Source organism: Acanthochromis polyacanthus, chromosome 5 (assembly GCF_021347895.1).
Source record: "Acanthochromis polyacanthus isolate Apoly-LR-REF ecotype Palm Island chromosome 5, KAUST_Apoly_ChrSc, whole genome shotgun sequence".
NCBI classification, from domain to species: Eukaryota; Metazoa; Chordata; class Actinopteri; family Pomacentridae; genus Acanthochromis; species Acanthochromis polyacanthus.
The window spans coordinates 17,850,800-17,911,296 of NC_067117.1; the positions used below are offsets into that span (position 1 = coordinate 17,850,800).

At 41.0% G+C, this 60,497-nt stretch overlaps 1 protein-coding gene across 2 annotated transcripts; it reads left to right on the forward strand.

Annotated features, from left to right (window-relative positions):
* Positions 1–3,506: 3,506 nt before the first annotated feature.
* mdfi (MyoD family inhibitor) lies at positions 3,507–36,544 on the forward strand. Of its 2 annotated transcripts, none has more exons than XM_051948772.1 (5): positions 3,507–3,975; positions 6,058–6,250; positions 20,676–20,819; positions 31,517–31,882; positions 32,718–36,544. In XM_051948772.1, exons 2-5 carry the CDS (start codon positions 6,097–6,099, stop codon positions 32,969–32,971), a joined length of 918 nt encoding a protein of 305 aa, XP_051804732.1. In that variant the 5' UTR covers positions 3,507–3,975; positions 6,058–6,096; the 3' UTR covers positions 32,972–36,544. The 2 variants fall into 2 exon arrangements, with proteins under 2 accessions (XP_051804732.1, XP_051804733.1); XM_051948773.1 differs by lacking the exon at positions 3,507–3,975 and adding an exon at positions 4,015–4,126.
* Positions 36,545–60,497: the final 23,953 nt, after the last annotated feature.

The window sequence follows — 60,497 nt, forward strand, 5'->3', positions numbered from 1 at the left end:
TGTAGCACCCGTCATCTACTCTGTAACTATGTAAATACCAGGTAAGCAAACAGACACAGAAGCCGTTAGACTGTACCGTGGTGAACCTTGTGGGTGTGGTAATTAGTGAAGTGGTGGGTGGGTCATGGACAGAAATAAGAAGTCACAGAGCAAAGTTTTTCGGGAAGTTGATAACTAAAAATGTTTTTTCCTCTCACTGTTCAGTACTGGAATAGGTGGAAAAATTAAAACAAAGCACAGCATTTTAATGTAGCAACAGTGTAATGCAACAATTTATTTTCATGGTCTTTTGAAGCTTATGTTTGGTGTATTTATCTGGGTTTTGTGTTTTCATTACACTGTAATTGTGTGGAATCATTTTCAGCTGACATGATGATATCAGATAAAAGATGAGAAATTGCTCATTAACACATCGTGATCCTGTGAATTAGCTGAAATGAACTCTGAATGTTAATATGATACAATTTGGGAGTGCTCTTGTCCCACCCTGTTAAAAATCCCCTGCTGAAGATGACAAATTGGTAAGTTATGCATGTAAAGCAGCAGGGAAGGCAACAACTCAAAATGTGTTGATATGAATTCGCTCAAAGAGACTTTGAAATGCTGCTATATTCTTTTTTTATTCTTCATTTAGCAGCATTTATACTGGGACAGCCTGTATAAATGATGTCTCACTTTAGTAGTCATAAGAATTTGTTGCAAGAAAAATATGTAGATCATAAACTGCATTCAGTCTGCTGAACCGTTCTAAGTAACATACAGTATTTCTCTCACAAATAAAAAAAGTCCTGCTGGAACAAGACCTCTCTAACACTACCGTTGCCCACACAAACTCTGGCCGCCGTGCCCAGACAGACGCTGAGCCCCCACAGAGTACAAATCCTACAAACATTTCAGTGTCAAAGCCTGGCTGTTTGCAATGACTGATTGTACACACAAATTGAATGGGTGGTTATCACGTTGTTAGTAAAAATGGAGCCTGTGTCAAAGGCCTGAGAAGATGTGCTGCTGTGAATTACCTCGTGCTTCTGCCACGCCTTTAGACATCAATCACAGCAAACACACTCTTCAACTCACCTCCAGGTCTCAACATGGCATGAGCAGACAAGGCCCGTCTGTCATGCGCAGTATTTTTCTGAATCGCATGTGACCTCGAAACACGACAAATTAATCAGTTCCAGTCATTTGCTTTATGTATTATGTTGCAGTCAAAAGCACAAAAACAGTGAATATTGCAGCATTATTCAACCACTCTTATTGCCTATAGTTCTGGTTTTAGTATCATTTGCTTTATTTGTCAGATTTCTGCCATTAGCTTTGTGAATTCTTCTTACACACACACCTTTACTGGAGTTATTTTTCTTCACAATTTAAATAAGATAACATAAGCCTTTGTTAGATTATAACATTTAAACGTTTAGGAAATGTCATCCAACTATAAAAGTAAACCAGAAAAAAACAAGATATTCATAAGGAGTAATAGGGAAAAAAGCATTGCACATGACAGTGATATTGCACAGCTTCTCACATGAATGAAAGTATTGACATTGCATAGACTATTATCTATATTGCACAGATTGTTTACATAAGTAGAAAAATACCTATGTAACATATGTTCTAGTACATATAGTAAAAACAGATATTGCACAGGGTATTTTAAAGTCCAGAATATTCATCATAATTTTGAAAAAATGTAAAATCAGACGACAGTATTGCTGAGTTTAGACCTTCAGGGGTCAACATCTTTACCTCCTTTGTTGTGGTAACTGCACGTTGGACAAATTCAGATATTAAGAGATTTTTCATGCGAGCCTAGCTGTGCTAGACCCTGGTCTGAAGACACAAGGGTCTAGGAACTCTCGACAGGGAGGGAGGCGGGCTAAAAGGTTGTCTTTCAAATCACTCTGCAGCAATTGGGTAGGTATACAACCAATCAGCGCAACGAATAGGCTGACGTAGTTCCTAGAGCGCCGGAAATCAGAGGATGCGGTAGTTCGGTGAAGCCTTATTTATACAGTCAATGGGTGAAGCTCAAGTATATTACAGACATGTTAACAGAAAGATTATTCAGAGTCGGTGCTAATGGAGCTCAACGACTGTTGTCGACCCTGGCAGAGAATTAAATTCGTTGCCGTGGGTTGTCTAGCACGGCTAGGCTAGTTGTTTCCGGTTGTTTCTGTCAGAATCGTCGCGCCTCTATCGTCACTTAGTTACGTCCGCCTTCTGACTCTACACTTCATGGTGATTTGTCGGCCAGTTTTAGGAGCATCCAACCTCGAGGCTTACCAAGGGTAACTAGACCCACCCTGGCAGAGAATTAAATTTGTTGCATTGTCTAGATCTCTTGAAGCCATGGTTTTCCTGAGCCATGCATCTTGTGTATAATTATTTGTATAAATATATACATACAAATAATTATGCACAAAGAGTAAATATTACTCCCCACTTTCCTCATAATTTATATTTGAACTAAACATACTGAAATAACTATGTTCCAAAATTTGTGTCCATGATGAGTTCATGCACATACTTATGAAAGTAATTCATAAGTGTGTTTATACAATTACAAAGTCTCACATAATATTATCATTTATATCATTTGATGTGTTTGGTGAATAAAAAATACTCACTTGTTCAGTCCTTGATGTGACTGCTACGATGATGATGGATCAGATTCAGTCTGATTCACCTGGAGTCAGTTTCCTAAAGACACATGTTGTCAGTGCATCAGGTTTTAAAAGTTGGTGGGGATGTGCGCTGAATGGTTTCTTGTAATTACTCCTTAGTACACAATTACCATCATGAGGATGAATCACTAACAGAATGACCTAGTTTGGTCTTAAAAGGCCCCGTGTGCACTGAAAAGAAGGAAGAAAAATTCCCACAGTGAGTCAGAGCAGCATGTAAACTAAAAACAGTGACAGTGCGCTGGAAGAACAAAGGTTTTGGTCGGAGCTCTTGTGGATATACTTGGAATCTTATCACACAAATGGCCTCTGAAAAATGTGATATTTTTTCCAGATTACTATACCGTGATTGCAACTAGTCACAAGTATGCTGTCAGACTTTCTTTAGTGCTCAAATAGACAAAAAGAAAACAGTACTAGCTGACTAAAGCTGTGAATCAATGATACTTTTGTGTATCCAGGATTATTTTTAAGGCCTGAGAGATGGTCACAGCGAAGAATGTGTTTTTGTACGAGATTACAATAGCTGATTTGGAGACTAGATGCTGTATATTGCATTTAAGTGATTTCAAGTTTGACGATATACAAATTTTAACCTCATCATTGCTGTGGTAGATAAAAATGGATCTTCCCAAAGTGTTTGTCTGCTATTAATGACAAACCATACAGTTTCTGGGCCCATAATTCCTGATGAAAGCTAGCCTATGTTAGTGCTGTGTCTGGTTCAGGTTAAGAGGTAATTATATGACAGTATAGTTCAGCCCAACTACTTTCTAGCCTGGAGGAAGCACAATCACTGCTGACTGCAGTTTCCTGTCCAATAGCAGCAGCAGCATAGAAGTCAGAGGCAAGTACAGTGGGAGTGAGGAGCGAGGCCAGAGCGAATGCACACCGCGGATAGTGCTCATTTTAAGTTTGTAAACAAGTCTTCTGAGCTGCTGTGTTTGGACGTCTTTTGCAGTTAAAAGGTGAAGAAACCTGCAGCGAAGACAAAGAGATTTCATCGAGTTGCCTGCAGAGTCAAACTTCCTAACATCTGGTCTGCTGGAGGACGGGGCGAGAAACTTTTGGAGGCGGAGAGAAAACTATCTCCGCTGGAGAAACATGCACTGAATTGAGAGTTTGGGTCACCTACATGAGCCGAGGAGCGATTTGGTTTTCGTGTAAAGTGACAAGAGTGGAGGGAGAGAGGACTGGAAAGGTATCGGAGGGCTGGAAGTCCACCTGGAGCGACCAGAGAATGAATTAATCCAACACTCGGCTGCACAGAGTCCCAGCCAGAGAGAAGGTAAGAAGCTGTTTCCTGCGCTGTTGTTGCTGCTGAGCAGTTATTGTGCAGTTTAAACCGGGGCAGAGAAAAGGATCCACACTGGAGCTGAGTTGGGTCTGAGCATGCAGGGACTCGTTTTGGGAAAACAGAGCGCAGACATGCAATAAAGGTAAACATATACGCCCGTTATTAGCCAGGCTAACAATTACATTTAGCGTGTTTATGCTCAAAAATGTCAACTTTTCTTCCGAGAGGAACACTTTACTGCTTTTAAAACCTCGGCTACACGCGCATACTTACACTAGAGCTCTGTGACGCTGCGGTTTCTCTTTTCCGAAACTTCTTCAGACTTTGTAGCGTTTCTAAACTTTCAAACAGCGCATTTTGTGATTATTTCAGAATGGAGGCTTGTTCACGAAGCGAATGACAACTCGGTAAACTTAAAAATTTGCGAAGCTTTTTCACAGAAAACTAATTTAAAGCTGGAGACTGTCAAAAGTTTTAGGGGGCAGCGGGAGGGGGAGCGTGCAGCGAGAGCGCGCAAACAGCTGCCCAGCTGAGCCGCTTTGGCAGCAGAGGCGCGCGCCAAACACAGGCTGGCACGTGAGGCGAACAGTGACTCGGTCACCGTCTAATTCCTGTGTAGCATTTATACCGAGCTATAGACGGGCCTAGTGCTCGGACTTTAGTGACTTTTAGGCCTTAGTATTATGTATAAAATACAACCCTATTACTAATATAAAAACACAACTATTAATCAAAGATCTTACAAAAGTAAGAGTGTACTGAATCAAACTGAATCCAAACCATTTAGTAACACAAATCCGGAATATAATATACCTTTTGTTGCTTTATTATCGTTGACCTACTTGAATAAAGTCATACTATGAATGAAGTCATACTACTGTACTGAAGTGGGTTCCACATATAAAAAACTAACAATTAAAACTAATCCTTTTTACATTTATCCTTGATAAATGGCATATTCAGTACTAGTATTTGCAGTTTTATTATTGAATGGCAAAATAGGATGTTTTAATTTTTATGTGTATTTCCTCGTGAGTCAGTATAATATATATTTGTTTTCATTTACAACACTGGAGTGAAATCTTTAAAATGATTAGATAAAGCTGCTTTTCAGTGTCTCTAGCCCATTGTATTAAAGGCCTTTAGGTTTTCACACCCCCCTCGAGTGCCTGAACCAGATTTTTTAAATGACATTTTTGTGGTTGTAAATCTTCCGCTCGGTAATTATTAAATCAAATGTTGGGCTAATTGGTTGTTTCTTCTGTTGTCACCATTTCTTCTTTTTACATTTTAGTGTTAAAATGAGTCACCTTTCTTTTGAAGTGTTACACACTTGCAGGAAAGTACTCTGTACTTCGTTTTACTTAAGTCAAAGTAGCACTATCACAGTTAAAAGGACTAATTTACAAGTAAAGTCCTTATTTAAATAAAAGTATAGAAAAGGTATAAATTATAAAAGTAAAAGTGTTCATTACTAACCAGATGGGCTCTGTAAGTGTTTTATTTTTACATGTCAGACTATTGCTAATGCATTAACATGCAAGCAAATTTAAATATTGTAGGTGACTGAGAGGTTTTATTTAATTACTTTTATATAATGTTAGGCACCTTCATTTACTGTATAGCAGTTCAGTCTTAATCTGCTGTAATGAAGCAGAGCAAAAAAGTACAATACTTTAAAAGGTCAAAGCAAAAAGAAGATGAAATTTAAAATACTCGAGCACAGGAGCCTAGCACTGGGGTGCAGTATTTGAGTGAATTTACTTAGTTACTTTGCTGCTTTGTATGTAATAAAATACAACCATTACTGTCTTATTTGCACAACATAAGTTTAAAGAGTTTAAAAGCTGTTTTTGTTTGTTTTTGTTTTTAAAATAGGCTGTTATGAGACGGATCTGTTGTGTCACCACTGTTTCATTAAAGCAGTCTGCTGCTTCCTTTAGTGATTTTTGTATAGCTGTAAGGGATTCATGCTGATTCAAGTTGTACCTGACAATGAGAAGTCTTTCATGTGACCCATGGAGTCGTCTCTTTGATAATATTCTTGACTAACTCCTCTTTCGGCTGCTTCAGGCTCATTCACCTCCTCCCATAAGAGCCCGGCCTACGCCCATGGATGAGGAGAGGAGTGCCGCTGCCATCTCCTCAGAGCCACCTGATGATGGAGATTCTGGTCTGCCAGCTCCACAGTCAAGTTCACACACAACCTCAAACGCAGACAGAGAAAACAATTGCCTGAATCCCAACCCTTGTCCCAGTAGTAAAGGTAAGAAACAGGCTGCAGATGAAAATGCACGCCTCACTCCGGTTAGTGTTTCCGTGTATGTGTCTGTGTCGGACAAAGAAGAAAAGACTCTACTTCTTTTTCTTTCTTCCTCTTTCTGGAGAAAGAGAAGACTCTACAAGAAGTTGAGTGATGGGTTAGAACATGCCTTGAACAAGCTAATGTTTACAACTACTAATGCCAAGTTCTATTAAACTTCTGTTGTTGGATTTTAGTGTGTGTGCCTGTATGTAAGTATGGCTGCCTCGAAATAGTGGGATAGAATGTAGTTATTAAGGAGATTTAGCCCTTTATTATGAAAACAGGAGCTTTTGTATTATTGCTGAAAGCAAAGATCTTTCCATTTCTTTCATTCTCATTATGGAAGCTCATTATAGTGGGAAGTTTTTGCGTGTATGCAATACATTTCCCTTTGTTAACTAACCATAAGACTGAAAACAAAAATAATGGATTATTCACCACTATTAAAGCTTGCATATGCTGATGTCAGTTTCCTGGAGTGTAATAGTCTTTTATCGCTGTTGTGTTTAAAAGTTTAAGACCGGTAATTAGTCATTGCTAACGGTAGAGTCAGAGGCTGCGCTCTAGTAACTTCCATTATATACAAAAAAAAGATTTTTTTCTGAAATTCATTGTGATTCATTAGGTCAGAGGTCTTCACAGTGACAGACACAACAGTTGTGTGTTCAGGTGATTTGAGACGGAAGTCTGTGAGGTGGGACGTGCCACCTTGGATGATCTGATGGGTCAGGACCAATTCAGCGCTGTGGAATGCTTAAATGCCACAGTGGGGCTCCTGGGAATTTAAGAATGAACCCATGACCCCTTTGTGAGATTGGTCATGGTAAGGGTTGACTGACACTGGGGCGGGAACAGGAGGATCAGGACTCTACTCTGTGCAGTTTTGAGGCTGAATGACTCATCCAGGATGAGCCAAAAGGATTCAAGTTCCCTCAAGCTTCAGTGAGAAAACAACAGCACTGACTGTAGATCACAGTGCAGGTCCTACGGGGTAATTAGGTTAGGTGTGGTTAACAGTTAGGGTAGTGTGCAGAGATTTAAGTGGTTTGTTGCCATGGGGATTTGCCACAAAAATGTTCAATGGTTGATGGACTTCTTTTATTTAATTTTGTTTTTGTTTTGTTTTTAGAGGCAAGTCTTGACCTACTCTATTGTGATTGCTGTGTTTAATTTGCAAAAACATGCCATCCACACACGCACATCTCTCGTCTCAGCAACATGTGGTTAACCACGATGAGCATAAGTACAGTATTAGGTTTAATGATAATTCTTGAAGAGTTTTAGAGTTATTAAACAGGAGGTTTGTGCCCAAACATGTTCTTCTGGCGGAGCTGACTTTACCTGTGCTTGCTCCTCAGGAAGCCAACACAAAGTATAGCTGTGGCTTCTCCCGCTAAAGTTAGACTTCTCTCGGCTGTCTGGCCTGTGTGTGTGTGTGAAGGCTGAGGGTAAAGTAGGTGAGCCAGGGTGTGGAGGGGAGAATTGGTCAGGCTACTAGCGAGGGCAACAAGGCCCTGCTTTCAGCTCTGATTCACCCCCCCACCTATCCCTCTGCCTGCAGTGTGCAGGGCTTTAGGCAACATAACAGACACATACACAGGGTTGAATGAAACTGTTGGTCTTTGGTGTATTATCAAAAACAGCTGGCAGCTTACAGGATGGCATCATTTATCCAAATGAAACTTGCTTAGGCAGTGCAGTTGATAACAAATGTGAATTTGTATCTCCAGTTCCTGCATGACTCGTCTGATAATTGTACTGGATTTTTCGCATCACTATTTCAGCCTCACATTGTGGCCAATATCTTGTTAGGGTGTTTTGACCTAATCAGTGAGGTGAATGTCATATCCATCCCACAAGCATCGTTTGCACTTGACACTAAAACTGCAGTAGTGATTAAGCAATTACTAATGTTTTCTGACACCGATCAAAGAAAAATGTTGAGAGATGGTAGTTCTGTAAGTCAACTTCAAACAACTTTGACAGATGCACCAATGTCAACCATGCTTGTGTTGTCAGGATTTTTCAAGGCTGAAGCTACAGAGCCTCTATCTTAAAGTATTCTGTATGGTCTTTGAAAGTATTTAGTGTTAATTAAAATATATAGTTTTCTAGAAATCTGTTCTCAGTTTGGCATGAAAGAATCATTTTTGTATATTATCATCAGAAAACCCAGAATATATAGATCATTATTCATCCTCCTTGGAAAACTTCCACGTCTCTGTATGTGAAAGAAGATAATGTCTCCATTCTCAGTCTCAGCTGCAAAGTCCTGACTGGTTAAGTGTTTCTCTCACAAAGAGAGGGATGTGGGCAGCACTTCACATGTGTTGGTCTACATAATGTTTGTTTCTGACAACTCTGCGGTTTTACAAGTAATAACCTTGGCGTGTACTTGCAATACAAAGGTTACATCTTGTATTTGTTCAAGGTGCTCAAGTAAATATTCAACAGACATGACTTTTATAATGTCTGTATATAGAGAAAATTATTTTTGGGCTGCAGTCATTTTTATTGCATTTGGCCACTGGAACAAATTGGCAGCTACTGTTCCCCGCTCTACAAATGATGTATGTCTGTGTGGATTCTCAGTCATCCAGGTCAAGGTAATCCTGAATGCTTCAATAGAACGCAACTGGACTTTTTTGGGTCTTGAAATATTTAAGAACCAGAAAGAAGTGCAGTTGCCTTCTACTCAAGCACTTAAGTTGTCCAATCGATGCTTTTGTCACAATATGTTTATATAGAGTAGGTGCTTTCTTGTCACAGGGGATGGACATGATAGACATTTACATTTGAATGCAATTTGATGCAGTAGCCCTGCCTATGAATCTTTCTGTCCACAGGGATTGAGATTTTGTCAGAGAGGTGTTGATTAATTTCTGTGGTAGTTTCTGGGCCACGGTTTATTTATGGCAGTGTCCTGGTAGCATCAGCATGGGAGCCAGTAAAAGTTTTAGCCCTCCTGTCTCCTCATATTTAGATAGCAGTATTTTCTGCTGTAAGTTAATAAAGGTCTGCTTAGTGATTACAAGGCCATAAAATGGTGGTGTGTGCACGTTGACAGATGTGCACCTCTTCTTGTTGTGAGTGTTGCTGTCACTCAGGCATGAAGATGCAATGAGGCTGTCTGTTTATACAGTAGGAGTCTTTCACTACCACATGCTAGACTCCCTCGCTCTCTTTCACCGCTCGCAGTTCTCTATTTTTCCTCCTTACTTCTGTCTCTTTTTTTACCCACTTCTCTGCTGTTCTTTTTGAGTGTCTTTCTGCCTGTGTCAGGGATTAACTTTAACCTGCTTTGATGCAGAAATTGCAAATGCAAGGCAATTCTAAATTTCAAAAGCTACAATATTGGTTGCATCTTCATCAGTGTCTTAACATGTAGGAGGTCAACATTTAAATTGGCCTCCAATCATTTTGCCAGCCATTATGAAAACAGTCTAAAATAAATCTAGTCAGCTGCAGTTAATTAGCATTTAATACAATAATGAGGGGAAACAAAATATAAATCTTGGCAGATATTTCCTTACATTGATCTCTGCATACCAGACCTTATGCTCATCTAAAGGACACAGAATAAACAGTGTTATTTTTAGGGTGCAACCTGTCCAAAAAACGCATCAACAGAGTAGTGTCTTACCGACAATGTATGATTGCTTCACAATTTAGGGTTGTGAAGCTTCTTGCTATACCAGTCTGCGAATTATGATGCAATCAGAAAGTTCTGCAACTGTACTTATTAAAGGCAAAATCAGTACCTGATTAAATGTGGCCAGTATTACTAGTAATTTCTTTGTGTAGCGATGCACTGCTCCAAGTGCCCCTGCCACGCTTGGAACACTCCTAAGAAGTACTGTTCTGTTAGTGTGTCAAGCGCCATTTGTATTGTGTGCCGAATATCTTTCACTGTGTCAAAACAAAAACCATTCGGCTCGAATCAAATCTTGTAAATTGGGTGAGGAGTGACAATTATGTTGTTGTGACCAAAAACCTATGCTCACTTAAATGCCATCACGCCACTTATCGGATCATTTGTGTCAAATGTATTCCCTCAGATGCTTTTGGACGTACAGTAGAACTTGTAGATTTGGCAGTCTGACCCTCTGGAAAAATTCACAGTGCACAACTGTGAATGTCAAAGAAAACAACGAGCATGTTCTCCTGACCCTATGATTCTCTAGTTTTGGACCCCTGAAGCCTTTCACTGCAAAGATGGTGTTTTCTCTCTCATCACTACTGACCCAACTCTAGTCACCAGTGATGATCCTTGACATGAACTTTTGGTCATCTCAGGCCTGTTGAGTAACACAGAACAATGTTTGCTCTCTGCTCCACTTTGAGGTCTATTGTGAAATCGCAAATGTGCTCTTGATAGTGGTGGTGGCAAAAATGTGGACAGCACAGGCCTCGATGTCGATCCTGTGATGTCACATGGAATCCTGAGTCATGATAGTTACTGCTCACTCCTGTCACGTGTGAATCACTGTAAGTATACAGATAACTCTGTAGCTGTGTTATTATAAACATAACACCACTTTTTAATATTTAAAAAAATGTTTCCTAATACCATATTATCAGCTTAGCTAATGGTATGCAGGATGCACTATTAAGTGTTTTTCAGATTACTGACATTTTTAATCCAATTCCAGATAAAATGAAGGCATTTAAATATGCACTACTTTGGCTCTTGGAGATCTGTTGTTACCACACTTGATGTCACACTCATGTCATCTTGAGCGGTGTCCCACCCACCAGAATATCTGATTACACACTGTGAATGATAAAATATTCACACTGAAGCAAAGAATTTAAACTTCTTTTTAAAGTACAAAAAAATTAAGTGATTTCAACTAAGTGTTGTGTCACAGTTTGTGTAATTCTAAATTTTGACACCAAAATTAAATTTTATCCTGCTGCTGTGTATTGGTTCCAAATATTGGTTATCACTCTCCTTGATTACTAATAATCAGTGTCGGTATCAACCCTAACCAGACCTTGGTCGACCCTTAAATGTCACTTTTATAAAAGTATAAGTATGTAGGAATTAGCAGCATCTGTCTATCAAGTTACAGATTTCAAGCAACTCCTTCACCACTGCCTTTCCAACTGTGTCGCAGAACTTATGATGGCTGTATTTCATCATAAAGATGCAAAACGCTCTTTCTAGTGCCAGGGTTAGGTTTGTCTGTTCTAGGCTAGTGTAAAAACATGGCAGTGAAACATGTACTATGTAGTTACAGGTGTTTACACACGAATGAAACATCATTATATCAACAGTCATTATGAATACAATATTCCATTTTGCTAATAGAACTCCCAAAATCCTACACTCTGCTACTTTTGAAGGAATAGTTCAACATTTGGGGAAAATAGTTATATTGGTTTTCTTGGCCAAAGTTAGGTGAGAAGGTTGATTCAACTCACATGTTTGCATGCTGCATATGAAGGTACAGCAAATTCAGGAGACCAACCAGATATAATTTGGAATTGGTAGACATCTAAGGAAATCTTTGGGTCAAAATTTAGAATAGCTCAAATGAGTGAATAAAACAGATATAATACTGATGATCAGAAAAATGCAAAAAAAAAAAAATAGATTAGATAATATTCCAAGCTGGTATTCGTCAACCCCTACTGTAAATAGGGCTCTGTCCAAACATCATCAGATCCACATTCTGTGCCAGCACATCTAATTACCAGGGAACACATATAAAAACTGAAGGGTTAAATCAACAAATTGTTGTTCAGCTTGCCCCTGAATGGCTTTTGCAACAAACAGCAACAAGCAGCTGCTTTGGTTTGTCAGCTTTTGCTTTTGTTTGTAGAAACAAGATAAGTTTGGTATTCTGCTTGATACAGACATCTCGTTTAACCAACTGTACTTCACAAGTTCAAGCCTAGAGTTAATTTTATAGGAAACAATTCTCCACTTTCTACATATTTTGCTTTTGTAGCATTTTTGTATAGATTTAGATATAACTTGTGGGTTCAACCCGGTGCTCTCCTCTGTGAAATTATTTCTCAGTCTGTGTCACAGCCTAAAGCACGTTGATTTTATCTCTCTTTCTTCTTGCTCTCATGTAGATGCAGCTATTTTCCTGCTTGTCCCTTTTTAGTCCTTGAGGTTTGTTGAGGCTTGTGTGTCTAATTTAGTTTCTCACAGAGATTGAAATAAACTAGGAGCAGTTTGAGGCATTTTTACAGCATATTTGAATGCCAAAAATGAGCATGCTTTATTTTCCTTTACCACCTCGCAAACATTTGAGAATCGGTTACTGCTGCTGCTCTGGTGGCCTGCGCTCTCTCCTTTTCCCTCTCATACCAAGCACCGACTTGAGTACAAATCTTCATAACTCATGTCGTAAATTGCTGACAGATAATGTCAGCATAATGGGGTGGTACCAAACTACCAAGCAAACTGTCTTTGTGAGACACTTGAGCAAGGAGCCTGTCGCTGTATTTTTTCTACGAAAGTGAAAAATGTGATGGTAATGGCTTCAGGTGTGTTTGTTGTCTTTTCCAACTTCAAGTCTAAAGTTGTTGCAGAAGCGATCTGTTATTAAGACTTTATTATACAAAACAATACCAATCAGGTACCACAAAAAGGAAAAGAGGAGGAATATGTGACAACAATTAGTGATAACTCAAAATGCATGTTAAAAGTAATTAATCATATCTATATAGAAAGCTCATAAAACAAGTTGTGCAGTATTAAAACTTGTCTTACTGAATGCAAAACCCAATAAAATCCTGTTTATCTTCTCCTGTTTGTGGCTGTAAGACTGCTTGTTCTCAGTTTACATATGTTTTACAGTATGAAGTGTTTGTGTGTCTGGTGGTGTTTCCTGTTCGGCCTCCTTGTGTTTGATGCAGCAGTATAGCACTCAGTTAGCGGTGCAGCTGCATTTTCCCTTGAACCAGAAGAATCTCAAAGACAAAGTAACACAATTTAATTCCCCTTAAGCCTGTTCAACAGCAGACCGTTTTTGTCTTTAATGAGCTTACACTTCTTCATTGTCTCCCAGCAACTATAATCTCTGATTTTGGACATATTCCAGTACAGCACTCAGTGTGTGTGTGTGGGTGTGGGTGTTACTCATGTTATGGGGACCACAGCCTGTTTACACAGACACATTGTGGGGTCTTGTCTTCTGTATGGGGACATAAAGCCCATCAGCTAACACAATTGATCCAATTTTCAGTGAAGACATGTTTTGAGGTTAGGTTTAGGGTTATTCAAGTAGTACTGATGGTTAAAGTTTGAATAAGTCTCCGGGAAATGAATGCAAGTCAATGTAATGTCCTCTGAAATCAGCAAAAATACTGCCTGGATTGCAGTGTAACAATTGCCTCTTTTTTCCTCTTCATTTTGTCTGTATATCTTTTGAGGGACAGATAAAAACCACATCACTGCTCTAGCTGTGTGTTCATCTCTTTGTATTATCCTGCATCTTGGTCAAAACCCCAGTGGTTGAATGTGGTTTCAATCAGTTCCAGTCATTACTGCTGGCCAGAGAGCTACTACAGAGTCTTCTTCACTAACTCTGCTCTGTTAGACATTATTGAGCTGAGCTGCTCCTCACCTTATCTCATTTAGTCTTCTTTACTGTTCTCTGTCCAGTCATACAAGCCTGAAAACTGCGCTTTCAGAAATGATTGAAAACAAATGTCTGAAATATTGCATATGACAGTTTTCTGATGTTTTGACATTCTTTTAGTTTTGTCCAACCAACACCAGTCCAAGCATCTACAACATCCTCACAATTATATAGAACAAAGAAAAACAGTGAATGCTTCCATTTCAGACTTTTCTTTCAATCGACTCGTCATGTAAGAGGACAAATAATCAAAGAGTTTCCCAAGTTTAAAAGCGTTTTAGCTGAACTTTCTGTCAGTATATGGTGAAGATTTCACTTTATTACCTCGTGTTGTATTTGTACAGGCATGTTTCCTTCTGACAGATAGTGGGTGGAAAGGTCATATACACTATGTACTGCATGTCTTTGCCAAAGGGATGTATACTCCTCAGAAACCTGCCTTTGCAAACACATTAGAAATCTGTGATTTCAAATAAGTAATAGTGTAGAAGCTGGATTGAGGTAGTTTGAAAGGAAGCAAGTAAACTCAGCGCAGCTCTCTGTTCTCTATGAACCAGCCTCCCCGTCCGAGATCATACCCAGAGGAGCAGCAGGATGTGCTCCCCTTCAGGTGATGCAGGATATGTCACATCGTTTGCCTGCTCATATAATTAGTGTGTGTGTGTGTGTGTGTGTGTGTGTGTGTGTGTGTGTGTGTGTGTGTGTGTTGTGTTTATGCTAATCATTTCCCTATGCATCCATATGTTTTGCTTTAATGGTTAACTGTTTGTTTACTAGGAGACTGAAATTCCTCTGAATCGCCCCTACAGGGACATTGACACGTGTACATATACCAAACTGAAAGCGCACGCACACACACAAACACACACACACACACACACACACACACACACACACACACATACACACACACACAGGTACACAGTCAAGCTTTCACAAACAAATACACATACGCACCCACACGTGTAAACATGCAACCAGATCTCCTCAGCAGCTCTTGATTGCTCTGGTCTGATTTTAATTAGAGGCTCATCTTTCTCAGATCTCAGAAATGGCTCTGAGGTTGAGCGGTTTGGTGGTTTGATGCTGGTGCCAACACACAATTGGTTGAAGGCCTGCTTGGATGGCACCATGGATTTGGTGGGAATGCGGTCAGGTCCAACAATCGTGGTTTTGAACGTTTACAGAGAGAAAGCTTTGACTAACAAAGTCACAAGACCCGAATACTTTTAACCCATAGTACCCCACTGGCAGCAGAAGTCTGAATGCATAAACTATGGCACAGAAACATTGAGGGTTCATAACATCAGATGATTGAACACATACTCAGTAGAAGTGTGCAGGTGTACCAATATATAGATACTTTGTGTACATATACATATTTATCTTTTTTTGTTTTTTTAGATATTTTTATGGCATTAATTGATAAAGGTGCAGTAGAGGAACACAAAATATGTGCTGCAACATGCAGCAAGACTCTGTCCAGCTGGTAGAGTTGAGTTAGGAACTCAATTGATCCCCAGTACACTGTAATTACTTGGTCATTTAATCGCCCCTTTATTGTACAAGTTTAACATTACTTTCTGTACATTTGAACATTTCAACTTCATGATTTTTCTGTTATGCTTTCATCATTGTCTTAGCTTTAGCTAAATCTCTGTTGCTTAGATGAAGTAATCATGGATTTTTCTTGGAATGAATGTTGTGAAGTCATGGGATATTACACTGAATCACACTGCCCTTTCCCTTCCTGACGTTTGCTTATGCCGGTCTTTTGTATGGGTTGGGTAATGTTGGGTAATAATTGCCCCCAAAAGCCACTTCCAGAGAATGTGAACAAAACAACTCAACATGATGACTATAACTAATAAATGCCACCTGAAGCGGTTTTTGCTTAAATTAAATTACTGATCTCAATATTTTCAAAAACTTGCCAACTGTCTAATGTTATTAAAGCCAGTTGTTGCCTGCCAGCACATGGTGTAATATTAATTTTTTTATTATCTATTCTCAATATTTTGATAAAATAAATACCAGCTGCATAGAACAATGGATGATTATACTTAACTGATGAGGCTAATTGATAATGGATTCACTGACTATTGGGATTAAAAATTCAAAATGCTTAAACGTGTATTGCTATTCAATGGCTGGTTAGCTAGAGGGAGGTATATTGTCTTTATGCTCACATTTACAAATAACGAATCTATGGGTGGAAGAACGTGATATTATGTAGATATGCACTGTTTGCCAGTGATATCCATAGCCTAAAATACACACACGTATCTCTAAACGATGTCAAGGGCATCAGTGCACACTAGTTACTTTCATACCTGAAGCAGACTGATAGACTGTAATAGATACAACATGGGCTTTAGAAATGCCTTCCACATGCAGGAGACAAAAGTGCATGTGAAAAGAGCTGGTACTAGATAAAGGAAGCTAAAACGGGAGTGTGACTACACAGATGACAAATTAAAAGAAAAACCTGACCGTTGACTCCTACAGTGAGTGGATCTAGTGGCTTTGTTATGCTGCAGGGGGGAATTTGCTGGCATGGTTTGGGTCCACTTGTCCTTTGAGAGGGAAGTATCACCGCAATCAGTAGAAAGTTTTTCCAAATGATCTCCTTAATCCTATGATGAAACATTTCTAGCCTGATGGGAAATATTTTATCCAGGATGACATAGTCCCCCTTCGTAGGGCACAAGGAGTCACTGAATGGTTTGATGAGTTCGAAAATGATGTAATAAATGTGCTATGATCTTTACAGTCACCAAATCTCCACAAAGGTGGAAGATTTTGGACTAGCATATCATCAAAACATCAAATGATTGATTATCTTTTCTTAGAGAATAGTGATCATCCACCCAGTAATATTCCAGAGACTTAAAGAGACACTGCTAAGGTGCAGTGCAGCTGGTTTGGTGGCACATGGTGGTCGAACACCTAAGACACTGAATGCTTTTTTCCTTTAATTTGTTGCCCATCTGTGGGTATGTGTTTTGTGTGTGTGTATTTGCATATATTTGTGTGTAGCACTGACCAATAGAACGGAAGAGCAGGAAGTGCTTCCCATCCCTTCAGGTCCTGTTTACGTCTTCTCCAACTTCACATACTTTGGACCCTCCACATACAAAATGCCCGCAACGACACACTTGTGCTCACATGCACACACACAAACTTACGAAAGCGAAGGCAAACTTAAATTCTCTGATGCTGAAGACACTGTTCCTCTTCATCAAGGACCAACCAAGTTACATAAGCAAGTGATTCAGACCAGCACCTTTGATGTAGTTTGTTTTCTAGGAAATACAGATAGCGTTGCTTCAGGCAGGCTGAGGCTGACTGGAACTCAGCAGGGTGGTAATATCTTTCCTTTTCACTTCACACAATAATAGTGCTATGCTTGCCATTTCAACAAGACAGCACAAAAGACATTCATAGTAAAAGAATCAGCAATGTTAACAGTATTGTTAGTAAAGTAAAAAGGAACCTCTGCAAGTTCCAGGTATAAATCAATAATTCATTCATTTATCAATGGTATAGTTGAAGTGAAATGTCTGGTTCTTGTCTTTGTTCATGTTGCAGACACACAGCACAAGAGCAGCTGTACATACTGGATAAAGGCTTCACTGTGTCATTATTTTCAGCTTTCTTCAGACATGACAGTTCAATATTACAAAGTGAACAAACTGCATAGCTGTTATCATTGTTAGTTTGGAGAATTAATTTAGCACTTACAACCGATTGTATTCAATGTATACAACATATTGCATTAATTATTATTGACTTGAATCTATTAGTATGACGTCACCTTTCTCTCTGTATTCAAATTTGCAAAAGTATTAAAAAGTAACAAAATTGAAGAGATTTTGTTTACAAAGGAAAAGCTTGAACAGGATATTTGGAGCATTATGGATATCCCTTGCTTTAAAAATCTAATGTATCATTGATCCCACTGTTGTGGAAAATCAGTGCATCTCTAAAATAATGAAGAAAAATTATTTACCATTCCTTTGAGTTGTGATGTCTATTCATAAGAAATTTGCAGTACTCCAATTTTATTATCAAAAAGATGACAACTAGTAATATTGGAATATAGCCCAACCTTAATTTTCAATGTATTATCTTAGAAATTGGAAACTAAATGTGCCCTTTCTAAAATATTTAAATGGACAGCTCTGTCATGTGTAATGAAATATATTAGCATTTTTATTTTGGACTCAGCAAAATCAGCTGATGATCAGCTAGTTGATGTTAATGACTTCAGGTTCTTGCCTGTACCTTAATAACTTTCATGTATGCAAACCTTCCAAAGTATTTCTTCAGCATCTTCACAGATACCACTCCAAAGTGTCAGTAGTTGTATTTAGCAAAAAAATAATCTAATCAGATATCTTGATTCTGCCAGCTACTCAGCTCATTCTTAAAGATTAAGGATGGCCTATGAGATTGGACCAAACAGGTTAATGAAAATGGGCTGTTTAAACAAAAAGGTGTTCTGAAATTGGATTAAAGAGATTAAACACCAGGTCTTTCCACTAATAAATAATTATCTGAACCATCTTTTTTTTGTTATTTATTTAACATTTAGGCTTTTTATTATTTAAAACGCATGTTCAAAATAATCACCATGTATTTGTGAACAACGTATGAGATATATTTGTTTGCCTATTTATCTGTTGTGGGTGATTTGAGGGTCTGGCTGTTGAAAGTGGATGTTTGCAGTGTTTTATTGTGCTCTTTTTTTTTGGTCTCTTCAAGTAAAAACACTTAAAGTAGTCTGACTCATCGGATGTAGACTTTGGATAAAACACTGCCATTTCCGGCACACATTTCACAGTTTCTCCTCCTTTTTCCGCTTTCTGTGTGTTAGTTTGCCATGGGAAACAACAACCACCTCCAAGCAGCAACATTCGCGATGAAAATGGCAAAGTTTTGCAGAGGATTTAGGTTGTGCATTTAGGCAGGCATTTGTCTTTTTTTAAGTTAGCATTTAAATGAGAACATTTGCATCTCTGAATGCAAATGTTGTACCAAAACAATTACACTTGCTGCTCTTTTGCAGAAGCACCATCACTGCATCCTGGGCTTTGTCCTGCCCAAGATAACTGTAATTGCCTTAAAGACAAACAAACGAGTTAGTGTGTTTTTCCCCTTATATCAGAATGATAATGAGGTGCAGCTGGACATTCTCCAGCACAGACACAGCACTGTGGAGATAGAGGTAGCTCTGCAACCTTTAATCTAGTCCTATTTAGAGCAGTGGTTGTCCAGACTGGGCAATCTTAAAAAGTCTATGTGTGGATCAGAGTGATCCAATCCAGTGCTGCTTTGAAACATTGGCACATAAGATAAATTGTCTAATTCTGGATGACAAAACATATGATTTCCAAATTAGGACTGTCCTGATTCAGATTAAACTTCTTGAACAACTGTTCCCAGTTTTTTGTTTTCATTTGGTCATTGCAAAAACCACCTCTATTCTTTTGCATCTTTGCTTTTACTTTAAAAATCCTTGCAGCCGAGATAAACCTTGTTGAAAAAGTGTACCTGTTTATGCAAAAAAGTAAGAGTTAATGTATAGAGTTATGCCGAATATGCAATGGAACATATTTGCAAGAGTCGAGAGGGAATGTGAACTGGAGACGAAGAGAGCGAGAGGCAGGGGACAGGAAAGAGAGGACAGATAGAGAAGTGAGGCAGAGTGGATAGAGTAAATAAACATAGCCGGGAAGTGTTGAGTCCACGCACAGGACGTGGTTTGGTTTGTGTGTGTGAGTGTGTGTTTATCAAGCCCAGCTGGCTCCCATTTGCCCAGGAATGAGTCTGCACCTCTCAGAGGCCCGCGCCTGCCTGGCTTTGAAGGCCTCTGAGCTGTGTGTGTGTGTGTGTGTGTGTGTGTGTGTGTGTGTGTGTGTGTGTGTGTGTGTGTGTGTGTGTGTGTGTGTGTGTGTCTGTGTGTGTGTGTGTGTGTGTGTGTGTGTGTGTGTCTGTGTGTGTGTGTGTGTGTGTGTGTGTGTGTGTGTGTGTGTGTGTGCGCACATGTATGCATGTGTGTGTTTGTATAATAACAGCTTCATTAGAGGACTGCATGGGACCATTGAACACATAAAACACCCAGACACGTATTTACTACATGTATATGATGTGTATGATGTGTCTTATATGTTCATTTGAAACACACATCCACTCAGACAGACAACCTTGCGCGTTCACACACACACACACACACACACACATGCTTAGACTCACACAAATTTCAGGTTTCACAAGCATGCACAGAGACCCCAAAACAGTCACAAGGGGTTGGATTTAACTGCTTGCAGATGCAAGTTTAGGACAGAGCACACACCAACACATAGACAAAATCTTCTGCTTTGTTGAAGTCAGCAGAACTACTACTCTTTTCAGATTAATTAAGTGCTGGTGGATGGGAAATGACTTGGGAGTAGATGAGTTTACTACAAGCGGGGAAGTGCCTCACGAGTATTTTCTGATGTTCGGAAAGAAAACACCATCAAAATAAACACCATCTAAAACACGAAATCTAAAACACCATCAAAATAAACTTTCATACATAAGTGCACTCAGCGAATCATCTTTTAACATAAATCTAAAACACTGTTGTGGGTTTTTATGTGTCTAACTCTGTGTGTGTGTGTGTGTGTGTGTGTGTGTGTGTGTGTGTGTGTGTGTGTGCGTGTGTGTGTGTGTGTGTGTGTGTGTGTGTGCGTGTGTGTGTGTGTGTGTGTGTGCCTATTTATGTATTTGTTTTGCAGATGTGGCCCACACCTATACTGAGCCCCTCATATTGAGGTCAAATGGCACCCAGGAAAGGTTGCGAGGTGGCGATGGAGACAATTGCATTTCCAACAGCACCCTCTCACATTCAGCGCTTACAACACCCAGTAAGAGTATCACATGTAAGTAATGCACCCTCACACACACACACACACACACACACACACACACACACATACACACACACACACACACACACACACACACACACACACACACACACACACACACACACATTCACACATTGAGACACACTCACTGAGAGACTGGTGAGAGTTTTATTTCCATTACTGATCACTGGTCTGATGAGTCACATTGTCCTGACCTTTAACAAATACATTTGCACACCCTGCAGAAATAGGTCAGGTAATCACACACACAGACAGAAATATCTACATTGTCAGCTACGTAGGTTAAGTTTTTGATTTCTCAGTCCAACCGAGTCTTCATCCCAAATCTACACACTTGAAATACCTTTTCACACTTTCGTAAGTTCCTCTGCATTTTTATTCTCTCCCTGTGTGTCTTTGGTGAAACTGAATGATTACCATGACAACAATAGGTGGGCGTGACTGGAGCTGTGTGTTTTGCTTCCATTTACTGGTCTCTGTGAATTGTCTAGGGTTCACTCGACATCTTGGTCTTTCAAATCAAAACAAATCCCACCAAAATGTGTCAAACTTGATCAATAGAAATGTAAAGTCCTGAGGTCACATACAGGCTAGTCTGACTCACAGGATTTAGAGTGGGGGTAAAAGCCTGCCAGTGGCTGCGCATTTCACATGGTTTTCTACTCCTCTTCCATCATTTCACTCTTCTCAAAATCCCCTTCACTCTGTGAAACAACAACAACAATCTCCGACCTCCAGGCTAGCAACCTACCACACTGAATATTTCAAGTTTTTCCACCAAAACAATTCCTGTTGCCCAATATAATTTAGATTGGTTTAAAGAAATACGAACAAGCCAGACTGCCCATTCAGTGCTGCAGAATGGTCTGACTGTGTGAAACTACTGTCTGGCCGATTTGTTCCGCCGTTTTTGCTCCCTCACTCCACCTCTGTCCCAATGAGACTACATTATTATATAAATCTCTATTCTTATGTTATAAAGATATATGCAGGTAATTCTACATTAATATCGCCATTTTCCTACATTTGTCATGTGTGGGTCAACTGGTCAGCTCCAACATAATGACTCTCCTCCCTCATTTTCCCCATCAGAAACCCCACCAGTCTCCATTTACAGCACAGCTCTCATGCTATCATTAGTTTGCACGACTTTATAAAGTGCACCCCGAAGAGGTGCAATGTCAGTCACTACTTGATCCAGTCCAAGTAAACCCCATATATGGATACCCTTAATCAAATTCCACCCAAAATTTGGTTCCTGTATATTCAGGCTGCAGTGCTCTTGTGGTCAGACAGAGCACAAACTTTTGAGGCGGCGCAGTTGTCAATGGGAAGCTGTGATTTATGGAAAATGTACCTGAGGCACTTTCCCGCAATTTGTCCCATTTGCACAGCTTGACATTAAAATAGCCTCACTTTGTCCAGCTTGTCAAGTTTAACCCACAGATTGAGCTTGTGTGAGATGATTAAAACAGAATTATTCATTAAACAAAAATATTACATTGTCAATATCCTGTAATATTACAAAATATTACATTTCTTACCCTTCTACATTGCTGTTATTTAAATAAAGGGAAATCCCAAAGCAAATGAAAGGAAATACAAGAAAAATGATTGTCAATGGCATTTTTTTTACATTTTTGTAACAGAAACTAAATTTTCTGTTTTGTTTGAAGCCCATTTATTCCATTTGTGAAATTCTTCCACTGATCAAAGCCAGTCACATTTTGCACTGCTGTAAAATGCAATAGCTATCTGGCAATGGTGGAGTGAGAAAAACTGCAAGAGAAAGCGATGGTTAAGTCTCAAAATGTTTGTGCTTTATTTACACTCAGCTCTCTAAGTCTAAACTACTCCCTAAAATCTCCAGCTGTCCAGCCATTACACTCCACAGTGGGTGTATCAGCAGCTCTCTGTTTCAATTTGCTGATGAGGAGCGTCACAACACCTAGAATTCCTCCCTCCAGAGTCATATCACCAACCAACACCACCCATTTCCCTCCTTCATATTACAATTCCAGCAGTTATGTCTCAGCCAGAGAGAGACTCTTTATCACTCTCCTTGATGTGCTTCAACCCTCTGTATCAAAGCCAAAGGTTACACAAGTATACCATTACCCCACCACATTTATTTTTCTTGCTTTCACTTCACTTTGAAATAAGAGGAATCTCAACCTAATTCTCCAAGTAGTGCTAGTATGTCATTTACTTCCTCAGAAGATGAAACTCCACACAGTAATAACACCTGCAAAATTCTCGCTAAGTTTTCTCAGTGCTTGGCCGCTAACCTAAAAGCACCGTTAAAAAGAAAAAGAAAAATCTCCACGGTGGTCTAAATCTGTCCTTCCTGTCATGCAGACACACTGAGGGACGGCGTACGTGAGTGAGTGATGAACTAAAGCAGGAATTTAGGGGTGAAAAGAGGGTTGGGTAAGCTGACATCTGAGCATGTGTTAGAAAACTTGGAGCTCTTTTCCTGGAATCCAGGGCCAGCCATGGGTGACATGTATCAACACACAAACCTGCCCCATCATAATAACTAGTTTGTGGTAGCTGAATAACCGGCATTTCAAGCAGGAAATGGACAAGTAGGTGAACTCAGTGTGTTTGGATGTAAGTAGGTGTGTGAATGTCTGCTGTCTGTGGCTGTGTTTGCGCCTCTACCTGTCCTGTCTGCTGTGTGAGGCTATTTTCAGGCCCGGGGTGTGGAAGGCTCAGAGGTTTAGGTCTGATTTTCTTCCTGCTTCTCTCTCTCTCTCTCTGCTTTATTTTACATCCCAATAAAACCTTTGAAACCCACCAGCTCCATATGCTGGGTTATGCAACTGCAGTAGGCTTGAACAAAATGTACCGCCATGCACACCAGTCTTCATTGGCTTTGGTTTTGCCTTCATGTGCCTCCTCCCTTCATCCATAGCTTCCTCCCTCTGCAACTTACACAATCGCACATGTGTTCATAGGGCCTGAGCCGCAAACCAAACAGTGCTAGTTTCTAAACTCTATCCCTTGCTCAGGTAAATACTGACAGCTCGTGGTTGTTTGGATGCATAATTATACATCATTCCCTTTGTTTCTGGCACATCTATTTTGTTTTTGTCTGTGTGAGTAGATTTGTGTGTTTCCTGAACGCCTCACAAGCCGCTATCAGCACTTTAAATATAGAGTCTGTCATCTGTTACAGATCAATCAATCATCTGGGTATCTGACTCGGTAATGAGCGTGTACACATAAAATAGCTGTGACTCAGGTCTGTGGTGAGATCATGGCTGTGTGACATCTGTGAGTGTGTGAATGTGCGTGCGCGAGGGTGTTTGCAAGTGAGAGCGTGAGGAAACAGAAGCATAAACTGAAAACTCCTCCAGTCCATATGTTCTGTCTCGCAGTGATGACATCACAGCTGCAGTATGCGTCTGGACCAGGGCCTATGACAAGCTGTCTGAGAACAATGTGCAGAGAGGTCTGCTAACGCGTGTGAGTGTGTGTTATGGCCTGAATCAAACACACACACAAATAGTCAGTGATGTCATGAACACAGCGCTGCCTTTGACGTCACAGTCACAGCAGGTTACACATGTTTGCAGATGTTTAACTGCTTTCACGCTTTTGGACTGGAAACTGTGACACATGGAATTAATTACTGATGGGATCACAGTAGCATTTATGATGCTTCAAGTTTGCTTATTTTTTTTTCCGTTTCAGATATTTTCACAAAATGAGATGAATGTAAATGAGAAAGAGGAAGACATGCCATTTTACTGTATGCATGTTTATGAAGGAGGGCATGGAAGTAGGAGAAGTGCTGAGTGGATCTGCTTGTTATTATCTTGTCATCAGAGGGGAGGAGTGTGCGATGTGTTGTTGTCGGGAAATCTAGCAGGACTGTGACATTGCTTTTAATTAGAGACAAGTCACTGGGCTGAAACTGTTTTCCATCTCCGTTGCCCTGACTAAATCCTCTCTCACCTTCTTTCTCAGCCTCTCTTCTTTTTGCAACTGTCTTACTCTGAATGTGCGCGTTTTATCATGATCAAATTTCAAGAAAGACTCAAGTCCATGCTTAGTGATGTTACAAGTCGTGTCAGGGATCATATGGGGATGAAGTCGTTCGTTGGTGTTTCAGGTCAGTGATATCACTGACCTGAAACATCACATATCATGTTGTTCCTGCATGCTTCCTTGCTTTCCTTCAAAATACAGGCCTTACCCTCACCCTCAAATATTTGTTTCCATTCATTTGTCAAATTAAATATACAGAAACGAATCAAATGCTGCAGCAAAACAAAAACTGAATTAAGTGTTTTCAGTGTGTTGACGTGAATAAATACAGTTTCTGCATGTCAAAACCACAGAAAGAACAAGAATGGGTGTTTTTTCCGGACTGTCTGGGTATTGGGCAAGTTATTGTTATCCTTCTGCGTCAGCTAATGTCATATTTCATATTTTCAAAACAAAAACAAAGAACTGCACTCGGCAATTTACAAAACAAAATACAAAAGACTAACACACACACGCCTGTTTTTTGTCTGGTATAGAAAGGCCTCTGCTTCAAACATGTGGGGGCATGAACACATCAGTCATCCTGCAATCAGACAACGTTGTGCATGCTGAGATTGTTTGATCCCATGTACGCTAATGCATTTAAATGCTTTTGATGTGGCAGAGAACATTTCAGTGACTTGCACTTCATGCTGATAATTTGATTTGTTTATATTTTGAATGTGTTATAACTAAAGCTTTTACATTTTGACAGCGAGACAAAAAACAGGCGCAGGTAATGCTGTTTTGCATATTAGTGAAATAAATGGTGTCTATTATAATGTTGAGCAATAGACTGCACATTTCTAGTGTGTCTGTCCAACTTCCAGCAATTCACAACATCAGTCTTAAACGGGTTCAACCCCCGGAACCCTGAGTAGTTTCCGGATGTTTGTTGCTACTGTCATATTTTCACTTACGGCTTGATCATTTTTCACAGTAATATAAAGTCCTGTCCCTCTATGGAAAAAGCATAGCCATGGATAGAAGTAGACAAAAGTCAAAAATGTCTTCTGTGCAATTATAATGCCACAAATCATTAAAAAAAAGTTGGGAAGAAAGTACAATTCCCTGGATTACTTGTTCTTTTTTTTTAATTCACAAAATCTGGGCTCAACATGTACAACACTTTTCCAAATGCTTATAGGTTTTACAAATAAATGGTGGCTCTACATACTACAACTATTTACATGCTTAAATTCTTTCCATACTTGTCTTCTATCTGATCTGTGTAAACACAACCAACACTTCAGCCCAGTTAAGTCGATAAGTCTCTGAATTTTTCTGTCTGCTGGCTGCAGCTAAATCAAAGATTTAGACGATCTATAATGACTTTAATGATTAAGTTTATAGACAAATGAGTAGTTCAAGGTACACTGGAAAGCTAAAAATCTGATGATTCTGTTTTTACTGTTTCTGGCTCTGATAGACTGTGTAATTCAGTAATTATAGGCATTTTTTAAGACAACCCGCCTTTGAAACTGACCAGTAGGCTTTGGGGTTTAGAGGGTTAAATCAGATTCTTTTAACACAAATGCAATTGCATTGAAATCAAATCTGAATAGTTTCCTGCCTTTAAATGTTTCTGTTGCATAAAAGCGATGCTGTCTTAACATCACATTGTATGTTCTGTAAGTATGAACAGGAGAAACTTTTCCATACGTTCTTGGTGGTTACAAGTCAAGTTTAGGACTTTGTACATAACTGTGACTAATCCATCAGAGATATCAGATTAATCCACATTACTCAACCCCCTATACTTCCAGTAACTGGGAGTAACTGCTTTAGTTTATTATGGATTTTGTGAATTTCTCAAATACATATAATAAGCAAGTTTAGGTTCAAATATTGTAATACTGTTTCTAAAAAAGATATGTTTGCTAGAAGTCGCAAGATTGTAAACAAATGTTTTTGAATTGACAATTTGAACTTTTGATCTAAAACTGAGTCATGTTTTTTTCCTCCTCATGCCTCATTTTGTTCTTCCAGTCTTGTGCTTCTGACTGAACTTTCACATGACTTTTTCCGTGTAGTGAGTGGGTGCAACTAAACAAGCCCCATTAACACTGCAGAGCGTTCTGTATAGCAGCCAAAAATGTGGGTAAGTCTCATTGAAAACTATTTTACATAGCGTTTAACAGCACCAGCTTATCATTTTCCCATTCTCACAGTTTTACAGTAGTACTTGACACTTGGGCTTTGGCTTCCATTTAAAAACAATGCAGCTATGCAAGAAATGCCCAGAAGTGAGTCAGTTGGTAATATGGGATCTGGGGCGAATTACAGGCACTTTTGAAAAGTTTGAGAGGGTTTTGATTGCACAGATGTTGGGAAACTAAACTTCTTTTGTGCCAGTAAGCTAAGGCTGCATTGTTCTGTCTCTTCATCATTAAATGCTCTCATACTGTATACATGAAACATACGGCCCAAATGTATTATTTCATTCTTCAGTGCTTGGGTGGACACCCAGGTACTTACTGCTCTGTTGTGCTTGATAATGCATTTGTGTGGACTTAGTCATGAGACCGATTTGTGGGGGAGTGCATCATCTGCACATCCTATCTGCATGTGTTGCTTATTGATTAAGTTGTACTCAGGATGTAGATTTAGTCTGATGACATAGTTTTACTCTCAAGTCTACAGTTCAAAACTTTCAACAGTTAATGATACACAGACAAACTGCAAAGAAGACAGCTTGATAAAGCAGCTGGGATCGAGACAGACAGAATTCACAGTCATTCTGTTGACTCATTCTAGCAAAAGATAAGTAGAGTGCGAGCAGTTCTCTGGTTTGGGATGGGAGGTGTGTAAGTACAGGGTAGCTGAGAACCGCCAGGAGAGGAGGAAGGGGCGGAGGGTGTGTGAATGTCAGTGTGCTGCTGCATTCAACTGATGGTGACTCACTAGTGCACACTGACTGGCCAAACAGATCTGCACGGACATGCATTTGCACGCACACATTGTACAAGAGGTTGCAGGACCCCCAGTAGAATACACTGCTGTGTTCGCGTCACACACGCACACTCTGTGGTTTCCCAGTCTCATCATGTTAATCCCGCAGTCATTTGGCTCTTTATTTGCTGTTATTTTTAACTAGCTCCCACTGCTGAATCATTGTGTTTATGAGTCACACCCTTGCATCCTCCTGGTCCAAAAATGTACAAGCAGCAACCCATTTCTCCAACTTTCTTCTCTGTCGTTCTGGCTTCATTTTTCTCTCTGACTTTCTTGATCACAGACAAAGGGACCTTGTTTTTTTCTCTGTGTGTGAATGTGCATGAGTGTGTGTCCGCACGTGTTCTTGCATGCATATATTTGTGTGTGCGAGTGGCCTAACCTCAAGCTCTGGTTGGAGACGGTCCTGACTCGCCGTCTCTCTCTGTGTCTGTCTGACTGCCAGATCCGCCTATGTACAGTGTTCACACACACTCAGACACACACACACAGACAGACACACACCACAAACTCATACACAGTATGAATTTCTCAACAAGTCAAAATGCCCCAGAGGAAAACTAAAGGGGATTGTGAAAAATTGTGCACATCATCCCTCCCCTTTCTCTAATCCCCTTCTTCTCTTTCTGACCTACATCCTGGCCAGTTCAGAGTGTTAAAATAGAGCATTGTGCAAAAAGACTGAAAGCAAGCAACAAGAAAGACAGAACAGGAGGACACAGAAAGAGAAAGGATGGAGCTCGGGAAGAAAAGAGGAAAAGAGAAAGACATAACACAGGAGAGCAGCAGGTATTGACTTTTGACATACTTTAGAGGAGAAAGTATGGCCTCTTCTCACTAGCCCTACATATGCGGGCACATCTACACACTCACACACACACACACACACACACACACACACTGGCCCTGCAGCTTGCCAAACATCTGGAGCGAACTTAGAAAACGCTGAATGAAAGAATCTTTAATAATGCTGGATTGGTTGTGTGACCACAGCCATCAGCCAATCAAAACAAGCCTGGTTGGGTTATCTGTCTCCGAGTGGTTATCGAAGGTTTGATTTTATTGCCAGTCATGTTTCATAGGTACAGATCAGGGTCACACTCTGTTTGGCTCTCATTGCAACTGTATGTGTGTGTGTCAGAGAGGGCTGTGATTTTTTTTGTGGGTCCGCTGTACTCTACTCTGCCCTGTTAAGTCTCACCACACCTCTCCACGCCATATGCTTTCACGTTACAAAAAAATTTCGGGCCTCAATAGGATGGTATTAAATACTACCATAATATATGAAAACCAGGCTTCCATTTTATTCTTATTTTCAGGGTGTGTGTTTGGCTTGGCAGTGGAGGTGAGCTTTTTTGCCCCCTTCTCTGTAGTTGAGTTGTTAGTACTCAATAGTACTTGGAGGTAAAATATGCCATGTATGCTGAGCCAAGATGAACATATGCGCATGTGCTCAAGTGTTTGTTGCTACTGTTGTATGAAAACTGCCTTTTTAAAAATATCAGGTACTGAAGAGACAGGTTCTCCAAGAGGCAAAGCCCCTCTCTTCCTGTCTAACACCCTTTTCATTTATCCTCTGTTTTTTTCATGCAGTGTCTTGCTAGTTGTGTAAGAGTCTAGACAAGTAGGATAAAGGGCCAGCTCAGTAAATACATAGCTCTTCTCATGAGCTATTGCCTTTGGGGAAGGTTTTGTAATTGGACTCATTTTCCCGGGGCCCCCCTCTCCATGACACTGCATAAGCACAAGCCTGCACACACACACACAGAGAGGCCTCAGAGCTGCACACACAGCAGGTGCATTATGCATTCAAGCTGGTGAGTGTGCTGACATGCACACATGCTCACACAACAAGTTTCTGTCGCATTACTATAAATGCTTTATAACTTCATATCAGCCCCTCAAAATTTTTATGTTTGAAATCTACAGTGTCTTCAGGGAGTGTTACTGTAATGTCAATAACTCACCTTGAAGATATGTCTCCCTCTTTACCAGAAGCATAACGAAAATAATGTTCAGCTGAGCAGTTTAGTACAACTAGGGCTAAATTCACTTAGTCAAATAACACACTCTAATGATCAAGTTTTTTCCACTGTTAACGTGTCTATGTGTTGTTTTTAAAATACTAAAGACATCATGAGAGAAAAAAGCACCTTGGAATAGAATAGAATAGAATAGAATAGAATAGAATAGAATAGAATAGAATAGAGTTTTATTGTCATTTGCACAGGTACATCACAATACAGGTATGCTGGAATTCTTTGTGAGTTTCCTTGAGTCAGCTTTATATACAAGAAAAAATAAAATAAAATGATGGAAAAGGTGAGAGAGGAGCAATAAGAAAAAACTAGTGTATTGATGACAGATTCGACAATTCAGACAACCAGAGTTTTACACGTAGCAAACCTAAGAAATCAGTTCTGACTCAGATTACCATTGTGTAAGTTCTAAGCGTAGATGGAGAGAAATGAGACTTGACAGATCTGTAGATTGTAAAGGAAGCAATAGTGTACAATTACATCAAAGTCATTTTAAAGTAAGAAGAGAAGGGGAAAAAACCTTCTAAATATGTAACTTTATGACACAGTGAATATTTATGAGATTTATTCAGTGACCTGGGAGATGTGGAATTCTGACAGCTGACTGACCCTCTAAACTGCGAGCATTTTCTGGGTGTTTTTTTTTTCTTTGTTCCTGCTACATATTTCCACACTGTGGGCTCATTTTTCGCTGAAATATGAAATCCTGCATATCTATGGGAACAGTATAACCATGGCTAGAAGTAGAGAGACCTGAAATAAAAAAAAATCATTTGTGCAGTATGACACAGTTAGGAAGCCATAAATCATTAGAAATAGAAATAACAAAGGTTGGATTTCTTTATTTACTTTACTAAAACTGAAAAAAAATCATTGGAATGAATCAAAATGTGCCCACCCCCAGTATAAGTGTTACTAACACTGGGGGACAATGGTGACTCTACATACTATATATGTTCTACTACTTACATGTTTAGTCGGTTTCCATTCTTGTCTCCTATTTACTCTGTGTAAATGCGGCCTGCAGTTCAGCTCAGTTCATCTGAAAAGTCCCCGAATTTTTGAACATTGGTTGCAGCTGAATCACTAATGGCTTAACTTCTGTGCCAGACAGCCCAGATTTTTCTGGGGGAGGGTTTTGTTTGTTTTCTACACAACCTTGTTAGAAAATTTTTTTTTTAAAATAAAACCTGCAAAATAAAGTGGTTTTGATGAAATACCACAATTTTAAGCTCAGATTTCAACAAGTTTTCCTGTGTAAAGTAGTTTAGAGACTGTGAAAAAGTTGAAAATCCTTCAATTCTTTCTGTTTTTTCAGTTCATGGCTCTGACAAATAACGTGTAATTTTGGCAAGTATTGCAAAAATAACATGCCTTTCACACTCACCAGCAGGTTTTTGGGTTCAGACGGTTAAACATTGAAGTCTTTGTCAAACAAATCTGTTAAAACTCTTCGAATGTGAGAATATGCTGCTTGTCTTCATTTTATATCACATCGAACACTGAAAATCTTCAGACTGTGCACTGTTTGTCCCACCAAAGGTTAAATCATGTAAAACAACACCACAGCTCACAACTGAATTGATGTAAATACATATTGATTTAAAAAGTGTTTGTGCTCAGCATATTATAAATCAATGCATTTTTGTTTATCCTCAGCTCAACCAGTTGCCAGATCCACGCCTATCCACCATACCCAGCCATGTCGGTCGCAGCCCAACAGCCAGCTACGCAACGGAGCCAAGAGCCACACACACTCCTCTCACACGCACTGTCCGCATCACACGCACACGCCTCACACACATGCCCTCCAGTCCAACGGGGTCAGGAACGGAGGCCCTCACGAGCATCCTAAGCTGGGCTCCCTCCCGAGAGGCGGTTCATCCACCTCCTCGTCCTCTTCAGCGGGACCCAAACACACCAAGAAATTGCAGTCCAACCCCTCCATCACCTCCCAGAGCAGCAAGAGGAGCAAGAGTAGCTCCAAGAGCAACAGCTCTCAGATTCCCACCGAGGCACAGGACGGTGAGATACAGACACTAATGGAGAGACTGCAGCAGGAAGGGATGGAGGGATAGATAGCAAGGCTCAACGTCAAACATTTTTCCCATTGTCTGGTCAGGGTAAAATCTGACCTCTACTTTCCCCTGGTGTATTTTCTCAGACAAATGAATTTCAGAAAGTCAACAAAAAAGTTGAGTGACTGACTTTAAGTTCAGTACTTTTTACCCACCCAAAAACAGTCATGTAAATTGCTTTCAGAAGCCTTTAACAGCTGCAAATGCTGACTGAAAATTGATTGATGAAGAAGTAAATTCATCAAGTTCTGAAATTTCTCAGTTTGTTAGCCTTGTCATTCCTTTAATCACTCCTGATCAGCACTGCTCTATTTCCTATTTGAAATCTAGCTTCATTCTGCCCCCTTTTATCACAGTCTGAGTGGTTGTCAAAGTTTTCTGCTTTTAAAAGAGAGTGCACGAGATCCACCACACTTGAAAAGTTTTGACAAATTGCACGAATGGTAGCAGTCATTTTCAGCTCAAGGTAACCTTTAGTTAAAGGGACGGCTTTTTGTTTTCATCAGCCTGAAAAAAATGGACTTAAAACTACATGCTGTCAGGAATTTTATGAAACTAACTCTGACAATTAGAGCTCTACAGTCAGGAGAGTGAACACTTATGTGAGAAGAGAGGTAATGATTGAAAAGGAGATTTGATGAGAACAGAAGTTCACTTTTTACTCTCTCTTAATGGCATATCATAGGTCTTTAGTTTCATGTAAATAAGTTTAGAAATTAAACTAATCTTAAAAAAGAGGCGAATGTTAAAAAATCTTACTCCGCTCATCTGTTTCTCCCCAGACTGCTGTGTTCACTGTATTTTGGCCTGCCTCTTCTGTGAGTTCTTAACTCTGTGCAACATTGTGCTGGACTGTGCCACCTGCGGCTCCTGTGCGGGGGATGACTCGTGTTTCTGCTGCTGCTGTGCGTCGGAGGAGTGTGGCGACTGTGACCTGCCCTGCGACATGGACTGTGGCATCATCGACGCCTGCTGTGAGTCTGCAGACTGTCTGGAGATATGCATGGAGTGCTGCAGCCTTTGCTTCTCCTCCTGAGGCCCCTTAACCACCACCTACATGGGGCAAAGTAGATGTCTGCTGTGCATTCCCACTAGTCCAGGAACAACTTCGACCAGCATCTTATCAGAGCTGAGAAGTGCTACACCTAGCCTTTGTTGCTTGAGCATTGTGGTTCACACTATATTGGCTGGCCTAGTTGGCTTTGCAATATGTCCAATGTTTCCTACAGGGTTTGCCAAGCAAAAGATGTGACCTAATGCTGAGAGCAGTCACTGGTGAGTTCTTCCTTCCTTTATTGATCACACAATGGGACAGTAACCTTCCTTGCTTTGTCTTTGCTGTTGGTTCATTGCTACACAGCTGGGCGTTTGGTGCAGAGTCAATTCCAGCTGTGGACTGTGAGCGTTTGCCAGGCTGTGCAGACCAGGCCTCTGGACCCACACTGAACAAGCTATTATTACAATGCAGCCTCTTGTGCCATCTGAATGACTGGAGTTCTCCAAGCATGAAAAATGACCTCCAAAGGCAAATGAGAAAATGGCTCCATTTAACCGGATTTTAGTGTTTCTGTAGATAAGAGCAGCAGCATAATGGGAAAATGGACGCTCAGATCTCACTAGAAACGTTGCCTGTCCTCCTGTCCTTGGCAAGGTTAAAGTCTTCCAGTTTGATTGCTTACAGTGGCCTTTGTGACACACACAGTCCATGTGGGAGACGTTGAATCCACCGCTGTCTTTGTCCTTGTTGCATTGTACAAAACAGAGGAAACTTAAATGTGGCTTGTGGCAATATTACAGATCTCTTGTGTTAATATGCGTCTTTCCGTAACTGACCTGTTCAGAGAAGAATGATGAGAGCGTCATGCATCAGCCTGGAGATGGGTGCTATTAAAAGAGTGTTGTAAGTAACGGACATCACAGAGTGAGCGGCTGATAGCATCAGCAGTGGACACGTTCTCTACTCCAACATGTGAAGGGAGAGCATTGATAATCAAAAATCTCTCCTCATTTAATGTTTCACATCTTGTTTACGTTCACATTTGATTTGAGAGGCTTTGACTGTGCTCAGTGAATTCCTACTCATCTGGTAAAGGACTGGAAGGCGTCATCTCCTTTTTAATACATTTCATTTTTCTCTGTCATTCTTGCTATGTGAACAAATGGCCTTGGCTTAGCTTAAGGCCTGAATTTTCAAGTGGGTTTCCTCGCCTTTACCAAATCTCTATTAATCCTTGTTTTGTAGATTTTAGTTAAGATATTTGCATTTCTCCTCTAATGTGAAAATCACATTTCTGTGTTATCGGGTTTTGCCGGGCTCTCTGTAAAGCAGACATTGCTCAACATCTAATTTAATTCCTTGAGTGAAAATCTCATGACATTATACTAAGTTAGATCCATATGCTTGTCGTATGAATGGTACACTTTTGATAACAGGCCTGCATTCTCATATGCTCCGGCGCATACCTTCTCCAACCCAATACCTCTTGAGATGTCACCTAGATCTGTTGTGCATTTTAAAATGACTTGATACAAATCTCTCTCTTCTCTGATGAAATATTGTTAGAGAAAGCCTTTTTTTTTTTTGAAAATACTAAAGAGTTTGCTCTTACTGGACCTTAGTTTCTAGACCTATAATTACTTGTACATAGAAGTGCTAATGTGCTATGCTAATGGGGCTGTGTTTGATTAAAACCCTATTTTAAGGGTTGAAATCCAGCACTGACAGTGAAAATACACTACGGTTGTAGTCAACTTGATAACACCAAAGCAGATAATGCGAGTGACATTTTACAGCTTGCATTTTCGTGCAATGCAAGGAATTTAACTAATGCAACTTGAGAAGATATTCGGACTCTTCATGCCTGTTCAGTATCACTCCGGATGTGTTTTGTCACACATTCAATCTCAACTGAGATAAAATCCTGGAGAGCCCTGGAAAACAATGCAATTTTTTTTAAAATACAGAGAGATTTATGAAGGGAGAACTGATTATACAGTGTAATAATGTGTATAGAAGTGATAACTATGTTATTTGTTTGTATTTGCAAAATATTCCAAGTGCAGATTCTAATAATGGTGCTTCATCGAGGGACCTGCCCTCAGTCACCAGACCAGAAAAACAGTAAGTGTACGTTGCGATAAATCTCTCTGGTGTATGCATTACATACATGTGTGTGTATTGACAAATTACTTTAGTTAAGTTTCCAATTTGGTCTCAAACTCAAGACCAAATTGGAAACTTAACTAAAGTAATTTGTCAACAGCAGAGGACAAATTAATAGTAGAAACATTTGCATACCTACGGAGAGAGCTGGCTCATATTAGCATAACTGGGAGGTGCAGCTCATCTACCTGTTAGCCAGGAGTGTCATATCCAACACTTTACCTTTCTATCATCTTGGTTTAGGCAACTAAGAAAATAAATACACATTATCGTGTTTCATACAGCCTTGTTTTATGCCTAAAACAATAGGTTCTCTGTTTTTGACCAAACCCATCTGACATGCTGTTTCCTATCATTTATGGGTGTGCATAACCACAGCCTCACTGCAGCTCAGGTTTCAAGAATCTTAACACTATGCTGCAGCTCCTCCCTGGACTCCAACCAAAGGGCCAATCTTTTAGGCCTTCAAAACCAGGATAAATCCAGCTTTAATTAATAGGAATCTCACCAACAGCCTTCTCTGGGAACTTATATTTAACTGATCTTATTTTGCTTAAATTCCTGCGCTCATGCTCACATGAGTGTCATGTAGTGAAAAGTATGGCTTTGTAATTCTATTTTTAGCAGTAAATTATATTGGCACGTCAGAACATTAATTCTTCTGTTGGTGTGTGAAGTGCAGTAAGAAAATGCAGCAGAGTTTGTCAGCATTAAAGTTCGGTTGTGCTATGCAAAATATATCGGGTGAAGGAACATTTTAATAAAGTCTGGTTTTATAAACAATAATTTAATTTAATGGTGCCCAAATATATTTTATGACTTGATCATGAAATACTACTTCATGTTTTATACACTAAGAGGTGTTTCACGGTTGGAGGTGAATGATTCAACCTTGAGGTATAGAAAACACTGTTTCCTTGGTCTGGTGATGGAGAATCCTGTCTGGATGTTGAAAGTTCCTAGATGAACTCCGATCCTGACCTTAGATCAATCTCTGGAAATTAGAGAGGATTCTGAGAGGTGGGCTCGATGTTGTGTCTGTACCAGACAGGTCATCGTCTCATTTCCAAATATTTCCCTTGTATTAAGTCAAGCTATTACAGTAATACTGGAAGAAAAACACAAGTTTACTTTCAGTGATTTCCTTATTCAGTATTATACGTGTTTTTATTAGAATTATATTGACCACAGAAATGTCTGACTGTTGACTTTTATGGATTTATTATGTTATTATAAGACGGAATTCGGACGTTTATTTAAAGAGCTGGCCACCTCTGCTAATAGTCTGAAAGTAATCCTAGCCCAGCTGAATTGTTACTAGACTGTAGTCCACTATAATGTCATTTTGTTTACACTACCCCCATTTAATGTCAGTTTGAGTTGCTGTCCTGGAAGTTGCATTAACATCTCTTTGTTTAATACTGAATAAACAATGTGAACTCCAAACTGTGTGTAGCATGTATTCTCTATGTTCCATAACAGATAATTGTTGAAATACTTCTGCTATACTATAGTAGTCTAGAATGCAACATGTGTTAAGAACTCCTTATTCATCACCTGGGCAGTGCTGAAGGACAAAGATTTAAGATACAAGTCACACCACTTTCAAAGTTTTGACCACCCAGATGCTCAGCTTAGAAAACCAACAGTCACATAAGAAAGTATTCAGACTCCGTAAGTCTTTTTTGTACTCATTATTAATTGCAGGTGCATAGAAAGCATTTTTCTATCAATTCACACTCAGTACCCCTTATTGAAAAGGTGAACACGTTTCCACAATTATTTTTATTTTTTAAAATCTCAAATTGGGGTATTTAAGCTCATCTGACAATAAAATCAACTAAACAACGTAGATTTCAGCACAGAAAGATAGTAAGTGTTGCTGAAGCAGCCAAAGCTGTGGATGTCCAACAAAGACTGCCTTTAGTAACCTTGCCAGCAAGTTGATTTCTCGCGATATTTGTGAGTTCACAAATCTCTCAAGAAAGCATCTTGTACCGCTCCCGCTTTCACTGTTCGGACAGAGCCAAGTTGGCACGGGCCAATCACGCAGCAGTATTCATGTGTGGGGCGGGATATCCGGGTGTGAAGACGACAGCACTCTAGACGACACTAAGCACCAGTAGATCAAAACAAGCACGGCAACGGAGGACAATGATCGTGTAGATGCTGCTATTAAGTCAGTTTTAGCCGAATCTCGTATCGCTTCTTTGAAGGAAGAACAACGAGAGGCGCTTTGCGCACTTCTGGATGGTAAAGATGTTTGTGCTTTTTTACCTACGGGTTTTGGTAAGAGTTTAATCTACCAATTGGCTCCGCTCGTTGTGAAGATCCCGCGATTGGCTAAAAACAAACCTGTCAGAGATGGGACATACTGTTGCATTGTCCAATCCGTGCCTCTTTCCTCTGAACGGATTTACATGGAGCGGTCCCAGATTGATATTGTGGAGTACTATCAAGTACTACACAATTAATAATCTGGCTATTGTCAGGTTATGCCTTTAGTAAAGCAGCTGTGTGATAGAAGTGGTAGATTTTCCTCAATTTTTAACATCGTTAAATCACTGCCGTATGTTCTTATTTAGCCATTAATTTATTGCAACAATTATCTATTGCATCAGGAGATTGAGCATCAGCATAACTCCACCGGATCGTCTGTCTGTGAGCTCTCAGCAGAGAGAAAACGGGGAGAGGAGAGAAGGCACAGCAACATTGGGGCTCATGCAGAACAGAGCTCTTTAATGTGTTTTTTTAAAGGATTGCCAAAGTTGTTCAGCAGGAATGTGTGTCCAAGCCAACACATCAATGTGTGGAGAAATGCAGGGGACTTTTGCTGTTTGAGATTTTCTTCTTCTTCTGCCTTAATCTTTCCTCCCTTTTCATTCTGTCCTCATTTCATCTCTCGTGGTCAGTAGTTATTATACGTCTCATGACAACAATCCCCGTTTTCAGCCCTCATGCGTGTGCATACATTTATGTGTTCGGTCCTCAGGGTGTGAGATGTTGCCAGCCTCTGTTTCTTGCAGATTGTGTGAAGAGTTTAGTGATAAGAGGCTCTGCATTTAGCCTCGAGGCAAGTGCCCATAAAGAGGTCAGCTACTGTATGTCATGTGTTCGTGCATTTATATGTGTGTGTGTGTGTGTGTGTGTGTGTATGGAAGACAGATAAGAAAAAAGTGCGCGTATAAAGGAGGCGATTCAAAAGTGTCAGGTCAGACAGAGAAGCAATTCAAGCTGCTCAGAGGGAGCAGAGACACACAGGACGTCTCCGGACATCTGCAACTGTTTTGCAGAAAGCCATTCTGCAGTCAATCCTCATTTCCCTTTTCATGAACACACGCATGCACAAACACATACACAAACTGAGCAAATCCAAAATGATCCTCCTCCCCCCACTCCGAAATTTCACATGCGCAAAGCAGACACCGGGGACAAGTGGCTATTGAATATTAACCATGAAATTACAAAGGCTGCATTCTAATGGAGGTGATGAGGTCAGAAGCTGGGATGGAAATCATAAATTAATACCCCTGACATGACAAGCCACTCGCCCTTGGCTCCCACCAAACAGCTCTCCCTTCCTCCACTGAAGTCATAAAGACACCTAGAGAAGAAAATACTCGATTTATTATTAATCGTGGGTCAAAGGAATGCCACAACAGTCACAGGCATACAATATGCCTGATATTTTTTCTGATGTGATTATTGTACGAAATGACAACCATGTAACCTTCATGTGTGGCTACATCTGTAGGGGTTATTGTTAAAGTGTTCTTATGAGACCTCTATTACAACGTCAGCTATTATGCATCATTTGTAATCTTTTCAATTCTGTGCTTTTCATCGGTGCTTTGGCAGCATGTTTTGTGATGATTCAGAACAACAATTGTAGAACAAATGTACCGTTTGGCAGTGGGGACTGGGAGATTTTAACACAGACTTGGAAATGATTCAAACTCTTTTTTTCACTCAGAAGTTTTCAAACAATGGCCTTTAGATGAAGTCATTTGCCCTCAAGTACATATAAAACATATGAAAACACATTCAAAGTTATATTCAGAATGTTGTATTCACCAGATTACTTACTCTGCGTCTTTAGTATTAGATTGACCTTTCAGATAATTTTTTGTCATGCACATAAATGCACAGGCCACACATCTCACAACACACCAAATTACAGCAGAAAAAAGCAAGACTCGTACAAAAGAAATATTAATTATGAAACCAAACTCTCCCTTTTGAACCTAATACTTTGTCTCCTCCAATTTCTAAGTCCAGAAAATGCAGTTCAAGTCTTTTATAGCCATCCAACCAGAAGAAATCAGTACAGAGGGAGGACATTTTTCTGAAATGTACAGTTCTTAAATCTTCATAAGGAGCAATGAAGCAGAAAATGGACTATGTTTTCAATGTCACCGAAAACGCCTGGCGAAATCTTTTCCCTCTGAGAGATTATTAACGGACTCTATGGCTTTGCACTGACTTAGACACAGTTCTAGTTCTAGGTGGTTAAAGCTGGTTCAGTTTACTATGTAACGTAACACTGTAACTTTTTAGAATAAAATTCATGCAGTTTGCACCATGCATCAACACATCATCTTCATACACCTGAGACTGAAGAAGGAAACACAGCCTGGATTCACATTCAGAATCACTTAACAGTGGTTTTGCATTCAGAGAACGACACAGAGCTGGAGTTTCTGTGTCATATAGAGAAAAAGTAATAATTATTTTAATTAAACCTGAGAAAATGGACTTCAACTTAATTGCTGTTCAAAAATACAAGTAAACTAGTTTAAGCTTCTGTCCAGGAGTGCTACCAGCTTTTGTAGGTATTGAATATCTGCTCTAAAAGATGCATTTTTCAAGTCCAGTCCAGCAACATCACCATTTGTCCTAATTATCACATAATAATTGCACAAAGTACCTGGCCACCTCCTGTCAAGCGTGTTGCTAAAGAGTAGAATTAAAGAGGTCAAAGCATCATTGCAGAATCTGCACAAACACAGACAGATGGACTGAAAGTGTGAGTAACATGTAGAAATCTGTAATACCACAACTGGCTGTAAATCAGAGGGAGGAGAGCTTTTTGGGGGTAGCTGTGTGAGTCACAGGAACTTTTGCCAACGAGTTCCTACAAAGCAACAGCTTTTCTTCCTACATGAGAGTCAGGGAGGCAAAGACACAGAAAGAAAGAGCATAAAAGAGGAGAAACTACATATTGCAACATTTGGAATGAGGTTCCAGAGATTAGTTCAAATGATATTTTCAGCTCTGCTTTTGTGAGGGAAAAAAACTGCATTGAAATATAATCTACAGCCGTTAAAATGCTGAATCAAAGATCAGCGCAGGGCAACAAATCAACTTCATTAAAGAGCGTATAACCATCTTCCATAACATGGCACACTGTGTTCATTAGATGCTGATTATATGTTCTCCTCTTTAACGGTGCTCAGCAGTGTTTTACAACAAGTTGAACTAAACCAAAATCATGGCAGGCAGACAAGCTTGGATCAGCAACAAAAATGTGTGCGTACTGTATCGAGTTACTGCCGCTGCAGGACTACTGAGGGAACCACAGCTCGGTGGGCTTCCATGGAACACACACTCGCACAAATGCACACTCGTACAAACGCATGAACACACAGAGTTGGCAGGATTGAGACATTTGTTTCTGCTTCAGTCTCACGGAAGCAGCAGCAGCAGCAGCAGCAGTAGGCCTGTGCAGCGGGAGTGGGTGGAACAGCAGAGGATAGATGACCGTTAGCATGTGTGAGCCTTAAAAAGTATCCCAGACCCTCGCGTATGTGTTTTGACGTCAGTTAGCGTGGGAAAGACGAGATGAGGAAAAGTTTCTACATCAGTTAACATGCAGCTTTAGTGAAATACTCAAAGGATTAGTTCTTCTTATAAGACAGAGGCACAATAACCACAAGCTCCCAGTATGTGGTTGGAGCGATGTTCTCATTACAAATGTCTATGTCCAGAGCTGATACAAACCCGCCCCTTTACTTCATCCCTGCTCTTTAGAACAATGACCATATATCTTCCTTATAAGACGATGACAGATAGATTAATCTAGTGAGCTGGATGCGTCTGCTGTGAGAGCATCCGTTAGATAATGAATCACCTGAAAGATTTCACTCTGAGACCGAGTAAAGTCATTTGGTTTAACCGCTGTGTGTACCTGTAGTGCAGTAGGAATTACTGGATCAATCTGATATGCTGATATGGGGTCAGTCTGGTCATTTCCTTGTAAGATTTTAGGCTAAGACTCTTTGAGGCTATATCCTTCTCTCAACAAAACTGTAAAGAAGAACTTGCTCCATCAAATAACAGATATCTATACGTCTAAATATGACATATTGACTAAAAGAGGCTCCACAGTGCAGGGCAGAGACAACGTGCACAACTGAACTTCAGGATTTGAGGTAAAAACCCTATTCCCACTCCCACTCGCCACAACCGCTCGTGCAAATTTCAACCACAACCGTAACTTTACCCTTGCCTCAACTTGAAGGCAAGTTTAAAGCAAACGCAGGAATCAGTGGGGGATGATTAAAATGCTTCATCCACCCCAGCTGCTTGTGAATTCAGCATAAAGGGAGAGAAAGGCGAACAATAAAAAGGGAGAAATTGAAAGATGGGGGAGATATAACTTCTAACTGAATGCATAATGAATGCCATGTTAGCAAACACACACTTGCACACAGGCATAAGCTCCATCACAGTTTTGGCACTCATCTCTTTTTCTGAGCAGAGCTCCTGTGTCAGACAGGGGAGGTGCATTCAGAGTAGACGCTGCCACTTAAGACTTGGCTTTCATCTGCGTGGGTGGGAGATGCCAGATACCCAGAGCTGGCACCACTACAATAAAACACTGCCTAAATGTTGGCTCTCGGTTAGGTAGAAGTATTCCTCCCGTTTGGCTGCTGCTCTAAGTCTTAAGTGTTTGGCCCGGCGACTCACCCATGGCCTTATAAAAACAGTAAAACTCATGCAGCTGACATTATAATTTATTTTAAGAATGGATAATTAATCAGTGCTAATTTGCTTCACTTGTTTTCACATTCAACCAAATAGCTTCGATAGCCCGCAGCCAAATGGCCAGAGTGACACACTGCAGCTGGAGAGAGTCATTTGAGGACTATCACGTGTGTCCTAAAGGAGAAAAATGTGGCAGAATTAAGGCTTTACTAACTTGAGAGGCAAAAATGGCTTTTTCAAAGTCAAATAACTGGGGTGGTGCCTGTTTTTAGTGCATTTGTTGATTCATCCACCTGTCACCATTTCGAACATTCATGTGGACTGTTATTACTTTGTGCAACTCTGACAGTTCATTTAATTGTGCAATATCATCCACGACACCCACAGAATCCTATTTTTAAACCAGGTCACCTTGTATTAGATTCTTTATTTGCAATAGGTAACCCAAATCACAGTTTTTTCTTTTTCAATCCAAGAAGCGATTGCATCTTATAAAACATCAACCAATAGATCATTATATGCTTATCCCATTTTTTTTTCTTTTTCTCAACAAATCCTACGACAAAGCCAAAGCCAACAACAAGAGTGTCTTTCAGTACTTTCCAGTTTGGCTCCCCCATCCATGACTCACTGCCCTACTCTCAATTGTACTTACTGAAGGCATACATCTTTAAATAAAAAACTGGTCAGAAATATGTTGCTTTAATTTGGAAAAATGGCCCAGTAATTTCCTAAAACAGTTGGATTCTGTTTATTTCAACAAATGGTTACTCAATCAGGAGTAAGTAGTGCATTTGTTAGGTATTTTTAGGTGAATTATTGGGTATTTTCAGCCATGGAGTAACACAAATTGTAATGCAAAAGGGAATATTTGCAGAAACAATGTGCTGTATGTGGAATTGAATGAAAATCTACTGTGCCTGTGTTTACCTTTAAAGCAGGGACATGTCGCCAAGTGCAACAGTGTGGGTCAGTGATGGATTCTCTATTATTTTTGGACAAAAGTGGAAACATATCAGTTTCATTACACAGGAAACACTCAGTAGGGTCAGTTTATTGTTTGTTTCAGTCTACTGATTCATTGACATATTGAAAACCCACACTGGATTGTGTTTGTTAAAGACATCATGAGATAATCAGCCCTTCAGAGTAAAAGCTGATGGATGAACAGGAAACCTCCATCTGATAGGGATAAATGGGACACGCAAAATTATCAGGGTTAAAACAAAACAGACAAGAAGCAAACAGCAAAGTGCCAAAAGGAAGAGATTAAGAGCTGAGGTGACAGAAACTAAAGAGTACAGAGACAGAAATGGGAGGAGAGGTATGGCACCCTGCTGCTTTAAGGGCACAATTATGCAACTTCTGGTCCTCAGCCAAACCCTTTTGCTCCCCATAACCACAGCAGCATTGCTCCAAGGGGCACAAGAGAGGAGGAGACTCAGACGTTCACACCCCTCACACGTCCATATCTTCCAATGAACCCAAGACCCAGAATCAGCCCGAAGTCTCAGTTTGCTCCCATCCTGCCTGAGCCACCACATGTGCCCTGAACCTGTCCTGCAGTGAAGCGTTCCTTATGACCAGCATTAAACCACCAGGTTTTTTTTTTATTGTATCCCATACCTTCACTCTCATTACTCTTTACTGTGGTGCTTGAAAACCCTCATTCCATATGAAAAACCATGAATATAAACAGAATTTATTTGCTTGTTATTACTTTCGGTGAAAATCTATGCTCAGAAAATGACAGAGTTGAAAAGTGAACATTGGGTCGACGGAGAGCCAAGAGAGGCAGGTTTGGCTCTGTGCACTGATGTCGACTTACCGCTAAGTGAGTGTGTATTCGAGCCCGTGTGTGTGTGTGTGTATTTGTGTGTGTGTGTAAGTGTGAGAGAAGGCTAGCTAAATGTCAGACAGGCAGTTGGCAGGCCGCACAAAAACAGGCTCCTGTTTTTGAGTCGAGCTGACTCATGCCACCTTAAGCAAACAGGGAGCACAGACCAGAGCCTTGTCCTCACGCACACACACGCATGAATGTACACACACTTATGCACACACACAAGTACAGAATGCAACCTAACAAGTCAACATCTCACAGGTCTAAACAGCCTCTCTGGTTTCTGCTACGTCTCTGTTTGGCTTCACTACACACAGTACTGTCTGCTTCACCAGTGACCTACTGCAGAACTGGAGCCGCGAGCTGCCAGTTGAAAAACCCAATGCGAACACATTTACTGGGTCATCTGGAGAAAAAAAAGTGCCCATTAAGGTAAAATCCGCTAACAAAACTCCATTGTTTCCCATAGCCAGTAAAAGCAGAGAGGAGAAGGGAGGGAGTGACATATTGAGGATTTTTTTTTTTCAAAAAGACAGAATGAGGAAAATCAAGTGTGAGAGAAACAGCTTTTGGACAGAATTAAATCCAGAGTTGGTTTTTTTAAGGGAAGGTGAAGTTCAGAAACACACCGAGATGATTGAGGGGGGGAGTCGGCCTGTGGGAACACACAGGAAGGGGCGCCTCGTCCGCATAAACACTTATTTCCTGTCCTTCGTCAGATGGAGCTCCTACGACCATTGTCTGTGTATTTATGTGTGTGTGACTAAAGAGGACACAGTTACAGCAGTGTGGGTGGGTGAGATGGCAGAAATTCAAAAAGATCTGGGCCAGTTGACTTCAATGCAAGACCTACATCTCGGCGAGTGTGAAGGGAGGTGGGGGGTCAGGAGACGGGCAGCAGCATGGGTTGGGGTAATATCCCAGAGACTGTTTGGGTCATAACGCTCTCATTACTATGACAACCTCAGAGCCCATTTCCTTTCGGTGCCTGTTGCTCTTGTGTAGCTGCCCACCTGCTGTCATATGTCCACCTCAGAGAAAAAAAAAAGCAGACAGCTTTCAAACTCAGTCAAACTGCAGCACATCTCAGATCTCCACCATAAAACGCCACGATCACAACACCATCTGCCGAGGCGAGATCACAAAACGTCTTGTTTGTATTCATACTGGGTGTGAGAAAAGAAATCGAAGCTTCACTAGTAGGACCTACATGCAGCTTATCTAATGGCCTCCATACATTGCAGTTCACTGCTGTTTACAGAGCGCTGGCTCTTAAAGGGTCAATTGGGCTAAATTTCGAACAATAGAATATAAATCACATTTTTGGTGTCTAATCAAACAAATAAGTTCTGCTTACTGTATTTACCTGGGTTTGTGGAAACGCCTCTGACATTTTTATCCCCAATTGAGTACAATACAATACAATACAGCAACAACATTAAACTACTGTCTTTGTTACACTGGATAATCCCTGGGCCACATAATAGCTAACATTTATTTGGTAGAGAGTAGAAGTAAAGAAAACTACAGACATTATGTTGATTATCCAGAATAACCAAGAAAAAACTGTATTTCTGAAGGACAAATATAGAAGACTGTTGGATTTAATAAAAAAATTTCACCTTATGAGACGGTGACAGTGAAGACAGACAGGAAACTTGAGGAAGGAGCAGGGAAATGACAAGCAGTAAAGATCTAGGAGGCTGGGAACCAAACTGGAGACTCGCAGCTTAAAGGCACGTTAAAGCCACATGTGCCCATGTGGTATGAGCCCTGAGGCTGTTGGAGTTTTCTTGAATTACAATGTTAGGCTCTGACTTGGGCAGTCAGAAAGTTGCTACCAACTGGTCTTCCACTTTGGTCCAAACTGATGTAGCTTATCAACTATTAAATATTTTGCCAAGAAATCTGGTTACATATCATTGGTCTCAGTGGAAAAAGCCTCCGTAATTGGATCATAGCACTATCAGCAGGTCAAAATTTCTTCTGATTCTGCACAATATTTTAGCATCCACTTAATGGATTTGCACAAATTGATGCACCATCATTGATGGCTCGAAGCTGATATATTCACATGATATGGAGCCTTGGATTTTTCGTTAAGCACCACCATAAGAGTGACATTTGCATTTTCAAGCAAAATGTCTGCCCAGCACATGGACTGATGTTCATGAAACTTCACACATACATTCATGCTTTCCTCGTGATGTAACGCCATCACTTTGGTGATCCCTTAACCTTTCATAATGGCAATCATCAGTACGAAATTGAATGTGTCTTTTTTGGCCATACACTGCAAATGTGATTGCATTCCAATCAGTTTAAGTCATACTTTGTGTTCTTCTATCAAATATTAGAGCACTAAGATATGTAATTAAGTTGGTGAATGTAGCAAATATTAGGCACCCTCTCAGAGCCACTAGCATGTCTGTAAGATCCTCTTCACTGTTACTCTTTGAGGTTTAGATGTATTCCTTTGCTGTAATAATCCCAAACCTCCATTTTCTTTCTTTTGTTTGTAAGGCAGGAAGAATCTCAGTGATGGATATATTAAAGCCTGGGGGGGGGGAGAATAAAACATTGTGAGGAGAGAGTGTGTGATTAATTTTTTGGAATGGCCTTTGGATGTACTTTTCCTACAATGTGGATAAACACTCTGAAAATGACCCTCATAAATGAACTTTTAATATTGAGAGTCCTCAGTCTGGTTTAATGTGCGCTGTACCACAGTGGTCCCGTTTCAACACTGCTGTGATTAAATATATCTCAGTAAGTCTTGCAACTGAGATGGCAAGCGAACATCTCAACTTGTGGCTTGATGACTCATGAGCCTCACTCCACTGTCAGCCCAACGGAGGCTAGAAAGTCACCAGCAGGCTGCAGGTATCTCAGTGTCCTATCTGTTTCTGTGGCAGGTGGGAATGAGGCTGTTCTTGGTTGCCGGCCCTGCTCTGGTTCTCCTCAGACCGGGCCGTTAGATAGGATGGTGTCTGCAGAGATAGGGGAAAGAGGCAGCTCTGCAGACAGCTGGTAATGATGTCCTCTCACACACCGCACCCTGTGGATAATGGCTGTGTCGAGGCCGCCGCCTAGAGCAAGATGAGGCAGAATAGTCGCCATAACCGAGTCCAGGGTGCAATAGTCTGAACCACCTTGTCTAGTCATCTTGCTCTGATTCTAGGCTACCAAGTCAGTGTAGCGTGTAGCTCATTTCACACTGTGATTCTCTTTCTCCTATCTAGAACTGCTGGCTGCCAGATTGAGTTTAGAAGAACACAATTAAGTATTTTTTCCAGATGTGATGAGAAGTTAAGGAATGGGATAACTTTTCACTACAGTGTTTTCAATGGCAGGAGCTCAGCTTAGTCTCAAATCCAATTCTGAAACAATAGCAACCATTGCGCCAGAATAAATGCATCTCTTTTATCATGCTGACAGAGCCTAAAGTCTGTATGAAAGTCGCTTTTCTAAATTGCATACCTCCATTTTCTGCTCCAAAACATTTTCCTCTTGTCAAATTCTCTTTCAGGAGGAAGCGGAGGGGTTGTAGGACTCACTGCTGATAAAAAACTAGACTACACTATTGCTGATAATGGCTCCACGCCTGTCAGGGTTCTCCTTATGAATTTCCTGTATGCCCTCTCCGTGTGACAGTGAGGAGCAGAGCCACGGTGTCAGCTGCTTCATGGATGAGGATATCATGGAGGCCCGAGAGCCAGATAGCTCAATTACACAGCACGGCTACTTCTGTACTACTAACGACAGATTGACTGGTCGGATGGAGATATTTAAAGGTGTCCAGACACACACACACCTTGCCCAGTGCATCAACTCCTCAGTTCAGCCTGGCTGCCTCGGTGTGGTTCAGTGTGTGCATATATGTGTGTGTGTGCGTGTCTCCTCTGTCGGGCCCTGCAGTGGACGGTGCTGACCTGCTAGGGAGAAGAGAGGAGGAGAAGGGGAGTGGAAAAGCCAATTAAAGGAAAGATCACTTGTGTGTCTGCTGGAGTGTCTCTGAGAGCCTCTCACGGTTAACCTTTCCTGCTGGAGAGTGAGAAAACGAGAGAGGAACGAGGGAGAGGATGGAGAGGAAAAACCAGCCGGGGAGATCAGGCGTTTCGACTTTAATGGTCCCTCAGTGTTAGAGTGAAGCTGGTTAATTTGCCTTTCCTTTCCTGGGTGCTGCAGGGTTTAGCTTCTGTCAGGCCAGCGTTCTGCAAGGAACTTATGCAGGAATAATAGAGGCCACATGGATGTGAGATACTGTATGTGCGAGTGTGGGGGATGTGTGAGGAAAGTGAGTGTTGACGTGACGGCTGTTTCGAAATTGTAGCTTTCCATAGTAGTTGATTTGATTTTACACTTGACCTAGCCGATCACACAGTGCTGATGTCAATGGTACGCACTCTACACGAGCTACTGGTGCCTTTTTGCGTGAGAGAAAGCAGAGGTGTTTGGTTACTAGGTGCACTTGTGAATCCAGGAGTGTGTGCCATGCATCACGGCAGCTGAGGACAACACAAATTGGGGCTAAATTAATGGGTACGAGTGCGTGCATGTGTGTGTGTTTGAGGGCTGGGAGGGGTGGTGGGGAGGCAGGGAGGGAGGGTTGCGACTGACAGTGTGTGGCAGCATAAATTGGGGTTAGATTAATGGGATGCAGATCTGCCTCTGTGCTCTGACCCTCATCAGGGCAGAGATGAGCTGTGTGTCTCAATTAACCTCGGCAGCACACAGAAAGCATGCATACAAACATGTACACACACAGAATTTAAGATGCGGCTGCTGACACTGCGCTGTTGCACTGAGTCAGTCAAGCGACAGAGATCGCTTCTTGTAGAGGAACGCCTGAGAAAACATCGCACTGACAGACAGCTTCAAAGATTGTTTAGAGGTGCATCTTTAGCAGTGTGTTTGGGGTTCATTTAAAGGTGTGGTCATGGCAAGATGAAGCAAGGAAAGGAGGTAGAAGCAGTAGCACGCCGTCTCCTCTCCTCTCTTCTCCTCTTTAATTGTATGCATGGCATGTAGATCCTTGCAGTGCAGCCAGAATGATTGCAATTAAAGGGAATCCCCTCCACCCTCTCTCCACCACTCTCTCTCTACACATCCACCTTTCCTGTCCAGTCCTCCCTCTTCCATCCACGTCTGCAGCCGCTGCTCTTAAGTAGAGCCAGCCAGACTGAAGTGGTCTTAATCAGACTGGAGAGTCACAAATATCCTTCTCCTCCACTGTTTTCTGTCTTTCAATGAAACACGGCTCTCCTCCTCAACACACAGAAGCACCTGATCTTCACCCACCCTTTACATGTGGATTCCAGGGATAGAAGCCTCTTACAGCGCACAAAGTGACTTTTCCCTATAGAGTATAACAAGTGGCAGAGTTAGTATGGGTTTTATTGTTGCCCAGTCACAATACAGGATGAGTGCCTGTGCTTGCTGTGTGTGTGGTCCAATGCTGTTGCTACCTGACAGTACAGGACTGCATCCTACCTGCCTGTATTATCATATTGTGGACAGCTGTGTGGCAACTCTGTTAAGCACTGAAATCAAGGACTAAGGTCAAAAGAGAAGGCATTGCTCCTCCTGATGGTAAAAAGCAGCACTGCATGAGGGTGAGGCATATAAAGGTGAGAGGAAAAATGAATGTTGAGACACACGGTGAAGTAGATTGAGCCTTGATTGAAGTTCAACGTTGGCATTAATTTTGTCAGGCAAGCAATCAAGGCAAAAATAATTTTTTTAAAAAACAGCAAAGTAACGCAATAATGGGAGCTTTTTAATTTATACTGGTGGTTATATTTTCAGGGCTGCACAGTGGATTGGTGGTTAATACTTTCGACTTACGGCTAGAAGATAATTCTAAATTGTGGACGTGAATGCAAGTGTGATTGTTTGTCTGTATATGTAGCCCTCTGGTGACCTGTCCAGGGTGTTCTCTGCCTTCATCCTAAGTCAGCTGGGATAGACTCCAGCTCCCCCGCAACCCTAATGAAGATTTACGGTGTATAGATTATGGATGGGTGGTGGTTACATTCCTTACAGTCACTGACAGCAAGTCAGTTTGATGACTTTTTATAACAAATACATCACAGAGAGGTGGATCAAGCAAGATGCAGAATGTGACACCTTACAGAGAGGCAGAGACAGAGTGTGTGTTGGTATTCCTCTGTGTTTCTGTGTGGCTGGCCCGCTGACTGGCCCAGATGTTGGCTAATTAACACCAGTGTTAAAGACGCTCTTCATCTGGATGATTAAATAATCAAATAATTAATTCATTAAGCAGGGGCTTGCACTGCCTCTTATGATCTCTGGCGCACAGCCTGCCAGGGTGGGAAGAAGAGGTTGAGGAGGGCGGGAGCAGACTGCTGAGCAACAAGGAAGGGCCAGAATGACAAGAGAGGAGCTCAGCATGCCTGCCAGAAAGGTGCAGTCTGAAGCACAGAATGGCAGCTGTCACACACACACACAGTCGTTTCAGACAAAACAGTGTGTCTGGTCGCCGAGGGAAGGAGTGCCATTTCTCACAGTGTCATCTGCAGCGACAATTTCGGGGAGTTCTTGCACTATAAAACCCCAAACGCAGACATGGGGCCTCTGTATTTATATGTTTCATTATCTTCCAAGGCAAATGAAATTAAGCACAAGTCAATTGCAGTGGAAGAAAAAAGAAAAAAAAAAAAAAAACTTCTTTTGTGTTCAGAAGTGTGTTGGAGAAAGAGATCATCTCTCATTACTCAGGGAGAACATTGTTCCACGTTAGCACAGTCAGAGCAGACAGATAGATGGAGCAGAGATATGAGCTGTGGCGGGCCAGCAGGGAGGAGACACGCAGAAGGATGAAGGGAGTGACAAAGATGTTTTATCATGCTTATTTCCACTGGTGTGAGGTTGGTAGCGTCAACCGGGGCCTGGACAGGGAATGGGGGGGTCAGGGTGGAGATGGGGTGTGGGTGGATGGCACGCACCACCTTCAAACAAAGCCATGTACCTCACACACACACACACATTCACTCACTCACACACACACACGTCCAGGCTTCCGCAGCCCTCATTTTAAACACTCCTTTAGCCATAATCATTTTCATATAATTCACTTTCATACAATTCCTTCTCCTAATCATTATCAGGCCCACTAACGTCTTAATGACTTCATAAATTTAAGCTATAAAAAGTAATGGAGAAAGACAAATGAGATAATTAGGAATAAATCTTAGTGGAAAGCCATTTATCAAAACATGGAGAGGCCCTGAATATTCCCCACCATTAGGCTCTGCTGTAATTAACACGGGCTCTCAGTTATGAAGGAAACCTGGTAGCAGAGATATTAAGATCCAAAAGCCTCACTGTTATTAAATTGACCGATGAATCTGCGACGTATAATATGATGTGGATTATTAGGATCCTTTTTAATTAAAAAGAGCGTTAAGATTTTTTTTTATATATTTAAATTTTTAACGCTTTAATGGTGGCTTGAACTCATCTCTCTGTGGTTATGGGGCAATGAGACGAAGAGAGAGAGAGCAAAAGAGAGAAGGAAAATGAAACAGAGGAAAGAAAGAAAGTGAGTGAGTGAGTGAGTAAGTGTATTGAGTGTGTGTGTGTGAGCAGCGGAAGCAGCAGTGGAGAGAAAAGTAATCTCTCACACTTGTACTTTCATATTCTCCTTTGGTGAAGACTATGTACGTACATCATACAAAACGTGGTATTCTAATTTAGCAAACTCCAAACTGATGCATATACGGACTAATGCATATACAGACAAGACACTATTAATTCTTATTATCTTAAAAAGTGTAAAATGTATCGCAGTGGATTGCTGTGATTAGTGAGAGCAAGAATCACATTCAGCGTTTTTTTTTTAAATTAAAAGCTATATTTCTACACTGTCCTTTCTCATTCACTGTCTTTCAAACACACACACACACACACACACACCAATGCACTATCTTCTCCTTTGTCCTCCCAGAACAGTCAGCCTCCATACTTTCAAAAGGATGTCATCGAAAAAGTCAGGGATTTTCCTTTTTTTCGTTTTTTTCCTTTGACCTTCAATCTGGTTCTGGTTCTTGAACAATGGATCCCTTTAAGATTCATCAGATCTCCATTGACTTTCATTTCTATCCATTCAAAATGTACTTATTCTTTCTGTGGCTTATTATAAAATGATAATATGAATGTATTGTATTGGACAAAATAGCCAGGCATATTCAAAATCACATTGTCCATAACACAGTTAAGATATTGTAGAACCTCCTCAACTTGCACATGTTTTCACGAAAATATTTTTTGCAGATAGATATATGGCCTTGAAGCATTATATGCAGGTAAAAATGACTGAATTTATTATATTTTGCACAGTGGATTTAAAAAAAAAAGTACATTCTCATAGGATGCTCTGTCTTGTTTTGCGAAAGCTGCCCTGAAACATATTGCTGCAACCACTCCGAAGCAGATTGTCTCACTGGGAGATGAAGCAGAAGTCCTAGTTAGGAGGCTTCACCATATAGAATCTGTAAAATGCTTCTGAGGGGAAGTAGTCTACTGCCTTATGCAAATTATCTTCATATAAATGACATGCCAACCTCCAATCACTGACCAATTAATGACCTTCGGGGGCATCTTGTGACACATCAACGGCACTAATTTATACTTGACAGGTCCCTTGGTGCGTGCCGGCAAAGTTCACACGTGTGTGTGTGCGTGTCGGAGTCCCCTTCTGCACCAGTTGAGCTCATTACCATGGAAACCCAGTGTGCGCATGTGAGGGTTTGTGTCACCAAAACGAGCATCCTCATCACAACATGCTGCATGTGTGTTTTGTAATTCCATGTGTGCGCATTAACACGGGTCTGATGCCACCTCCGTCCATTTCCAGCAAACCTGGTCTGTGCTGCTAACTGCACTGTATCAACTCCATCAGCTTCTGTTATGTCCAATCAATCATTGTAGTTAGTACATCTCTCAGTGTCTGTCTCGGCCCTGTGTGCGTCTCTCTCTCATTCACTCCCTAACTGCCTTATCAGACTTCTGCACCAGCAGCTCTCATTAGAACATTAATTGAAAAAGTGTAATTAATCCTGAAAGGTGGCGGGACTGGACTCTGGCCAGAGAGAGAGAGAGAGAGAGGAAGAGAGGGAGAGGAGTGGACAGAGAGCTGGGTGTTTAGTGTGACCCAACACTGCCCCCTGTTGTTGCTTCACTGTGTGTCGTCTCTGAAGGCTGGACAAGGTGGCTGCTGCAGCTTCCCATCTTCCCCCAGTGATACCCACACCCTGTCACATTTTTTAGATTTTAAATATTTGAACTATTATATAATTAAATCACACCAAAGATAGCTTATTGTAATAATTTCAAAAAACTAAATAAAGCATTTTGAGCTGCTATAGTGTCAGTTTTAATGTATAAAAACACCTAAATGCCAAATAATTGAGAATTATTTGCAAATATTCAGAACTCTACATATGTGTATTACTATTTGTATATTATTTTGGGTACATGCATGCTTCATTAACAGAATACAGACAAATTCCCACTATTTTCCAATAGACAGTAATCATGTATTTAGTTTTCTTATTTCTGGTGATAGCAGTAGAGAATTTTTTTTTTTTTTAAATCTCGTGAATGAGCTTGTCTATGTTGAGTAATAGAATGTTTTCTTGATTATTTTGTGTATTAATTTCAAAGTTTACAAAAGCTCAGATGCTGAAAAATAATCAATACATTAAAACATACATATAAAAAGACAAAAACAGCTGTGTTAAAATATATATATTTGAGAGATTTTTGGCAAGTTGGGTTTAATAATCAGTAATTTTCTAATATCGGCGGTCGCTTTCAAACAGACCCACAGATCATTAGGACTATGTGATGAAATGAGCACGAAGAAACAGAATAAAACCAGAAATAGATGGAGAGAGGTGTCTTGTTCTGTTTTCTTCATGCTCCCTTTGGAGAGGAGGAGGATGAGGAGCCCAAGGAGAGGGAGAAGGAGGAACAGAAGGCCTGCTCTATTATTCTAATCCTTGGTTGTGTCTGGGTGACCTTTGGAGGGATGATTGTTTCTCATTTAGGAGTGTGAGGTGTGATCTTCCCACCCGTTTGATCCCACTCACCTGACCTTTGTAAATTGGCTGTTAAGCATATCACAACTCGACCCTCATGCCTCACACATGGCCTGTTAATACACACAAGCAGAGCAGCTGCACCCTCAGAAGAATTTAGGCACTTAGACGCGCACACATATACAGTAGAGATACATGTTTTGTGCATTTATTTAGTATAAAATCACATCTTTGCTAATCTGGACTCTTTTGTCTTTTTGTGTGGAAAAAAAGGGCAAGTAGAGGCCATTGCCACATGTGTGATTTTTCTTCTTGTCTTCTACTTCCTTTTTTTTTTTTAATTACACACATATGCACACATTTTTTCTTACAGAATGATTTATATGCATATGTGTTCCATCAAAAAAGAAAAAAAATAACATAATAAAATTGTCCATTGTTCCGATCACCTTTTCTTGGCTTGGTTAATGAGTGGCAGCGCTGAATGGCAGTGAGGTGATTTTTCCATCAGACTGATGAGAGGAGAATTAAAGCCCACAGCTTGGGGTCTGCAGCACCATTACAGAAGGAAGAAGGTCTGAATTCATTTGGCCTGGCCACGATTCTAATTAACAACTCAATCCCACACAGCCGAGAGAGAGAGGGAGAGAGAGAGAGGGAGGGAGGGAGAGGAGCTCCTGCATTGTGTGGAAGCATCTCTGTGTTCTGGAGAAATCGCCAAAAAGATTGGTTCATCTTTGATCACACACTGGAACCACTCTTAAATCCTGCAACCTCCAGCTCGTTTTATTCCTTTTCCAAAATTCCACTCCTGCTCTATGTGTTTATCTCAGATTTTTTTTAAAACAGTTAAACATCTTCTGCTTTTAGCTCCGTGCCTCTACCTCCAATCCTCCGCCTCTGCCTGAACTTATCCGGCGCTGTGTTGTCCGCTGCACAGTCCGCCGTGCGTCCTGTGGTTTCCTAAAGCTGCAGGCTTATGGGGGACATTTCCCTGGATTAAAAGGATGATTTCATTAGCCTCCACGGGTGTCAGGTTTCATTCTAGGGATTAAATCCAGCAGATTAGAGGCCAGGGCTATTCTCCGGCATGTCATTAATATCTAATAGCACAGGAAATGTAATTTGGAAAGCCTGTCTTTCTGATTACTAAGCAAATGTATGCTTTGCTCTTTAAGACCATAAATTGGGCTTTGAACACTGTCTCTGTCCGGGGTTTTAGCCCTCATCCACAGGCAGGGCAGCACAGGCAGACTCCCCTCACAGCCAGCCTCTCTGAAGGAAGGTCAAACCATGTTCTGCAACTTTTATCTCACCGCCAGCAATGTTGATCAATTTCTCACTAAACTGCCACCCTAAATGCTCTAAAATTCTGTAATCAGCAAGCACTACTAAAGCTGTACTAGGTCACAGCACATCTCAGTGTCTCAAGGGAGAGCTTGTTCTGCGATCTGACTTCAGCAGCAGTGAGGATGCTTTCTTCTTCTTCTTCTCCTTCTTTTTCCCCCTCGTAGAACACTACAGCGCTGTCCCATCAGCCTGTGTTGGCCCGGGCCGGTCCCCACAGAGGCCCGCTCCGAGTGCTGTGCGCCTCCTGTCAGTCAGAATGCCCCTCAGCAGCCTCCCTCGCTGGTGAAGTATGGACAATGGAGAACAAGGTGGGCGCAAGGGGAGCCAGCCGACTTAATGAGCCAATTTCTCAGATAATAAGATTGGTGGATATGCTAATATTTCTACCTTAAGGAGATAATTATGATGTAGAAGATAGAATATTTTATCTTAAAGCGACAGTGTTCTGGTCCCAAACCTATCTGCAATTTTTTTTTCTCCCATGGACGTTATGGGGAAGGAGAGGGGGGGGGGGGGGGTTCAAAATAGTTTTCTGTGTTTGAGCTGTGGGACAGCAGAAAAACAATGCCAACAGAGCCTTGATGCTTTTAGTGTGTCGTGTGTTTTTGGGCTGCGCCTTTGATCACGCTGAGCATTTGACACAAGGAGGAGAGGCAGGGGACTTTCTGCCTTCATAAATATTTATCTCATTACTGCAGGCTAAAAATCACAGAAGAAAGGATAAAGAGATATCAATTGATCTTTATTGTTAATTGACCCAAAAGTATACTCTTAAAAACCGAACAACAAAAACATTGTTCATCCTTATTCTCTCGCTGTCCCCCTCTTCCCCTCCCTCTTGTGTCTTAGTTTCAGATACAAACTTGGTGAACTTTTTTTTTCCTCCCTCTATCCTCGGGCTCTTGTAATAACTCGCTGGTAATTTTGTTTTCGTGTTTAACTTTCTTATCGACACAAATTCCCTATCTCAATTCCCCAAATGGAACATGCTCCGCCACCTTGATGTGTATAACTGGAGGTTAAATGATAGAATGCGTTATTGAAATGTAGGCCTGCTGATTATGGCTGCAGTTCGTGGCCTGTTCCAAATAGCCGGGGGCAGACAGGGGAGAGACAGGGGCCTTGTGGGTTAACAGTTTAATAAAAGGGGGGCGGAGAGAGAGAGAGAGAGAGAGAGAGAGAGAGAGAGAGAGAGGGATTGAGTGCTGCTAGTCTCTCCCTCAGTTTCCCTGCTCTTTCACTCATTCACACACTCTCCTCCTCTCTCTCCCTGCCCTGTGTTTTACCATTTTAATTAGGCTATAACAAGCTCAATCATGTAATTAAGAGCTCAGCTGGACCAGAAAACAAGTCAGCCATTAGCCCCGACCAGCCCAGATCACCCACAGCAGCTGCTGAGCCTGAAGTAGATAAAACACGCAGATGCCCACATATGGAAGTGTCACAGACTGGAGAAATCACTCCTGTTCTACTTCTTGAAAACTTCAACTGTTTGAAAAACGTAACACTCCACTGGTACTCGAGCAGCCTGCACAAATATTTTGACAAAAAAGTTTTGATATCAGCCAAGGTTTCCACCAGCCCTAGGTTAAACTTGCACACACAGACTTGACAGCGTGCATGTACGCTCACATATACCTGTTTTCTGTGCTGAGAGGAATCTCAGCGGTGACAGGTATCCCCCAGGTGTTTTGTTTCACAGAAACACTTTATTTTCTTTGTTCCTAAAAAAAAGTGCAAAGTGACAGTGACAGCACAATGGCCTTTTTTTTCTTTTTTTTTTTTACAGAACACACACACACAAACACGCAGAGAGAATCACGCATGCAAATCTCTCTATCAGACTGATGGATGTGAGCAGCTCCCTCACCTCCTCTCAGTGAGCGCTGCTGCCTTTTGTGCCTCCCTCCAGTGCCAGCGATGCCTAATAGAATTCATGTATATGTAAAGACTCTTGCATCCTATTATGTACAATAAACTGCTTGCTTTATCCGTGGCAGCACCTGGTGAGTGGCACAATCTGCCAAACATACCCTTTTCCAAATCAAATTTATTTAGCTAGACCTCCATTCAAACCCACTCATGTAAGCTATCATGTTACACTCTGATCTGAATAACTACAGGCGGGAATCTAATTCATTTCATATTCACAGCACTGCCGCACCCAGCCCTCTTACAGGCCTATATCAGTAAATTGTCAATTGTAGATGCTCTGCCACGCGACATTACAATGCAAACAAGGTTAGTTTTCAAACACCTGATTTGAATAAGCTCAACAAGGAAACATATCAGGCTGCGCTGCTTCAATGCTCTTTGTATTGCTTCCAGGAGAGGTGAGGGAGGGGAGGAACAGAGGGAGCTGAGCCGGCAGAGGAGGTGCAGGGACACTTTTGCAGGCAGGGTGATGCCGGGCTGATAGCACTGGAGGAATGGCAGTTAATTTGAATATGGCACCTCAAGCCACAATGATTATTATCATCACCAAATCAAGGAAATAAATGAGAAGAGGGGCTCCAAAAATAGCGTTCAGAGCCTTTTGTGCATAGCAGGTAGGCCCAGTGGGGGGGAAGGGAGAGTGTTCGCTAGCTCATTATCCAGGGCTGGGCTGAGGGAACGGAGGGATCGAGAGAGAAATTGCATTAATGTGACCATGGACACTCTTTTCATAAGCATACACACTCACATGCACACACACACTCTTGCTCTCTCGCTTTCCGTCCATTTCTTTCTCACAGTCTCTCACTCTCGCTATATGCCCTGTTTAATTTGAGTGCCAGCGGGAGGTAATTTAGCCATGCTGCTGTCACCTGCAATGAGGCCGGAGATACAGGTGGGAATGGTGACAACAGATTGAAACTAGTGATGCTTGAGACCTTTCCTTTCACGCTCCTCGCCCCTCCCGTCCCGATCATCTTGTCACCTCTATCCTACTATATTTCTTCATGAGTGCTAATAGCGCTCTTTCAATCTCCCTTTCTTCTTTGGACAGCACACATCCTGTGGCTCTCTCGTGTCGTTTTCATCCTGTATCCCTGCATGCTGTCTGGGTGTGTGTGTGTGTGTGTGTCGCTGTCCCCTATTATCTTTGCCTCACCCGTCTCCTCTCCCAGCCCACTGTCCACTCTCTAGCTCTTGTCCAACCCCAACGTCTCTGTCTGGGGGTGGAGGAGATGGTGTTGGTGAGTCATCCTGGCAGTCGATTGATTCATGCTGCTCCAGGCTCTCATCTCCCCGGAGAAATTACCAGTCATTTTAATCGGACCCATGTCTCTAATTCATTACGCAGCCCTGTTCTGACACATGCGCGCACGCACACACTGAGAAACCCTCTCAGTCAGATAGCTACCTTCACATAGTCACCTCCATCTTTGGTGTCAAACGGCACTTAACATCCCTGTCAGTCACTCATATTCAGAGGAGAGCTGAAGGAGAGAATGAGAGTAGGGGAAATGGGGCGGGTGTGGGGTTGGCGGAGGTGGAGGTGGGAGGGTATTTAGCCTGCAACTCATTTCTCATCACTTTCCCACACCGTCTATTAGTTCTCCACCCAGTCCTCTCTTCTATACCATCTGTTCTTATCTGTCTGCCGTCCTAAATGGGCTCCCTCTGCCTTCTCCTCTCAAATCCTGTCAGCCCCACCGTTCCCTCCTTTCTCTACTCCCAAGCTCCACAGTGAAGTGGATGCAGGTCCGTTGGCACCGTGAAGTTAAAGGTGGTGCTCAGAAGTCAAAAGTGTAATAATCTGGGGACAGCAGGTTGTGACTTTGCGGCTTCATTTTCTCCACCAGTGCCATTATTTGCACATTAACAGAGGCATTTTTTTTACATAGTTATCATTTTGACTTTCAAAAACAGTTGCAAGTTTTAGACATGTACCATAAAAAAACTACGTGTCTTAAATATTTACAATCCAGATTTGAGATCAATCACCTCTGCTCCACTTTTAAAAATGTATATAGCACTTAAATACCCAAAACAATAACTAAAAAAAGGATAAAGCAAAGCATTTAGATGGGTTCCAGAAATGCATTTAAAGATTGCAACGCATGACAACCTGCAGTCTTTCAAATACGTTTTAGAATCCAAGGGCTGAAAAAATGTAATTTAAAAAGAAAAAACATACTACAAGCAGTATAAAGTTACCTATCATCTTCGGAGCTGTTGAAATCACTCAGTAGTGCTTTCTAAGCTGTTGAGCAAAAGCTTTATGTTCAATTCAGGCAGATAACAGTCATAGTTGTTTTCCAAAAAAGGATGAGATTTCACAGTATTTAACCCTATTTTGGAAGAATAGTACACTTCTGTTTGAATTTGGTTCTTTTTTGACAGTAGCTCTTTGCAGTGTAGTCATCACTGACTGCAATAACTGACATAGATGTTTTCTTTTGTTCTCATAATTATCATTATTTTAGCTATTATTGCATTTAACAGTTATTTAATCAGGTGATAGAGCAGGTTGTCCGCTAATCGTAAGTAAAAGAGTGTTCCTTCATTTTGGTGCAGGAAGTGGTATCTGGAACATTTTTTTCATCGACTATCCTTTTATTTCGCCAGATAAAGTTGCTGCTCTTTCCCCGGCCCCTCTGCATGCCATACTGTGACTGTGCAAAATACTGAATACATGGTGCATGCACAGCTCTGCCATCGCTGACATGAAAGTGTCTGAATGAGAGACAGATTGTAAAGCATTTGTAGAACACAGCTGAGCTTAAAAGGAGCTCTCTAAGTGCCATTTGCCATTCACCTTTTCTATTGACTTTTTTTTTAAGTAGAACAAATGCTTTACAATAAAAACTACTGCTGTGTGGCAAATGATATTTTTCCCTTCAGTGGTGGGATGCATGCATGTATTTTTCAAGCCCGTAGAGCTGTTTAGATGATTTCACCCAAAAAGGGCACAGTATGAGGCCGGCGCTGTGTAAAATTGCTCTCACAGGTTGGTATAATTGGAGCTTTCTGCAAGGACATGACGTTTGTATCACCAAAATGCAGATTACATTCAGAGCCTCTTTTCTGTTGGTTGCCAGGTTCGCTTTTTTTGTACCTGTTTGAAAGGCCTGACTGTGTTCAGCCCGTATATTGTCAAGGATTTTGTGAGCTTTTTGTCCACTCGTGTGATCGAGTGGTAATGTAGGGGCGTATTTTGGGGGCTAAATAA

What these genes read in the sequence shown, in the direction of transcription:
- mdfi (XM_051948772.1), top strand. Translation starts at nt 6,097, where the DNA reads ATGGATGAGGAGAGGAGTGCCGCTGCCATCTCCTCAGAGCCACCTGAT. An exon ending in CCCTTGTCCCAGTAGTAAAG is followed by an intron (nt 6,251 to 20,675) that starts GTAAGAAACAGG and finishes TTTGTTTTGCAG; the next exon opens with ATGTGGCCCACACCTATACT. An exon ending in TCCCACCGAGGCACAGGACG is followed by an intron (nt 31,883 to 32,717) that starts GTGAGATACAGA and finishes GTTTCTCCCCAG; the next exon opens with ACTGCTGTGTTCACTGTATT.